We start from the raw sequence: 60,948 nt of genomic DNA on the forward strand, positions 1-60,948 counted from the left end.
ATACTGAGGGGAGCAGCCTCAATCCTGGCAATGCCGCTTAGCGTGATGTTCTCACACTCGCTAAGCCGAGGCAAACTACCGGAAAATTGGAAGTAGGCTCACATTACACCAATTTTCAAAGGAGGTCGACGCAATGAACCTTCAAGTTATCGGCCGGTGGCTCTTCTGTCATTACCTTCAAAACTCATGGAGTCCCTGATATGCTACGGTTTATACGACTATCTACTTTCCCTAAATTTCTTCTCATCTCATTAGCATGGTTTCAGGAAGGGCTACTCTTGTATAACCAACCTGCTGACTGCGGTGGACAGATGGACAAGCATCCTCAATCTCAAGGGAAAGGTTGACATCATCTACCTAGATTTCGCAAAGGCTTTTGATAAGGTTAACCATTTATGTCTTATCAATAAGCTCAAACGACTAGGTATCAAACCACGTCTAATCGATTGGCTTACTAGTTAACTTCACATTATCTCAGGTTATGGAATGTCCTAGTGGGGTCCTCCAAGGCTCAGTACTAGGACCTCTTCTCTTCTTGATCTACATAAATGATCTTTCTCAACAAGTAACGTCAGACTTATTACTTTTTGCCGATGACGTGAAACTTTGGAGAGAGATACGCAACCAAGACGATATACAGGCACTTCAAGAGGATCTGACTCGACTTCAAATTTGGGCAGATAATGATGGACTTACCTTTAACATTTCAAAGTTTAAAGTAGTCCATCTGCGACATGTCGTAGACTACAGATATAACTTATGTACCCCTCTCTAGTAGTATCCCAAGTCGAAAAAGATTTAGGAGTCCTGGTGCCCTACGATTTAGAGTCTTACGCTAACTGTGACAAAAATGCCTTCCGAGCAAACCTTGCACTGGCAACATTGAAGCGCACTTTTGGTCAGTTTGACGGAAGAAATTTCCATATAATCCTCAATAGTTTTATCCGTCCCCATTTAGAGTACAGAAACATAGTATTTCCCCCCTCACTCCAAAAGGATAAGGATACTTTAGAGCGTATCCAACGGCGAGCCACGAAATCAGTTCGAGGACTCAAATTTAAGCCTTACGAAGAGCGCCTCCATTCACTTAACGTTTACCTATTAGAGTATAGACGTCTTAGAGGTGACCTTCTGATGGCTTATAGTATGTTTAACAATTCTGGTCATCCTCTTAAACACCTACTTAAGCTTAGTTCCAACACTAACCTAAGAGGTAACACCCAGAAACTGGAGACACAACATAGCAGAACGGACTGTAGATACAACTTCTACTCCTTAAGAGTTGTCAAATGCTGGAATTCGCTGCCGGCCGAGCTAGTCCAAGCGACTTCCCAGGAGTCCTTTAAGAGGCAACTTGATCTATTCTTAAGGATTAAGGATAGTATCATACTATGATTTACCAATTTCCTTTTCCTCTTTTATTGTTAACATACCTAGGTCCCTGCCTGGAGGATTTGGTGGTCCCCTGCTACTAGACACGGAAGCCTGTGAAGCGAAAGCTTCTTCTATTCCGTCCACAACCATTTGAACAATTTGAACAGTTTAAAAACACATTCATTTGACAGTTGAAAAACCAAACGTCTATGTCTTCACGAATAAATTTGGGCAGTAAAATTGGACAGAAAAATAAAGTTTTAGCGGCACTGGATAAGCGCGATATAAGAAAAACAGTCTATTATTAATCCTTATTTTCACTTTAACATTCACGATTGATTTTTACTTATGTTAACCCATCATTATGCTTAATTTGCAAAATTTCCATCGATTGTCTCAAAATGACTCGGACTTCACTGTTCCTGCATTTTCTTACAAATTGCATTTTCTTTCCATTCATTATTGTTCGATCCTTCTATCTTTCTGCTGCCAGACCTTCTGTTCACGACTAACATTATATACTACTTATGTCAATAAAATTAGCACACACCACACCATCACTTTTATTCATATTAAATTTATTGTTCTATCTTTAACTTAAGTGTGTTCTCCATCATATGTCGGTAATTGTTACGACACGATGAATCAGTGTTGTCAGTCATGTAACCTCCACGTATGACCTTATAGATTAGGCAGTTACGTCATGAGAAATCTACAATCTTAAAATTAGATCTATTATCAGAGCAGTACTAATAATGAAGTAGACCATAATTCGACACAGTCACCCAATATGGTAGATGCCAGAGTTCAGAGTATCAAGTACGACAGAAATAGAACGGTAGTCAAGAATTTCAACGATATCCAAGAAGTGATTACTCTAAAGGGATTATTAACAATATAATAATGGCGAATGGACTAAAGGAGAAACAGAATATTTAAAGATACAATTAACAACGAAAGAAATGACTCACAAATATAAGAAAGAAAGTAAAAGTCATTGAAAAGCATACATGTACGGATTATTTCTCATATTTTCGTACGGATATGAAAGTGGGTTCTACAGACATAAATGACTATATGGTTTATAATTTGTAGCAATTTTATCCATAAATAAATTTTCCAGTGGACTTCTTCAAATTTTAATGTTGCAAGTCTGCATGAAGCAAAATATCGATAAATGTGCAGCCAAAACATTTTCTTGTGAGAAATAATGTACTATACCACAAAAGATCGGTGATAAGCACAATATTTAAGTATTTAAGAATCAACAAGAGTATATATAAAAAAGTGAGATAAAATTTCTATCTACAGTAATCAGGCCAAATAGTTAACACTTTCAGTAGCCAGTCGAAGAGCAACATCAATTAACCTTTTCATGATGTAGCATTGAGCACAGCCAACCAATACCTCATTATCAATGGTACGGCACCATACAATAGCAAAATGAAATGGTAATGACAAATCATAACTATAGTCAAATAATGAGATTGAAAGCCTTTACCCCGCAAAACTTCTTAACTTTATTTACAACTGATACTTTTATACTTTTAAGCTGATATCGGGTCCAGTGATTAAAAGTCCCCTAGAGTCAAGCCTTTAGGGGACGAAGTAATTTATACTAAGCTATATAGAACTGTTTGATCGAGTTGAAGTGTTACTTCAAAGAAAAAAAACAGTAACTTTAAAAAGTCGCTCAAAAGCTGATAGTAGTAAAGCTAGTCACGTTGTAATATGAATTACCTAAAACTAATTTCACAATCCAATATTTTTCCCAATGTTTGTGAGCCATTATGCACCTAGTCACCGTATCTCGCTAGAGGGATTTGCTCATGATAGTAACTACATTCCTTTTTAAGGAATGCTACTTAATCTCCGGTCTATCAAAGCAAATAATTCTTAGTAGTTATAGATGAACTTTTAAGAGAAGCTATTTTGAACGAATGGAATTTGGAGATTGTGGAGCTTACAGAGGCGTGTGCTGGTTTCCTGGGTAGTTTGTTTTTTTTGCTTGTTCCATACTTGCAGAGTGCAAACAAACAGCTTGCTTAGCTTGATCAGTTACCCAATCCAGTAAAGGGTTAAGATTGCGTAAGCTGCTCAACTTATACAACACTACGTTGGAGCAAGACCTTCCTTGAGTCACTAGCCCAAATTACTTGACCTGATTACCGTTCTACAACAGTATTATGGAAAGAACTGAATATATTTAACTGATGAGAACTGTTATACTGAATAATGAACACACTTTTAGATGTATTTTCTTCGATTAACCTTTGACCTTGTCTGTTTATATTTTCGGCATGAACATGTTGGTTTCAGTTTGTTTTTTGGTTTGGCATTTTGGAAATTTTCGTTCCGAAGACCTGAAGATTGAAAAACGATATATTTGTGTTGATTACTTGTAATTTACGAATAAACGTTGGTATTTGAGTTTGAATTAGTTCGCTTTTTAGTTGGGTTGTAGGTTATTAGTGAATCAATAAACCGTGCTTCAATAATGGACGAGAACAAAATCTGGACGAAACGCAGTGTGGTTTAAAGAATGAACTATATGGCTATATTTTGTTAAAAACAGAAACGAACAAAATTGGAAACGCAGAGTCACTTTGCATAATACCCTAACCTCATTAAGTTGGTCATTATTATTTACAAAAAGACATGCTTCCATTAACACATATAGTGAATCCTCACAAAGATGATAAACATGCACCTTTTGAGTTTGAGAAAACCAACCCAAATGAGTTAAAAATACATGTAATCTTGTTCTCCTACAGAAGTTGGATAGCACTAAACAACCAAAGCTGCCGATGCAATAGACCCATTTATTACCCGGGAGAAACTTTAGAACATCAGAATGAATCTAAATAAACCTTGCCCTCATACTCACTTGAACGAAGCAGCAATTGTTATGGGGAGGGGGGAATATTGAGACAGCTGTAACTTTAAGAACTATCTTATGGAGAATTATCACATGTACTTCTATTGTATAAGTAACAGACATGTTAGCTATTGTACCCTTCGTCTGCGTTTCACGCTGTTTCAATTGTTGTCGACAATTTACGAATTTATCACCTGAGCTCTCCTCTATTCATGGTCTTATTCTGTATACATTGCGAGTTCCTATCCATATGGATATCAGATAAGTGAATTACTCTCCATTAATGTATGAGTTGGGTTGTCAAATGGAAGTCTACTTCGATATTACTACATTTATCTTTGTTACTATAATAAGAGACATTACCACAAAACTGTAGACTCGTCATGACGTCATTACCTGGTTTATAAGACCTTGCGTTGAAGTCACATCATAGTGTGCACTGACTCCTTATATCGCGACAATCGGCAATAAGACGTTTAGTACATTTGAAGGACACACTTCGACTGGAGATAAAATAATATACTCCACGTGAAAAGGTATGAGCTACACAGATGACCACTCCTACTAGGCTGAGCCATGTCATGCAGATATAGTGTTCCCATGTTTTCAATTATTGACGTTCCCTAGGTGCTACATGTTAGATGTAAATCTCAGTAATTATATGCCCAGTTTCAATGAGAGTATGGTTAGGGACCAAGCACCACAAAGTCACATAACTTAAGTGGTACACAACAGGACAGAGATCTTCTGAGTAAATGCTGTTGCTCGTTGGGCATGGTGATGGTAGTAAATTCGAAAGCTACTTGCACTACGAGCGGTAAGAGAAATAACCAGTGGATAGACGCGGTGATCTACTACCAGTACAGGTATCTGAACAACTTGTGGATAAAACAAAAGTAATTTATGTTTTTATGAGACTGAAAATAATACTCTCTAAAACTCGAATAAGACAGAATGAATTACTAAGACCCATTCCCAACATTTCCAGATTCAAATCGACTACAGGGAACATCGAGGAGACTTTCTTCCTAAACCCCAAGTTTTGTGTTATCGTTTTCTACCCAAGCGTTTCGATTTTATTTTGGTCAGCAGACTGAAGTGTGACCGGTGAGGTTTTTGACACATCTCAGGTTTGCTCTGAAAAATGAGACTAAATACCACGCCGGTAGCCACAGAAACGCTCAAGACTAAATGTCTGTCCCTAACATAAAACGAGTGACTCTTCAGGCACCTCTTTTCAGTCGTTGAGTCCTGTCGGGGGGTGCTCGTTTCCCATATTCTTGGGAGTCTGTTTGGACCAAATACATGGTTGACTACATATGGTTGATTTGACACCAAAGTTATAGTGATAACAACAGCACTTCCCAGATTGTCTGGACGTTTGTGACCTGCCCTGTGACTTGTGTCTCGGTCGTTGCGGTGACTTGCTCCTGTTTCTACGGCCCATTCGCATTTCGGTTACAGCTTTTGTGAGACTCTTAACACTTATAATGAGTCCTGATGGTTCTTTGTTTCGTGTGTGATGTATCGTAGATGACCCAGTTAGGGACTTCGTCCCATTATTCTCTCTGCGATACGCGCTGAGTAAGATGGAGAGGTGTTCAGGTATTGAGCACCGAAACAGTGTTGGATGTAGCATAGGAATAATATATATATAACTTGTGTTACACTTAAATTAAATTCTCAGACCCGTTTTATCTTCACTATGCATATATGACTCATACATATTGATATTTTATTACCCTTTTCATTTAATTGTAACTTTCATAGCATCACTCTAAACTATAACTGCACAAACATTTATTCTAGCGTCATATCTTACTGCAATTATAAGTTATTTTTTCTTAGTTATTTTTTGTTACTAATTTGACGATATATACATAGTCGTTTATTCTTGTTCTGTGTTCGTAAACATGCCTATTAGACTGGTTGCGTATTTCACGTCTCCTTTGTTTCTATTCCCTTATTTTCTCCATTTCCTTCTTTAAACTCAATTCAATATTCTTCTCAATTGCACAGACCCGATTTATTATTATTAATATTCTACTATTATTGCTCTAAATTTTTTTTAATGGCAAGTATAATGCTGACATTATTGAAAATTGTGTATTATTGCATTTTTTGAAGAAACCCGAAATGGTTTCTTCACAACACTTATGTACCCATAAGATGTTTGTGAATAATAATAATAATAATAATAGTAATAATAATAATGAAAGGCGTAACGAATAACTTAAACACGAATACTTTGTGATAAAAAACAATATATATGTAAACGTATATACATATAAGGAGTTTATGTTGAAGATGATCAGAAGGTTTACTCTACGACTAAGAAAACAAAAGTAATAAGCAAAACAGAAATTAACATTGTGTTCAAAACGGGGCTCACCTATTTCTTGCTGGTGAGAAGCTTCATTTGATCTTTCGAAGAAGACAGACTAGTAGTGAATAGGTCTTCAGTTAGATCGTGGAGCAGAACAGATTGAGCGCCTAGTTATCCTTTTCAAACACACAAGGCTTTTTCGACATTCAATACAGAATAATAAGAAATAGGAAGTGGATACATACTTAAGCTCTGATATTTTGACATTACTAAGATGTTTACGTCCAATTGTTAAGTAATCAACTCAATTTGTTACAGTTTTACCTCTAAACTAACACAAAATTTCGTATTTACCCAAGGCTCAATACAGAAAACAGCTTCTACATCCTGTCTCCTTACCTTAACAGGGAAAGTATCATGATGCCTTATGTTATATCCGGTGAAGATTAAATAACAGGTAACTTCCGAGGACTATTCATGGACTAATATTCTATAAACATTCTTATTGTATAACTACTCAACAATTACACTATGTATATTTATATTCCTTTTATGATAAGCTTTATTTTGACCTATAATTTATTATTGTACGATTTACGGTTCTTAAGTTATGTTCAGTTTATTAACTACTGCCTCCCACATTCACAGCCACTTTTTGAGCTTATTTGTGTACAAGTATTATTTCCTATTTTATGGTACGTTGAGGTTTGTCTGATTGATATATAAACCAAGTATGTCTGAAATAAAGGATCTGCTCTGATTCGGAAGCTGGTATTGTGTTCTGTACTCAAGTGGAAGGGCTCGTAAGACATAGGACCAATAAGGACGCTAAACTGCCCACACCGGTTGAACGTCATTGGTTGGCCTAGTGTGAAGATTCGTATAAGTCGTATTCGGATTGGTAGATAGATCGTGCGATAGAAAAACCAGACATCACAAGGTCATAACACCTTATATAGCAAATAATTATCTTTAACCAAATAGGTCAGTCAGATGGGCTGGTATATACTTGTCAGACTGTCATAGGTATAACAGATATGCAAACAGGGATTAACGGTCGAAAGTCTACCAATAACACGCTATTAGAATAAAAGCATCATCGCCAGTAGTTATTGTCTTCCACAATTTGTGGAGGCTCGGGGGTGGCTCCTTAAGAAAGCCATTTACTTCGCTTTGGAAACCCTGACATCACAGCCCTCACACAAATCGACGACAACTACCATTGGCCTCACTGGTATTGTTTAGCATATGTATTTGGTGCCCCATTTTGCCTATGTTATGTGTTCAAATAAATAAATATAATAAACAATTCCCATTTTCTCCCACTTACTAGTGAACGTTTGTGTGTTTGAGCAAGACAGCCCTGACCCTACTTGCTTCCCTTACTGTGTAGTGAAAGCTGAGACCAGACTTAGTGACTTTTCTCGATATTACTAACTGATGAAGGTTGAACGATTAAACCCAACAAACTTACGTGTGCCGCTCAGTTAGTATTCTTGCTTCACTAGAGTCAGATGAAACAGTGTAAGTTGAGTTTCCACCACCCAACAATTTTTCACTCTGGTTCATACCAACCTGTCGACCAGGATATTCTGCTTCTCTAGCACGCTTAGAGAACAAAACAAATCTTGTTAGGAATACATGTATATAAATCCGCAGTGAATAAAACGACAGAGGGTAAGTTGCGGTTATTTTGCCACACGTTGCAGGTCCACTGTATCACCTAACTAATTCATGTCCGACTTCATAAGTTAAAATAAATTACATTTCTCTCAGTGATCGGTGTTCCAAGTTTGAGATACGTTTGACCTGACGGATAATTTGTCCAAAATACTTGTGTTATTTCGCTGGTCCTACAAGCACTACATTACACTTATGAAGACAAATTTTTTGAATACATAACCAAATAACTTGCATTAAAATTCATTATAACGTTCATAACAGGAAGTTGTGGAATTCCCTGAAGGGTGCCATATCGATGAAACCTTCACTAATCGTCTCAAAAGAAGGCATACACCATTCCTCAATTCCGCAGATACTATTGGCGAGTAAATAGGTGTCAATAAACCCTCCCATCGTTGAACATGTAGATCACCAATGTGGATGATCCATTTGCACAGTTCCAATCTTCTTGACTTGGCCAAGAATGTTGTGACCTTGTTTGAGTCAATGTCACGCCCCGCAGTTGATACCTAGAGTTAATTACCTCCTCTTGGTACCCAGGTGCTGAGGCTACTTCGATGACCATCTAGATAAATATGACGTTGCCGAGGAAATATATTAGTAAGCAAAGATTGGAAAAACATAGCGCAACCATGGCCTCATGATCCAGCCTATGACATGCAGCCAGTTGATAGGCTTTAGTCATCTCTCACCCTAGAGATATTCGACGTACCATCTAACGATCAGATGCTTGAAGTTTAAGGTAGATACAATTCAACTAAAGCTCCCAAAAACCCCTGTACCCATATTTTCTAGATTCAGAGGAAGCAGAATAAAAGCTCCATTTCTTAATAAACAAAAACTTTTCTCTGCCACTAGATATAGATTCAAAGGCACAAACGTTTTGCTATTTCTACCTGGTAAAGTTGGAAGTGAAAACTTAATATGCACAGAAGTTTAATACGAAGTGAATAGAACAAACTATCTTTTTTTACAAACAAAATGTAAAAAATCAGAAAAGTCTCTCCTGAATACATAGAAGTTCAAAGTTTCTATGGGGATGATATTTTGACTACTGAAAAAGTAAAGTGAAGACGCGAAGTTTTTAACTGTAGCCGCACGAGCGGCAATTCAATATGGGCGGTATGTTGTGGTTCCTACTCTGCCCTTACTTGTTGTTAACTTCTGGGTATATTCAGGAGTGTTTTTCTCATACGATAATCACTATTGAACATGGGTCATTCACGAACATTACTGTCAATGGGTTGGTGTATGTCGAAGTTATCAAAATTCCGCCGTGGAGCAAATTTGTTGTGTATCAAGTACACAGCCCCTTCAACCCACTACTAGTGTCCACATCAGCCTCGTTTACATATGACACTTCACAATACTCGGCTCATTGCGGCTTAGCTAGTTTTGTTGGAAACAAAACATTGTCGACATTCTACGTTTATTCTACCTATAGTGTTCCGCTAATTGTGTGGGTTAAAGCTGTTGCATATGGATCAGAATGTATGTTTATGGTAGTGTTATATATCTATCATTGTAGTTCCATTGCCAGGTGGTTGTGGTCGTAGTTCGCGTAGTGGTTTCATGAATGCAGCCATCACTACAGATATAATGACTAAAAATATAAATCTTTCAAGCTCGAAACGCATTGAGTTTTTAAGCTATTGGACATCTTCTCTCCAGCTCTCTGCAGCTTCGGCACCTGTCGGATCAGGCGGTTTTGCGTGTTCTCACTGGATTACCGAAAGTAAGCCATCAGGGAGCCTAGTTTATCACGTTTATGGTACACCACTAATAACTGCTGGTGGTTCTTATGGAGCCTTCGTGAATCCTAGTCCCAGTGAAGTTGCATCAGTCTTAAAAAACATGGCCAACTTTGGCCATTCGTCATTTGTTGGTACTTACATACAGTCATTTCACCAGAGGTAAGTGTCTCATTGGCGTTATTGTCATTGGTCTCAGGAACGTTATGTGTACAGTCATATAAGTTACGCAAGAACTTCACAATACTGAAAGTTTGTTTCAAGCTTAGGTGCCGTGTGTCTATTCGACATTACACATTTCTAGATATAGCTCACATCGAACCCACTCAAACAACGGTGGCAAGTTCTAGTTTAGGTTTTGTACCCTTCCGTTCTTGGGCTTTGATCTGTTTTAAATGTAGTGTACCTTCACATGCAATAGCAAATGATCAATCACGTTTTTGATAACCCTAATTTCCAAAATATGGCTTTAGTTCTTTGGTTTTAAGCTAAGAAGAGCTAGGTTTCGATTGTGGATAGTCGAATGCTAATTCCCCTAAGGCACGAAATCACTACGTGCCGCTCAGTATTTTCGGTTTGTTATTGATATACTATTTCACTTGTTCTGTACCTATGTATTATAAGTCTCTCATTGTGGATGTTTTTCGTACACTTTAGTCAGTTTATATGAATTACTTTAAGGAGCATCAGTTTTGTATTACTATTATTTATTTATTTATTTATTTGAATATATAAATATTGGTACAAAGGGGCACCGAATACATATGCACCACACAAGTCAATTGATTAATGCATGGGCTATGATGCTGCCCGGGTGGCCAAACCTAGGCAGGTGGTTTTCTTAAGGCACCACACCCAGAGCCTTCGACCTAACGGTAGCGAAGCAACGTCAGGCGATGCAGTCCCATAGTAGCCGGTAACCAATGGTTGGTTCATGCGCCATTTGCGCAGCATTGGTTTGGAATCAGGGTTTTTCAGCTCCCCTAGGTGAACCCTCCGAGTCAACCAACCCGGTTAAACCTTCGAGCATTCGGTTTTCGTCCTCGCAATTTCGTAAACAACACCCCTCCGCGAGAAGGCAATGAGTGGGACTTCCCTGGTAGTGATTGTATATGCGTGGCCATGTGGGAGCATTTCGGGAGAGCTGACTCCCTTCTCTGACGTACCAGGGCATTTGGGGGCTTTATATTACTAACGTAAGCCTAAAAGGGAAATAAGATTTTAAGTTTGTTGTCAGTTTTCTTATTGCTGCATATTTCAGTAGGATTTGAATGTATCAACTAAGTTTACCCTGGATCTTGTTTTAATAGTGAATTCACACCAAATGATGAATTTATTAACATAATCGTCTCACGTCGTCCAGCTACAGCATATATTGTCACTGTTGTTGTGGAGTATTCAATTTCTGGTGATACATGGCAAGTGCCATATATTCCTGTCATTCTTTTTGGTTGCCCTGCACAAATTTCACCCAGTTTCTACCGTACTGTATATAACCAACCCACTTCAAATGCTAGTTTGGAAGTCAACTGTGGTACTCTTCCTAAAGGTACACCGGTTATCCTATTTCCCGTTGCTGTCTTGCTTCTTGCAGGTTTTCTATATGCTACTTCATGTAATATGTGGATTTGGCCCCGTAAGTTTTTGTTCCTGTACAGACGCTTGTTTTCAGAGCTTTATACTTAAAGTAAGCTTCTGTAGTCATACACTGTTTCTGACCTTTGAGTGTTACTGTCAATGGAAGCTAATTATATCAATAAGTAGTGGACATGATTTAAGCTGTTGATCTTAGGCTTAGTTGTTATAGTGTCTTCAAAGTTTTTTTTTCCTATTACAACCAAAGCGATCATTATGGTAGTTCACTTAATTTCATCATAAGGGTTATTACAAAAGTATATATCTATTTAACAAGTACATCCCGTTCGAAAAAATCTAATCTTTCAATGTTTACTCGCAACCAGTTTAAAAATGTCAGAAAACTGCTTTACGTATGTTTTACGTATGCTTTATGTATTAGTTATATGCATTAGGTAGATGAAGTGTAGTCAGTTTCCAGAATCAGTTAGTCAGTTGTGTTCAAATCTTATTTCCATGCCCATTTTTTACTTTCAGATCTCGAGTTTTAATATAATTCTATACTCCTGATTCATGGATTCTATTAGTTCTTTTTAGAGTACATTTCTTAGTTCTAGTCTTTTGCTATCGTTGTAACAGGTATTAGTTCGACTCCTTTGACCCCTATTTTTTGACTTTGATGGTGATGTATAGTGCAACAATTTGGGTCGATGTAAATTTGCGTTAGGTTCTTCATTTTCATGACTTTTTGAGACTAAATCATACATACAGTTTAGAGCTGTAAACGTCTGATGGACCATCATATATTTTATCAAATATATTGCAGTAAGTTTGTGATGTCATGTGATATGCTTTTGCAAGGTTAGTCTTCACTTTGTCTAAAGCCTTATATGTCTCTTAGTGGGTTTTCAGCTGTTATGCGATATTACTTATCGTTCAAGTGGGGGTTCAAATTTCGACTCCAATACCCATTTATCAGTAGATGCGATCAGTTTAATGCCATTCGAACTCACTGATTACTCAAATAATGTTGATACTTTCTAGAAAGCAAGGATAATATTAGTAAAAGAGAAGTATTGTTAAAGGCCTAAGATGCAATACCTTTTCGCCTGTTTTTGCTTCGGTTTGTTATGGTATTTGATTTTCCATTATGTCTTACAGTGAATTGACAAATAATGTAATTCACTCTTTCGTATATTTTTGGCTATGTGGTTTTTTATACGTTGGTGTACCGTACTCCGACTTCAGTATTGTGAATGAAACTACTTCTATCCCCTTCTTTTCCCTGTCCCACTAGCTAGTATAAAAACACCAGTCTTGCAGACGAAGCTATGTGATGTTGATTAATTAATCAAAATACATTAAGTTTTCCCATGATCTATTCATAAAAAATGATCAGAATATTTAAACCAAGTACTTTAAAATATCGTAAAAATGCGTTGAAATTTCGCGAATAGTGTTCACATTATATAATTTGCTGTAACAGAATTTCAACCCAATTGATACTGATTTCCTTTTCATGAGTTGTAATTTGAAATTATGTATCCCCCAACAATTGTGCATGCAAAAATACCTTATACTTATAGGTTGTGAGTTCCCGAGGCATAGCAACTACGTATGTGTCCTTGAACCGTGAGCGGTATTTATTACAGGTACTAGTTTTCCAAAACTCATATGGTCAAGTAATGTTTTAAACTATTTAAATGCAAGCCGAACAGTCACAACTCTACAGTTATTGCTTAATATCATAAACTTAATGAAGCACTGTTTGATTATTTCTCATCACTTGAATAGATGTAATTACAGTATTCTGGAAAGTTGATCAATATGTATAAATAATACACTTTCAGTGTTCATCAAAGCCACATTTCTACCATTTAATCTGTTTTTCAGTCTTTAATTGTTCATTTTAGGCTGTGCAGTCAGTGCGATGATTATGGGGTCTGTCATTGGGCTGATATTTTTCTACAGATTTTCAGGCGAACCTAATGAAAGTAAGGATCTATTATCAGTAATTTGATTTAGTTTGAATAATTGCAGTTTGCCATAACTATCGATTCATTAGTTTCTATACCTCGTCTGATTACCTTCCCCTCAATTGATAGGATATCATGGCAGATTTAGTCTACTGGGTTATTTTTATTAGTAATATGTCTTGATGTAAGATCTCAGAAAAACAGACCTGATAATTGTAGAACTAGTATAGTCAGTGCTTGTACTCCAAAGCTCGTTAGCTTGAGAGTGGTATTAGAAAATTGTGCGCCTAGATACCAGCCTCAAGTAGCTGCTCCTTAGGTATTGCCGCACGCTTGCAAGCCGCTAAGACTGCTGATAACCCAGCCTCTTTTACAGATATCAAGAACTATCCTTCCTCATTGTTGGTAACCGCGAAGTAGCAACCTCACGTCATTTATAATCAAACCCCATCCCCACTACCCAATATTTCCTCTGTTTCTACTGTAAACCTTCATTTTCTGTTTTCAACTTTTATATGTACCAATAGTGCTAACTACTCGAGTTCACAAAATACTATTTCAGATATGAAACCACATATATTGAAGTCTTGAATGTCCGAACATATATCAGATTGCAAAGTGGTTTGACTAAGACACCATAATATCGCGCCACTGATGTATACCGTATCTTCTGACCACGTATAAGGGGTTCTAACGTGGTCATCCACTTGAAATCACTTAACCAGTATGGATAACTAACATGATTTACACCTTGTGTATCTGTGGGCATGACAGCAGATCCTCGTGGTCTTGCTGGTGTAAGTATATTACTATATAAGGAAGAACATGCACAACTGGATTCCTGTTGACACCATTTTATGTGTTGTCCGTCTCAAAGTCACAGCAAGAACTCTGAAAGATAGAAACACACAGTTGCCTTTTCCCCGTTTCTACCTATCTCCCACTGGCTGCAGCTCTGATGGAGTAAAATATAAACTTTGCACGAAACTTAATGATCTTCAAAAAGTCAGGGCCTCAAATGGGTTAGTTGTAGCAAGTGGGCATAGCGTTCAAGATGGTAGGATAAGTCAAAATGAAAAAAAAACTTAAGTTGGTCTTATGGTGTCCCGAACTAATGGACAAATGACGTTGACCATCTGCTACAATTATGCTTTGACAGCGGGTTATTCTTGGCTCGATAAAAGACTATCATCTCTTGAACCAACGGCTCTACGTTAATGATGACTGATTCATTAGATACAAATAATCTTATTTCACCAGTTCTAATATCAAGCTGTTGGCATGTAAAATATGTCCCAACTATTGAATGTAGGTTGGATGAGCAGTAACTTTATAGTTTCTACCGATTTTCCCAAGTATATTTAGAGAAGTATAAGCAGTATTCATTATTTTGCACCTGTTTTTAAGCACTGATACGAAACTAAAGTGCCTCCAAAAATCCATCACATACCTATGGATATAAGGCGTCAAGTCTTGTAGGCGTTAATAATGAACTCATAAACATTAAAACTTGGTACTTGTCGCTCTAATGTATATTGTACGCCTCAATAACTTTGTATTTGACTCTTACTAAGGACTAGCAGTTTTTTCTGTATAAATATTGATTTTGCTATGTCACTAATTTGATGCAACCCGTTTATCATATTCTGGCTTGTGTATTCAGCCTTAATCGACATTATGTGAACAGATTATTAGTGCTACCTGGCTGTCCAAACAAAGTAGCTAGAGTAGGATTCAAACCTTCAACCTACTGCTAACTCACAGTACGATCATAGCAGCCTAATACGCACTGTCAGAAAGTCTTTTTAAACAACTGGCCTATAACTTCGTTTCATTCATTATTATCTATGAACTTTTGTCTTATTGATCGCATGAAGTAGGTGATGTTCAACACAATTGTCTCGTTTGTAGTCACCACGTTTCAAAAGGATGTTGATAGATAATCAAAAATAGTTCAGAAAGATAAATAAGAAAATTTTGGGATATAAGAAAAGAAGTCTAATAGTTAAAGAAAGTAACAAGTGAACGTGTCTTTGTTGTTGCTGTAGTTTTTCAGTTATACCCAACTAACTCTTACCACTTTTACAAGCCTCAGTCAATCTACATTTAATTACTTACTGAACCAGTCTTTAGTGTTCCCTTAAGGTGGCTCCATTTCTTGGTCAGTCGGTTAGCTATTTATAATCTATCAGTAACTTATTCCTTATATCCATAATAAGTAATGCTAAAGTGATAAAAATAATGAATGTCAATAATGGATTAATTGTCTACAAAAACGTATTTACGAAAACCAACCGTTGAGTTGAATATGTTGATCACAGTCCCAGTTTAGTATGGAGGTTGATTATTTGATGAGCGAATTTTTTGATTGTTAAAATCAATGAATATAATGTTGGTCAATAAATGGTTATGGTTGCTCACTAAACTATTTTATTGACTTTGGGCCTCAAATAATTTGAAATCAAAGACAAGTCCACTGAGCCAAAATAGTAGGTTTTATTCTGTAACCAGTTGAAGTGTTTCTATGCAGAATATAAACACAATATAAACATGCTAAAATGTCTTTGAGGGAATTAGCTTGTAGGACACTCATTGTTCAATCGATGAAAACTTAACTGCTGGGCTAAATCTTCAAGCATTGTATCACAGTTTACACATTATTGGTTTTTATTGTGCATTATTTTCGAGTCAATTAATTTCGGATTAAAATATATTTTCATAGTTTGAATCGCAAACCGTGTCGGTTATGAGATAGCTATTCATTGCGAGCATTGGATAGTGTTTGCGTAATATCCTAAGTTGATCGAAGTTAAACATCAACACTGTCAGATGCCAGCTCAGTGGTTTAGAAGTTAAACGTTCGTACAAGGAACCGAAGGTCCTTGGTTCAGTTACTGGATGCGCCCTGCTGAGAAGTCTTACACTAGCATGAAACGACTGTCTAGTACTTCCAGGTTTTCAATGGCAGCCCATAAAAATTCTACAATTTTCACGAATTATCCCATGCTATTGAAATATTTTTCCTTTTTGATCATTCTATTTATAGCTTACCTTATTTTAATAGCGAGTGCTTTTTTGCCAGCTTTCTTCGCATTGTTTGTATTTGTAATACTGTGGTGGCGTTACGTCCGTCCTACTTTGTACTACCAACGTATGTTTGGACAAGGTCCACTGGTGAAGGTAGAAAATTCTACAACTGTTCTTGTTAACGAACCGTGGAATTCAGATGTGTTAGATACCAGCTATCAAAATGTTGATGCCCCTTTCGGATCGTCGTCACAGACTGAACATACACCAATTAATACTGTTAATGTTTTGGCTCCAGTTAGTGAGGAGGAGTCCAGTATTTCAGCACTACAGCTGTGTAACGATCTAGTGCATCAACCTTCCCCAGCTCATTCTGGTGCATATGTTTCAAATGAACAGGGTGCTAGTGATGATAATGAAGGTTACACTTGTGTTCGAATTTGTGGCATTCAGCTGTGTCGAAGGTCCAGAAGTTCACAAAAATCTTCAAAAACCTTGGCACGTCCACTTAAACCCTTCACCCTAAGACCTCGTCGCTTTGCTCGTTTACTTCCCGTTTTGCCGACTGTATTTATTCTAATCGGTTATCTCTCCATCTCTCTTGGTACGTTTTGAAAATTTTACTAGTAAATTTATTCTGTCACTTATTTTTCTATAGGATAAGTATTTAAAATCGACAGAACTTTATCTATTGTCTATTTTACCATATATGTATATGTGTATGATATTAATTTAATTACTGAAATTTTCGGAGTAAAAAAGGAATTTCAAGGTATTTGTTTGTTTGGGTAATACATCGTTAACACTTAAGTAAGGTTGATTAGTTCATGTTGGTCATCCGCGTAGTTAAACTATTCCATGGATAAAAATTTATGGCTCATGTCTATGTACATAAATATGTAATGAGTTACTAGGTTGCTTTAGTTATCCGGGATTGCCCCCAAATGCCCTGGTACGTCAGAGAGTGGTGAGAGTCAGCATTCTCTCCCGAAATGCTCTTACATGGCCACGCATATACAATCACTACCAGGGAAGTCCTACTTACTGCCTTCTCGCGGAGAGGTGTTGTTTAAGAAATTGAGAGGACGATATCCGGCGCTTTAACTGGGTTGGTGGACTCAGACATTTCACCTAGGGGAGTTGGAAAACCCTAATTCCAAACCAATGGTGCACATAGGCTCCAGTATCCTAAAGGAACAAAAGGCGTATGAACCTATTTTTGGTCACCGGCTACTACGGAAGTGCATCTCCTAACTTTACTTCACTGTCTTGTGCATTAGACTTGTAGGTCAAAGGCTCTGGGTGTAGTGCCCTAAGAAAACCACCTGCTTTGGTTTGGACGTTCGGGCAGTATCACAGCCCTCACAAAAATCGAATGACGAAGTAAGGAGTGCATGTATTAGATGCCCCCTTGTACCAATGTTTGTGTTTTAATAAATAAATGAATAAATTGGGAACTGAGCTTAAAATACCACAGTGGTATCAAATTCATCTTATTTCATTGTTTTACTTTGATACTTCTGTTTCAGTCAGTCAATCAGCTACAAAGTAGGACCAGGCACGTATATACATCGGTCCAAGTTGCCACACCTCATTATCACAACAGAATGAACACCGAATTCATGGAAGTAGTTACTTGAATGATAGTAATATGCAAAAGAAGTATTGCATATAAAGGTATAGTATAGAAGAAAGAATTAGTTCGTAGAAGGAAAGGTATAAATTAATTTAATCTCACAGTTTGAGGGAAGACAGATTGTGTATATACCTACACCATTGTGATCGATTCTGATTTATTTCACCCGGTGTCTTCAACCATTATAATAGCCGCGCGGACCCCAAGTAGTCTGTATCTACCAACATGACTCAGACTAGGAGTTAGTGAATTCAAGGACTGACGCTATGTTTTGGTTTGTCCGCCCCTAACTTTCTTCCAACCATCCCCAACACTAGTCGGCATTGTGCGTCGTGGTAATCGTTGTTCAGGCATACGTAACACGTGTCCCAACCATCTCAGTCAATAAAGATTCACAACCTCATCAACTGATTTACCATCATTCCCTAATACCCTGCGTCTAACCTCACTATTAATTACCCAGTGATCCCAGCAGATGCGAGCAATATTTCTAAGACATCAGTGATCAAACACTAGTAGCTTACAAGTATCTTCTACTCTTAATGGCCACGTTTCGCAGCCGTAAAAACGAATGAAACGAACTGCTGCACAGTAAACTCGTCCCTTAATTGATAGCCGGATATCTCACCTTCGCCATAGGTGACATAAGTTGTCAAACGCCAACCGAGCTTTTCGAATCCGTGATGAGATTTCGTCAGACACCAACCCATTAGGGCTGATCAGACTTCCAAGATAAGTGAAGTTGTCGACGTGTTCAACTGCTTCACTCCCTATCCTTAGTTCAGGTGTTGACGCAGACCAGTCCTGTAGCAACAATTTGCATTTGGAAGGAGAGAAACGCATCCCAAACATTCTGGCATTGTTGCTCGATGCTACCAAAAGAATGCATTTTGTCAGCGTCTTCACCAAACAGGACTATATCATCTGCGTATTCTAAGTCGCTAAGTGGACCTCCTAGTAGAAGATCACTGCCCGAAAATTCAGCCGACGAGAACGTTATTTCCAGCAGTAGGCTTATGATGGAATTAAACAAAAATGGAGATATTGAACAGCCTTGTCGGACACCACTGCTGTTTTTACAGCTGTTTGTATATCTTTCCAAGCAGCATCTGGGTCAGCCTCGTTTTCAGAACTACCTATTTGTGACCTCAGTTGTTCCTGGAATCTACTTTCTGCTTTTTTGTCACTCAATTCAATTTTAATGGGTCTTCTTAGTGTGGTTTTTCTACGTCCAGTGAGGCGCAAGCTAATGCGTGCTCGTATTAGACGAGGACCAGAGTCTAAAGTGGTTTTCTAGAATGTGAGACAATCTTCTATCGACCCTGTCCAACGATGACTGATGCCAATATGGTGTATTTGAGTCCATCGTTAGTTTGGTTCCTGGAGTCGCCATGTTAGATGATGTCTCTCCTTATGCTTGAAATTAGTGTTTGCTAAAAATAAACGATTATCTGAGCAAAGTTGCGGCAGACGATCACCATTATCTGTTCGCTGAGCCGGAATAGTGAAATACCCACCTAAATATCTTTCTGCTTGGTTTTATCTACCTACCTGGGCATTAAAGTCACCTGCTATGAGTACTATGTCTGAGCGTTTAGCTTTCTGAAGAAGTTCGGAAAGCTTTCTGTAAAAGTCATCTTTAACATCATCCGGGCTGCAGTCAGTGGGAGCGTAGGCAGAAACGACGAAAGGGCAACGACGTGTGTCACTATCCTTTGGAGTTTTAATGGAGCCGTTTAGTCGAACAGCACATAGACGACTGTTGATAGGGATCCATTCTAACAGTGTTTGTTCTGCCATCGTCTACGCGAACTAGCCTTCGGTCGCCAGATAAATGGAGGGTGTATCTCGTCGGCTCTCCGTTTTGGCAAGGTGAGGTCTAGTGTATGACCACACTAGGGTCCTGTATGTGTGTTTCGAAGACACAGCATACACCAATAGTACTAGATTTTAGGGCGTTATCCAAGGAGACCTGCTGGCCGCTTGACACAGGGTGCGTACGTTGAAGAGACTACTACTTTTTAAAGACATTTGGATTGTGGTGATCAAGAAGACCCAAGACACCTGGTCCATCCTATTTGAATCGCGTCGGCTCTATGTACCTGCTTCCTGTTTGTATTTACACTGGGGCTAGATCTTATTGTGCGCTTTGATCGCCAACTTCTTATCCGCTAAGCTAATTAGTAGCCCATGATTCGTGGCTGCCTATTCAGGTTGCACGCTCAGTTGATTACTTCTGATTGATTTAGCGCTAAACTTCCAGTATAATCTAATGTTTGTACTTTTGTTATCTGTTGCGCTAGTTTGATGCCTGTTTGTTTTAATAATTTTCAACGTCCTTTATCTATGAGTGAAAATCCCTCTTGTATGCATTATATTTGTCGTAAATTCTTTATTCACCCAAGGTATAAAGTTACTTCTTTCATTCTCATGTATCTTGCTTACTTCTTTTTCTTTTTTTATCCATCAATACATTCTGAATCGGTATTTAATTTGTTTTTTTTGTATGATATAATGTTTCCCCGACCACAGTTTGACTACTACTGGATTGTTTCTCCCTGGTCTGTTTGGGTCGTCCCGCTATGTGTGGATAAACATTTTCTGTTTGTTTGGAACATCTTTTCTTAATAAATGATTGACTGTGTTCTCTAATGATTCAAATATTCTAAGTTTGGATACAATATGAGCTGCATAATCTAGAAAGAAAACTGTTGAAATGTTCAGAAATACAAGATTGCCTCATGAACGTATTTTAGAAGTGATACGGCATTATGAACCACAGTTTTCGTAACAAAGGTCCTCTAAATTAATAACATTTCCAAAAGTGCCACAATTCATAGTTTCTGGTCTAGTGTTGAAGGTCTGAGTATTACAGTCACTACTGTGACTACTTTTGAAGTGGAAGAGTTGTACATAATCTAATATTGCGTAAAGTATAATAGATATCGTAACTGGATCAGTCCAAAGTTTCTTATACTACGACTCTAAAATCAACTAAACTCGAAAGGATCAGAACGTAGTATTGAAAAAAGATCGATGTATTGTTGTGTATCTCACCTAACCCGATTAATTATCGTAAGAGTTGCTCTGTACCGCGCGACCAAATGTGATCTGGTGTAGACACTTGGCTGAGTATCTTTAGTTAGTGATGTTTCCAATAAAAGTGGTAGGGTTTACATAAATACGAAAGACTTACAAGATTAAAGATAAAAATTTTTTAAGATAAGTTGGGACTATTTATGTTACGTTGGGAATTAAGAGAAAGTCGTGTGTAGGCAAACACACAGAAATTGTTCACCATGCGGTTGAGGAAATATAATACCTATATAAGATGCAGAGATTAACAACTATTGTACCGTTATCCTAGGAAGAAATAGTATGTCATATCTGTGGTGTTTGTATGAACTGGTGATTCTTTTTCACTTGATAACTGCCTGATTTCCTATTCCAAATACAATACGTTCGTTCGTGTTCATCTAGTACTTCTTGGCTAAATTGAATTATTTCTGCTATTCCTAGTTCGTACTATAATTCGAATACTTCGAACCATCACAGTATCGTTCCAACAGTGTGAGCGTGATTTGTGGCTTGTTAAAAGATGAAACGGTAATACTATAATTTATGGACGGCCTATGAGCGACGCTAAAATGACCTTGAGGGTGTCTACCCACTTACTAGGGCTAAATGAGGGTTATGAAGCAGTTTAAAAAATAAGGATTATGATTTACAGTTGATGGTTAGGGTTAAGAATTCGATTTAGGGTTTTCATCACGAACTGACATAAGCTATAATACTAAGTCTCTATTTAGGCAAATGGGTGAATGAACTTCGCGCCAAAATCTAAGACCTGTTATCGTAAATCTGATTGGTTCGTCCATAAATTATAATCTCGCCGATAAAACATTTCTAAAAGATCGATAGTGGATGAAGACAACGCCGTATAACATTTCGCACCCTTATTTTTAACCAATAATGAGATTGTCAATTGCAATAATGAACATATATTTAATGCACTCAGGTCTCTGCAGGATATCCATAAGCAGCAAAGTGGTCTGAAGACAGCATCCACACTAAAGTGATGTTATAGTCTACAATATATCAACTACCAATTATTTGTTTGTACAGGGGTTAGAAGGGGGATAAAGTAGATTTACGAAACACGTAATACCGCGTAAAAAAATAAGGAAATTGTAGTTTTCCTGGAGACAGGATTATACCGTTGACACTATTATTATGGAGATTCATCAACATAGCACCGATTGTTTCCCCTATTGCGTGTGCACAAAATCTACTTAAAACTGTTAATCACCTGTCAATACCGTGTCGCGGTGACTCCATTTGATTTGATTCATATTTTATGTACTTAAGTGAGTTGTAATTATCGATATTTCAACTGCAATACTCATATATATGCAATTACTCTTTTTCTTCAGATCGTTCTCTAAAATTGGACAAATCTTCGGTTTCTTTTTTTGCGTTCTGTACAATAATGTCAGGATTATTGCTTGGCTTGCTGAGTATATTCAAAAATTTTGTAAGTTTTTTCCTAGTTCAATTATAAATTATTTAGAAAACTTGATAGACTTGTGTAATAAATAATAATGTGTAGGTTAAGGAATGATAGATAAATAATACATCTCTAGTAATTAATCGCTGATATTGAGATCGTGATACCTCTGTCTTCTGCATATAACCTCAGTTAATAGTAAAGACAAAAGTCATATCATTAACTAGAAAATTTAATTGGTCCACAGTGTGGACGACATAGTCCTCCAGTTATGCCTAAATGTACTTACAATGTGCGTGAAAATGGAACATTAAAATAATACTCCAAGCATAAGCGGTAGGATCACAAGATATCAGCCTCAATGGCAGGGGAAATGAAAGGTAAAGTGAAGAGAGTTGGACAAAAGTGCAGAAATTTAGTTTATAAAATGTTATTCAAAGGTAATCATAAAATGTTCTTTTTTTCGAGTGTGAAACGAATAGTATTAACAGGTGTTAGGATTTCTTATTACATATATTAGTGTAATAATGTTTTTTTCTTAAATTTTAACATTACAGTTGCTCAAATATCGTGTTGCGTAAAAATCCTTAAGAAAAAGAAAAACGACGAAGTAGATCTTTATTCACACCTTTTCATAGAGATCTCCCTCAGTTTTTTCGATAATATTCACTTTATTGGTTAGTGCTATAAAGGCTAGTCTTAAAAAACAATTTTAACGAAGATCAGTTTCATCGGCTGCCTTTTACATAACTGACGTACACATTGCGCATTGAGTGGTGAATTAGTAATTAGGCCATTCGATTTTCTAAGTTCAAGCCCCACCCCACCTACTTCGGTTTCGGGAACCGAGTAGTATCATTAGCCCTCACACCCAAGCAAGTACCTTGTAAATGAGTTGAATTTAACTTTCTAAAGAAGTCCACTAGAATGAGAATAATTTGAAAATACTAAATTCTTATTAATTCACTTCGTTGTCATTAGAGTATAATTTACGTTGGTTATTTTTTTCACAGATAAAGTACACAACTACACTCTCTAGTTGCTACATTTCGAATTTTAATAATTGTAAGCTGAAATTATAAACAGTTTTAACTTAATCGATGTATCACTTGATTATAACACTTTTGTATTTATTGCGTTAAAACTTCTCTTTTGTGAGTTTTATGAAACATTTCAAACATCTTTTTATAATATCCGTATATTATAATAGATAGTAAGTGTATTAGTTTTTACATATGCAAGATTTTTGTATAGAATCATTTATCTTATTCACAAATAGGATCTCCGAAAACTGACTCACTCAGTTTTATTGTCTACAGGTTGGTATTTTAGTCGAAGGTATAGTGTGGCGCATATATATTGGCGCTCTCTTGTACCAATATTTATGTGTTCAAATAAATAAATAAATAAAAAATGCTATCAAATTTGCAATTTAGGTTAATGTTTTACTTCAAATTTACGTAGGCGCTTAAAAGGTCGCTTTTTCAGGGAGGTGATTGTTTGTCTTGGTACTCTTGAAACTTGGTTTTTGATTTACAGATGGTCATTATTTTGAACTCTCACCACATGATTCGTTTTAGGTAGTATCATTCCACTGAGCAATAATAAACATGATTCTCTGGATAATTATATAAACATTTATACTTAGTAAATACACTGTTCCTTCAAATATTTGTTTCAGTTGTGCTTTTTGTTGTAGTGTTTCAAATATGTTCTTTTAAAACGGAATATGTAGGTTTTGATTTTAAGAATATACGTCATTGCCTGTTATCTCAACGGTATTTTTAAGATCAATCCAAATGTGTATACTAAATTTTTCCTAATTTTCAGGCATTCGGTATTTCAACTGCTCTTCTTGGTTTTTACGTTACACTATGCTGTGCAAGTTTTTTTCTCATACCAAGCTGTTTATTACCTCACATTGTAATTGAATATTTCTTGATGTTAACCTGTTTTGATATAAGACTACGTACTCTACGCATCCAATTCTATGGTCGATATGGTAATTTTTAAATATTTATTTTCATACTTCCATGTTCATTTCTGTACATTTTCTACTTTAATCAGATCAAGTTTGTTTAAGATTAGTTTGGTTCTTTGAAGCGTAGTCTTTACACTGACGAATTTTCAAAACGATATGAATTGTTAACTGAAGTTGCATGATTCTGTTGGTTTATAACCGTTTCCATTGTATCTTTTGCATAAGTTTCTGTCCGTAATTTTAAAAGGTTAGTTAAATTTGCGGAATAGAGTTTTTCTTTATTTGGATCTATTTTTCAGCCTCATAACTGAAACTTTTGTATATTTGGATTGATTTTAATTTTAGTTGATTATTTATTGTTTCTGCTGAATATATGACCATATTTATTTTTTGCATAAATGAGAAACTTTTTTTCTTGTCGTCATTCTTAAATAACTTTTATGAGTAATTCGTCCTAAATAATACGAGTTAGTGACCGCTCATGATGACATCATACCACAACTCAAACCAATGTAGGTAAAGTAGTTTTTATGTTATCTAAATGATAGATTAATGGATCTATTCACCTCAGTTCCACGTAACCGGGAATGTTCCTTATTATAAGTATACTGTAAAAATATTAACATAAGACTCACTACATAGATCGTTGGCGATATAAACTCTACAAAGGTCAAGTTTATGTCGTGGACTGAGAAGTCTTTTGTAGTGTGAATGAATTTTAAAACTGGTTTACAAATAACCTATTTATACAATCATTATTTAGCCTCAATAATAGTAGTACTAAGGATTATACTGTTATTAATGATGATTAGTGTAATAACGATTATTTCCTAATTGTTTGTTAAAAATTCATAAATTTTATCTTCAGATGTTATTGTTGTCGTAATATGGTTTGTTAGCAGTATATGCTTTGGCTCACTAGCGTTGTGTTTGATTCGTTTACAAGATGCACGTGAATTATCTGAAGCTCAAAATTACCATACATCAAACTCAAAACATGCATACACAAATACTAATGCACACACCCCTAGCAATAGCCTTTCATTATTGGGAGAGATTAGACCAAGTTCCCAAGCTTCATGTTATGTACCTCGAATGTTTCCTGTCCCAAGTTTATCATCCAATGCAAATTCTGCATCCAGTTTGTATAATTTGCTTTCATCTCCCAAGGTATACAATAAAATAGATTCGGAAGGTTCCGTGAACTACCCTGTGCCCGTTGATTATTGTCGTCCATCTAATCCGTCTTCTTCAAGAGTTTCAACGGAAAAGCAACCATTATTACAGGGGTAAGTAAGCTATTCTAAATGGTTACTAAGGTTAGATTATTCTACTGGCACAAATATAGAGGAAAACCACTGAGGATACATCTTAAATTTAGCGTATGAGAATAACGTTTTAATGCTCTCGTGCTATAACGGGATCATACTCCATTTTTCTTAAAAATATGATTATACATCTTCTATCATCTCGAGATCATGATATGTTAGATTTTGAACTATCAACTTAGAAAAATTCAGTGAATCAGTTCTAAACGTGTTTATGGGAACATTAATTTATCCATTTTTAAAAAATGGTGTTATATGGGGACAGGGATGAAGAACTAAATCATTTCAAAACATACATTGTGCAAAAATATGTATGTAATGATTTGTTAAATTTTTCGGAAAATCATTTTTAATTGGTTTAACATTGAAAAACGTTACTGTAGAAAGTCAGGAAATAAATAAATTTGACCATGTAAGCTGCTATAATCTTGCAATATAATTATTTATTTCAGTCTATATTTTTTAATTTTTACACAAAGTATATCTATTGTGTATAAGATAATTATTTATTTATTCTCTAGTTGAATCTTTTTTTATAGGTCTTTTTACAATAAGTATGGTGGTCTAATGGGTACAGGTACTGATCATCCTCCTTTATTGCCCTTAAGTAGAGTTCAGCTGGCTGCTGCCTCACAGTCTTTACCGTTCAGTTCGTCATCAAGTGTAAATATCACAGCGAAATCGGTACAATCCGATGTTGAGGAAAATTAAGTCAAAACTAACTCTTCTATAACTTCTATTCAGTGTAAATAATAATCATAAAATGATAACTAAGTTCATCTTGCCTAAAATGTTTATCTTTATCAATTTTTCTCACATTTTATCTAGATCTATATTTCTCCGCAGTATTTATTAACTATCGTGTTATTTTAAGTCTGAATATTGTTTTCGAGTGTTTATTTTACTTGGTATTTAAATAAAATATCATTATTATATACTCTGTATTCATCAATGCCTTTTAATCATTTATGAATTGTGATCCATACGTTGCTCTTCATAACTGCCTATAATAACCTTACGTTTTAATTGGTTACTTATTATATCCGATACTAGTAGCACAAAATTGCCAAACTTAAATTACTATATGTTTTAACTTACCTGTGCTCACAGATACTTTGACTATTTTAATTGCAGTTTTTAACTGTATTTCAGGACATTGACATATTTTGTGTAATACCAGGATTCAATATTGATGATCCGTAGTGTCGCAATTGGAGCTGCACACGACTGATTCTTACGGAATTCAGCCTGTTGATCTCGAAGTTGGGCGTATATTGAATCCTTCATCCGGTCCAACAACACTGTTGAAAACGTTTCCTGGTACCGATAGTAGTGTGATGCCCCTATAGTTATCACATTTGCTCAGATCTTTTTTTGGAATGTTGATGAGATATCCTTCTTTCCAGTCTGTCTGCACTTGTTCTTCTATTGTTATAATAGTACTAATAACAAAACAGACTTAATTCTATATATCTTCATAACCGTTGTCGTCCATTCCGATTTTACCGTTTACATTTTCCATCAGGATTATCAGGTCCTTTCATGGGCACTTCACTATGACTGTTTGTAGCCTCTCGTAGAACAGATCTTTATTGTCATCATTGCTATCGTTGGTGCATAACGTTCATTGTAATACCCTCTTTCTTTATTCCGAATGACACTTTGATGATCCTAGATCCATGAGATTCCTATCCTATTATAGTACTTCGTGCATCTTCGGACAGCATCAGATCAACTCCCTGAGTGTGTGGAGCATCTTCCGCTTTGTGATCGTATTACAGCAGCATCCCTCCTGAATCTAATCTTTTCTGTCCAGCTTGGGTCCAATGGGTTTCGCTGATTCCGAAAACCGCGAAGTTGTATCTCATTTCTTTATCTACTTGACTAGTCCTCCTGGTCTCTCACATTGTCCAGACAGTCCATGTACCTATAAAAATTATTGCTCTGGTTGTTAGAAGGGGGATAGACCTCGTGACTTCCGAACAATCTCGGTATTCATCACGAGGCGTCATAATTCATCCTTCAACTCCCAAGGCAGAGTTTAAATTGTTTATTCTGGTTAGTGTTTTTTAGCAAGTTTGTTTTTTACGCGATGGGGTTGCTGACTCCACGCCCAACCCTCCTTTTTTATCCGGGCTTGAGACCGGCAATAATCCTAGAAGAGCTACAGGTGGAGTATAGCAAATAAGATGACTAGAATATATAATTTGCATATAAAATAAATACAGTTTCTAGGGATGTTTTGAAGTCTCCATATGAATAGTGCTTAAAAGCATATGCGTTGGTTTAAGTTAATTTCTCAGGTGAGAAAATTGTTTACTTATGTAGGATTCACGTTTTGTAACAGTGAGGTTTTTCTTCATGTGAGACAATGGAGTAGAAGGAAGGTAATAACCGAGTCATCTATTCAAGCAGAATAATATATAATATAATAATGATTTAGTATATCATAAAAATGGTTATACTTATAGACCGATAATGGCGAGGATCTTCACTCTAAAGTAGCCGTAAATTGTATATAGTTTATGTTTTTACATAAGAATTTGTTTGAACTTTGTCTGTTAAGTAGTAGTTTAAGTTGATGACGGTTTGAAATTCAGTTGGTTTTTAAAGTCAAGTTATATCAATGGAAGACATGTTGCACATAAATTTTATATCTATCCCGAATATATTTAGTTGAAAATAGTGAAATATAGCACTTGATATAATTTTATTAATTTTCTACTGATAATATAAATGTCCATGGTGCATAACCAATGATGCATGTGAATCAATATTATAATGTGATTACAGGATAATAAATGTATCTAGTTTATATGATGTTTTTTCAAAGTAAAACTGATATGTTTATGTATGTGACCGTGTGCAATTGTGAATTTTCACAAATCATACGGATGTACCAAATGGCACTTTGATAATGCGGCATAATGATGATTTGTATGTCCTATAGATAGACGACATTCTATGGCATTGTTCTTGTAAGTAATTTCGGGTACTAAGAAGTCTGGATTTAAAATCAATTGAAATGTATATTCACCTGGAATTAGATCGGTAATATCTAACCATTGACAATCATAATCGTGGAAATAATTATCTTGGCATCCAGGACTAATACCTTGTATAGTATAGCAATAAAAATATTGAGTGAGGGATTTATGTTATTATAAATATTAAAAGTCGCGAAGTCAAGGATTCAATTAAAATGGATTTGATATTACAATTTAATACTGCGCAATTGTGGTGATTGACGAGATAGCTTAAGGGTGGTTATGTTAATTTAAGAGACCAATATCATGAGATCACATTCAAGAAATATCCAGTCGGTTGGGATCAACACAGCTTGGGACAAATGTATGTTACCCCAAGTTGCTACAATACAATGCCAGAACGATGGCATAAAAGTGATTAATTTGTATTTTCCAGTGTTTGTGTAATTGATGTCATTTGTTAAAAAGATTAACATCAGTTAAAGAACCATTCGAAACCAGCTCGTCTTTTATGGTTATTTCTCAGTTTGCTAATCCTCGTTTGTTCACACCTATCCCGGATGGGTCAAACGATGACCTTCAGCACGATACGATTGAACCAGTGAGATGAAATTCAATTTAATATATCTTTTAGCTACAGTCAGTTCACGATAGTGCACAGCTTATCACATCAAGGTCGGATAACTTCCACTGACTTCCCACATAGTTATTTGCGAGCAAGAGATTCTGTAGGTTAATGGTGATGTTGATTCAGATCAAGAAACGCTGGAGAAAAATAACCACCAACCAGGGCTCATCAGGCTTACTACATTTTACTGTTGGATTTAGAGTATGGTGAATTCTGGTAGAATAACACAATCTGAACAAGTCTTATAATAGATTTTACTATAGAAACAGTGCTAAACCCTGTCTGTTAGTCAAAAGTAAAAAAATCTGGATTATTTTATTAACGAATATTTTGAACAGTCTAATAGCTAACAGAAGTTCGAGACTGTTCTATTGATTCGGCCTTATTATAACCAGTTAGAAGTGATAAGTTAACAAGTTGCATTCCTCTTGTTATTTAGTATCTATTTTCAAAGGTACGAAGAATAAAATGGTATAAATAATCGAATTGAAAGGAAACTATATGACGTGTGTAGATGTCGAAAGTATTACATGGTTAAATGAAATCTAAGGTAGGTTAGAAACCCTCTAGTCCAAACAGTATAATTGAAATGGTCAGATCATTGTCTTATGTGCTCATATTTGTGGATCTAGGCAGCTGCGTACTAATTCAGTAAGTCAAGTTTTTGGCTTTCAAATCAACCAATAAGATTCATTATATTGTCACAACTTATGAAAACAGGTTGAGGCATTAATGTACAACGATAATTGTAAGATCAAGACTCGTGATAGCTTGAAATGACTAAAGTAACAGTATATTTGTTGGTCATTCTAATCTTAGGCAAAAATGATGTACTTCGTTTCCTTAAGTTACTAATTTCACTTCAGAGTTATTAATTAATACATGTAAGTCAATTTTTTAGAAATTCTATTACTTGTTGTAAATTTAGACTTTTCAATGTAAAGTGAACTTATTTTGTAAGTCATAGTTGATTTGTATTGGCGGAAATTACCAAAGATACAATGTATATGAAAAGGCATGACTTTCAATCTCAGGGCAAAATAAAACGACTAATGCATTCATATATGATCGTCTAACATAGATATAAGTGAATCTAACTCGACTTTGAAAGTTACTTCTAAGTGATCAGATTGCACTAATATTGTGATAATTGTTCTTTATTCTTCTAGTATTAGTGAGTGAGGTAACCAATGAACGACCCACTCTGATCCTTTAGTTTACTGTAGACTGACGTATGATTTGACAAAGTTCCACGTTTTAAACTTGTATATTACGCTATTGCTATAGCCAGTACACACACTTAAAATGTACATAATGTAATGAGAATTTTTAACTTGCAGTTGATAGAATGTCAGTTAAATTTATTCATGGAAGCACTGGACGGCGGAATCGTGGATATGCATTGATGAAGAGTCACATAGTAGGACGAAACGGCCGTCCAGTGCTACCAGATTTACCATGGTGATCCAGCTTCAATTGACTCATTATCTCAACTATTAAACTACTATAATATCCACGAAAAACCCTTCTCTGGGAATAATTAAATGCTTAAGGAAAAAATAAAATAGAAATTCATTTTAGTGGTAAAAAAAATACCTAATCGATTGTTTCATTTGTTGACATTCAAATTATAAGCCGAAAAAAATATTCCATAGTTTTATTCGAATAAGTTAATTTGATCAAAATGATTAAATCTAGTCTTTCTTTAAGTAGATTATTTCAGTGTTAAATGTTGAAGGTAGATTTTGATTGTTTTTAACTTTTGTAGTCTATCGTTTATAGGATGATTTCATTGTTGATTCTAATGTTGTTGTTTTTTTCTTTCTTTCAACTATATAATATGAGAATATAATATTAATTGATTTAAATATGGTTTATTATCTTATTTGAAGTTACTTGTTCGTTTATAGTTAAGTGTGAATTATCATGTTAAACAAAAATATTCAGTACAGTTTAAAGTGTATCTAACAAAGTGGGTTATTTTTCTAAAAAAATTGTTGTATTAATTAACTAAAGGTCGTTTAGTTAAATCATTAAACAAAATAACTTAGTTATTAGATAAAGATAAGTAGATTATTAATCAAATTTATTACTTATTTATCGATAACAATTTTTCAATAGAACCATGGTAATACTGGAATCCTGTATAAGGTAACTGTTATACAGTATTATATACAATAAAATGATTGTCCTTTGCCTTTTAGTCCTCAATCTTTCTCAAAGCAATATAATTATGTTAGGAAATATCCTTTCTATTTCGCAAGACTGACAATTTTATAGGGTACTTTCCAAATACCTTTTTTTTCATAATCTGTACAGTAGGTTAGTAGTGGTTGGATATAAAATTTCTTGGCCGTGTATTTCTGTATGTTGAGATGGTAACCCACTTGTGTAATTTCAAAGTGGTTACAGTCAATTAAAAACCATATTATGAATTTCCAAACTCAGTATATAAACATAATGATTTGTGTAGTTTAATTAGAACATCAAAATCCTACGATTCTAGTGAATCGGTTTGTGTTATATTGATTGAAAACATCTTTAAATCAAATGGGACAGAAAGAGTAAATTCTTGAAAAGACCGTAGATAAATCGATACGATTAAAACTTTTAAAGCATCCGGTCAAAACTATGCAAATGTGCCGCTAATATTTGTTATACAGAATTCGTAAAATTTCATTTCTCTACTCACCTTGATCCCCACGTGTTACTAGTGTGGTTGAACAAACAAAATGTTTTTTATATCCATTTTTACAAGCATTATCTTCTAGACAAAAACTAGCTTTATGACCAACAGCCATAATCTGTTGCTTTGCATTGATAACTTTATAATAAGAGAATACTTTCATACTGTGATAATGCCTAAAAGGCAAAAGAAGACATAAATTAAAGAGTAATTAGGCAGAGATGCATAAACATAATCAAAATACATGAGAAAGAAGTCAATTTTGTTTATTTAATCAAAAATATTTCTGAATAGATTTCATTTTGTATTCTTTGTTTGAATATTCCTATTGATGTTTAAGACTGCAATTGATCAGTCTGATATTGGCATATGTTCATCCTGTGAAGATTTCTTCGATATTGCCTTAACTCCACTGCTAGCCACCATCCATCTTTGCTTATATTGTTTAAATAGTTTACTAAATCGTTTGCTTTAATGTACAGTTATATATTTTCATAGACATACCAATAGTTTATGATCTGTTTAGCATAATTGTGAAATTCAGACGTATTGATGCTTAATCACTAATGTGTTTATCTTAGCTGAAAATGGGTAAAATGTTGTTAGTATCCAGTGTTTCCAGATTTTCAATGACAATCTAATATTGATAAGTTCATGATTTCACAATAAAACTCAACAATCTCTACATCTTCAAACTGATAACAAATTAATATTGAACTAAAATATTTCTATGGTTGAGATCATGAGTCAATTGAAGCTAGATCACCATGGAAAACCTGGAAGCACTGAACGGCCGTTCTGTCCTGTTGTGGAACTCCTCAGCAGTGCGCATCCACTATCCCACCCCCCGCGAGATTCGAACCCAGGGACCATCTGTCTCGCGCGCGAGCGCTTAACCACTAGACCACTGAACCGGTCGGCATCCAACGATGTTAATGTCTAACTTCAACCAATCCACGAAATTGAGCGACACCTACACCAATGTCTTTAGTGAGTTACTATCTTACAACAGACCCGGTTGAACTCCACTGGTCACTGCTTCCCACTAGAACTCCAGTCCCACAATAGGACGAAACGGTCGTCCAGTGTTTCCAGGTTTTCCATGGTGACTTAGCTTCAATTGACTCATGATCTCAACCGTTAAAATTACTATAATATCCACTAAACCCCTCTGATATAAAATATTTCTGTTTGGGAAAATTTACGTTTTACTTACGCACTTAGGCTACATAAACTGATTAAAATTGATCTTTTTTAGTGGTAATAATCATTAAAATTATCCGCTAATACAGTACAGTGATATGATTTATGGAATAATGTACAAATAATTTTATTGCAAAATAAAAATGTCTTACTAATATTAGAAAAGTTGTCTTTTACATTAGAGAGTTTTAAAAAAGTAATATGAACAAAGTTACTAAAATTAAAGAGGACGAATGTATTTGTAAAATCTCAACAAATGAATTTGAAGTAAATTCAACGTTTCACCCTGTAAATTGATTTGCTGAGATTTTTACAAATACATTCATCCCCTATTTAATGTTTCACATCAACTCAGCGCGCGAATACTATGAAACTATCAGTATAGGGGTTGTAGAGATTATTAAGTTTTTGATTGAGATCGTGAACCGATTGATGTTAGACTACCGTTGGAAACCTGGAAGCACTGGATAGCTGTTTCGTCCTATCCCGCGAGCGGGATCGTGGATGCGCACTGCTGAGGAGTCCCACAATAGGACAAAACAGCGGTCCAGTGCTTCCAGGTCTCCAACGGCGGTCTAACATCAATCAGTTCATGATCTCAAACAAATACTATGGAACTATTCGATTAAATTTAGATGAAAGTTCTTATAGAAATTACTAAAATCCAAACATCTTAAAATATAAAGTTGAATGGTCTCAAGTAAATAGCAAAAAATAAAAAAAATAAAGCAAACTGTAAAAATTAATAAAATTCCCGATCAATGTTTATTTTGAATTAATCATAACCGTTTTATTTCTAATTGTTCAATCCGATTTGTCGTGGAACTTTGAACTATTTCGATTAAATTATAGAGTTAACAATAAAAAAATATGTTCGTGCTTTGATTTTATAAATGATTTGATTTAGTTTTTAGTCACTTGATTTGTGCATGAGCTAAGATACTGCCCAAGTGATCAAACTGAAGCGGGTGGTTTCCTTAGGGGACCACATGCAGAGTCTTCTATCTAAAGGTAGGGGAGCAACGTCAGGCTATGCAGTCCCATGGTAGCCGGTGGCCAACAGTAAGTCCATACGCCTACTGTTCTCTCAGGATACTGGAGCCCATGTGCACCATTAGTTTGGAACCAGGGTTTTTCAACCCCCCTAAGTGAACCCTTCGAGTCCACCAACTCGGTTAAAGTGCCGGACATTAGCTTTTCGTCCTCTAAATTTCATAAACAACACTAGCAGGGTGCAAGACTTCCCTGGTAGTGGCTGTGTACGCGTGGCCATGTGAAAGCATCTTGAGAGAGTGCTGACTCTCCCCACCCTCGGCCGTACCAGGGCATTTGGGGGCAAGTAGTTTTTAGTGGCCGATCTAAGTATTTTGAATGAACTTCTTTTTTCTATATATTAGTGTTCATATTCTTATTCTACTAAAATGAAATTGAAAAATTAACATAGAATGTATTTACTAAAAGTTACTTTTTAAATTATGAGTAACTCAGATTTATTCAATTTCTAGGGATTAACTAACTCGAATTCTTATCATTCATCACTTTTAGCGAGAATAAATTATTCGTGGATAAAAAAATAAATATATTTCCATCAGGGAGTGAATTAGTATGGAATGAATGAGATTGTACATTTGTATCATATCGTTTAATATCATGTTCATGCATTTTTTTTCAGACATTTTTAAAAATAAATCCTGATATCATTGATAGATGGAATTTTCCACAAATCAAACCATGATTGTAATACTTTTTTTCATCCGTTGAATTGTAAATCATAACTTTTGAGAAAAGAAACTTCTCTGTTAAATCAGTTTAGAATAAGCAAATATACATACCATGTCATAATGAGGTATGTAAAATATTGTTAAAAACTGTAATCACACATTGGATATCAGACAAACTAAACTTAAGCTCTCCAGAAAAGTGTTTAGTTGCCCGATATCTGACTCCAGTAATATCGTATAATTGGTTGTTATTGAAATATACATATCGTCAATCCTCGTATATAATTATCGACTTAATCCGCGTTGGTGAATAACGGAATTAAATAATTCAAATACGAGAATGGATTTTTGAATGCGTATATTTTGTACACTCGTTGATCGGAACATTCAATCAGAGAATCACAGCGAACGAAGCGAAGAGAGAGCGAAGCGAAACGAAAGGACTCGCAGTGGAGAAGGCGTGTGAGCCAACTCCATTTAATCAAGCGTTAATCAATAATCATAGCCAGATAAAATAGGTTACAGACATGTGATGAATAGGATAAAAAGTGTACACACATACGCTCATATAAAAACAGTTAAAGTTGATAAGTGAATATTTGACAAGGCCAAAACGTGACTCAAGGAGAATGAATAGATTGGCTTATCTGGAAGCTAGAATATGCTATGTGGTTTTAACATGGCACTACAAGTAAATACACTATGAACAACAAGTTTACTTCAATTCACAGAACCTAGTATTTTATATATAGATAAAGAAGATGAAGAATGGTAAGTCACATATTGTTGAAGTAAGTTTATTTTTATTTTGGTTGAAGGGATTTTGTGAAGGGTAGTTCAATCTATAGGTTGTAGTCGCCACCTACAGGCCACAGTTAGGTTACCACTAAAAACCAAGGAGGACTGGATAGATGTTTCATCCTAGTATAGGACTTCTTATCACTGAACATCCACAACCCAACCAGAGATTAAATACAGGAAGTTAAGGACTTGTTGCTGGCGTTCAACCGTTAAAGGACTGAACCAGTATCCAGTTTATTACACATCTTGCTTCAATTAATTCGTAAACCTTTTAATACCTCAAACTTGACATTTATGAACTCCAATAATCATGACTTCTCACCAGAACTCCTGGAATTACCTTTAAAAATTGGTAACTAGAGAACCCACAATTTTTCTGTGTTTTCATAATTGACAAGTAATTGCAAAACAGAATGAGTGAATATTATTTCCTTCACATTTTTATATTTATTAATAACACATACTGATAAAATCAAACGTACTTTAATTATTCATCTATAAAATTGGTATTTGGTAACTCACTATACAATACATTTGTATACTTATTGGCTGGAAAATTTGTGTTTATTTTAAAATAGCTCTGTCACTATTCTATTTTTATTCAACTCATAACTTTGTTGATGGCTAACGAGTGTGAGTAATTGCAGTTGAAGTAATAAAGTTTTGATTGACAAGCAATGAATGAGTTGATTGATATCAATATTAAAATAATTATAATTTAATAAATCATACTGATTATATTTAGGATATTTTTAAGTTTTTGTAAAGATGAATTGTGTCTGGGAGTAAAATCCGGGACGCCTACCTCATCCTGTTTGAGATTCATCAGATAGATATGTCCTTATCCCATTGTCGTTGTTCATCCTGGGTCTAGAAACCGGTAACTTTTTCGTCGAATGTCCAACGCCCTACTCACTGAGTCACTGGGTTCAGTTGGTCACGAATTCATTCAACTGATATAAAGTTGTACGTATGTAAGGTTTCGGGTTTTATAGTTGTGGATGCAAATACTGGGCTCTCGTTCCGCTATGTTAATTGAAGCTGTAGTACATAAACATTCCGCCGATGAGTCACAATTAGCACAAGACGTGTGTCCTGGATTTAAGTGCTAAACACAATCCATCATTTTGATCTGTAGTTTCTAAACTTATAGGTAGTTTAATACTACTTTCGATCCCTCATAGAACATAAACATGAACAAACGCATTTTTAACAGTTAACTTGACAAACTTACATATGGCATGCATGCCATACCCATCGTTCAGGCGGTTCATGTGGACGAAAGACATCAGTTCCAACATTGTGTATAATTGAAGAAAAACGCAATAAACGACGCATATGCATCAACGCTAAATGTCGATTTCTGTTAATCAAATTATAAACACTCGGAGGAAAGCAGTTTTCTTCTAAAGCACATTGTGCTTGAAATAAAGGAATCATACTACTGTAAGCTGAAGATTCCAATGCTTTAACATCTGGTTCCAAATCAGCTAAAACTATATTTACAAATAAAAACATTGATTTATGGTTATAGTTGAAAATGTTACTCAGCAACATGAAGCAACCACAAACAACTTGTTCACGATCATACTATAAATACATGCAACTCAAATGACTCATTCGCATTAAATAAGATTCTTTCATACTCATCTGCTTGCACACACACAAAAGGCATGTGCCATATAGGATCACAGTTATGTAGTAAAACAAGGAGTTTAGTTTTTAATTCATATATGTTATAACTCTCGGTTTTCCTCGTCTACACAAATGGGACGCTAATTAGCCGTAGACAAATATCTACACTAGATACCTCCCAGTGTCTATTCTACAGGATGTCAACACAACTCAGATCAAGAACACGTGTCTAGCCTGACTAGAACGTAAGTATATTTACACACCAAAAACCGATAACAATCACAATAATAAGTGTAAGAGAATAGATAACTTATCTAGTACCTGTCAAACTACCTACTAGTTTGACGAAGGAAATAACCAATAATTATCATTCTTGTCCGAAAATCAATACACATTGCTTGTATTATACCTTCTAGTTGATTCTTAGGACTCACTCAATTTCGGGATACTTGGATCGTGTGTAGGTTTACAAAAAATATGAACATAAACTGAGATTCAAAATAATGATAATGTTTATCATTACTGACTGAAAGAAATAATAGTATTCTGGTAATCTTGTAAAAGTCATTATTTTAGTCTATTTTGTTCAACTGCATGGCAATTTCATCGAGGGGTTATAAATAAACTTTATTAGACGTATAAATTGCTTTTCTTCTAGATTTAGAATGGGCTTGTGAATGAAATATTATTCACGAAATATTAAAAACACTTCATGACTACGCAAAAATTCATTCCATTACGAAGTGTATGACTTGCTTAGCCGTTGTGCTCGATAGTTTTACATAAACTCTATACATCTTATGGAATGTGGAAAATTTGTATTAAGAAAGATATCTAAACTTGTATAATTTAAGTTCTATTTGATATTCTGCATAAATAGTATTAGCTTCTATTTAGGGAATTCACTTAATTAACGTATAACTTAAGGTGTTGTCTCATTAGCTGTCTCTGTCAAACATCCTTCACATGATAGATCGAAACAATTATCATAAACACTTGGGAGCATAAAAATGTCAACTGTTTTCATTGCATTTGACTCTGCAGTTTGATATTGAATGACTGGATTAACAACAGTCATCAATACAAACTACTGTACATGATATGTATGAGTAACAAAATAATTATCTAAATTTAAAATTACCAGTTTACCTGTTGAACAGTTTACTACTATTCCCAAACTATTATTTGAACATGGTACTCCGTTTGGATCAGTGAATGCAACACAATCTTCTAATTTTGATTCATTTCCAAAACAATGCCCGATTCGTACAACCGGATAAGGTATGGTAAAAGTCTTCACGTTTTTCAGTGGAACCTTAAAATAAACAGCATTTTATGATTGCAATGATTTAGGTAGGAAAATCATCACTTATCAAATTATATGCAATTTAGTTACATAGCATATGATTTTTAAATCTAAAATACTATCACTAGGTGAATGCTAAATAAACCGGTAATATAATGAAAGTGCCTTTATTAAATTTCAGACGATATCAATTAGGTTTTACTGAGTAGTCTTACACTAAAATTAAGCATTTAATCAGTTCATTCCTGTTTGTTGTTTGATTGTGAATTTGGGAAGAAAAGTATCTGTGAATCAGAAACAGAATGTTTATGTGCAGTCAAATATCTGTTATATTTATATTATGAAGCACCTGTTGTTTTACATAAATGTTAGCATATATTCAGTAAGTGGTGTTAATAAGTTCTCGATTAGATATAGTAATGTCGTTACATTAGACTACTGATCTGATTCAATTTTCAATAAACTCTTTGGATCCGTATACCATGAAATACAGTGTCTTTAAAAGATTGTAATAAAAGGATTGCAAGACTCTTGGTATTTTGTAGATATCTAATGAAGGACGTCGGTTAATTTATTTCTAAATCATAACCTCTGGAACCAAAGGATTAAGAGTGCAATGAAACTACAAAATTTTAGAATTTTACTGAAAGGTCAACATTCAATCAAAGAACTATTATTTCAGTGATTTAAGTCCTTTACAACTGCTTTGTCACATAAAATGATATTAAATATATATTTAGTCACTTATAATCAGTGGGTTGGATACTAAATCTATAATCCTTTACAAGAGACTTTAACTAACTGATTTCATTTTTACTGAAGAGTGATAATAAATGACGTGTAAAAAAAACAATTTACGAAAAGCTTGGAAAAATGTCTTCTGTAGAAAGCTTAAAAAATGAAAGAGATAACAAACAATTCACATAAAGTAAAAGGAACTTTATTTAACTTCTGTTCCAGTCAATATTGTGTTATCATCTTGCAAAGATGGACATTATAATACGTAGAAGAAAAGACAACTGTACGTACACATAACAGTTTCGAAAGTTCGTAAGTTATTGACTAACAAATAAAAAATCAGCACATTTAAATTATAAGTACATTATTGGCTTCTGTAGAAACTATATCGTAAAAAAGCTTATGAAAAGATAATAATTTGATAAACATTATTACATGAATGAGTTAGAGATTGATACTGTGGTTGATATAAAGAATACTGAGATTATTTAATGAGTCTTAATGAATATTCACAAAAATTCGATTGATCTTATTTTGAATATTAACAATCAGTAATAAACATCATAGAAGTTTAGTCAATTGGTGGGTATTACGATTCTGTAGCCTAGTAAGTAACGCCTGGGCGTCTGAAGTTGTGAGTATTTTTTTCATGTCCCAGTATAAATATCAACACCTAATGGATTTTATTTTTGATGACAACTTGTGGATACATACCGTTAGCTCAAGGAGCCTATACTCCAAAAAAGATGGATTGAAGTTTCTTTTAATTGTTAATAACAGGAAAATAAACACCGTCACAAATATTGATAAACTTTAAATTAGTTTATCATTACAATGAACAAAGCCGCTAGTGTTATTAGATTATGGACTTCCTAGCTATATCTTAATGAGTAACATAGTTAATGTTAGTCACCTAAAAGTTTGGTGTCAGCTTCAAAAGTTTGTAAAAAGTGAAGATAATTTAGCTTGGTAAATGAAACTCAGACATTTGTCTCAAAGTTACCCAATATCATGAGTTCGAAATACTAAAAAACTATGTATTTGCAAATTCATTACTCATAATTTATGATAAATCTGACCTAGAAATAGTGGTTACAATCAAATTAATTAACTTACTGAAGAATATGATGAAGCAAATGAATAATCCATGCTTCGACATGCTACATTCGCTTCAGCTCCACGAAACTGTTCGACACAAATAGCTCCAATAACCATTCGTCGATTTCTACCTTGTGGAACTCTAGCCTTGACAATAAAAAGATTACTGCTTTCAAATGTTTCCAGCTCAGACCAAAATATTTGCTAAAATTAAAAGTTCAGTAGTATAAAATTTGAATTACTAACCCTTATTACCTTACTTTCCCTACTATTATATTAAAATGAATAGTCAATACTCAGTAATAAAATTTTCGAACTAAAACATTTCTAGCAATCTAGGCGTGGGTGAAAACGAAATGATTGGCGTTTCTGTATAATAATACACTATTTAGATATATATGTACGATTAGATAAACGCGTTCATAAGTTTAATGCAACTATTTTCTGGAACACTTAAGAATTTTGGAAACAAGTGTTCTGTCCTCCTCAAGAGATGGTGTCACATGCGTGCGTGCTAGTAAGCGTTATCTTATTTATAATGGCCTTCAATACTTTCATAAGTATTTTTTTACTCCGAGGAGATTGGATTATTTGAAGCATAGAGCAGATAATCAGCTGCTTTACTGGCTTACCATGATGTAGCATAATGAGAAGGTCAATCTACAAAAATTAGAAGGACCTAAAGGACAAGTGTATTTCATTGGCTAAGAAATGAGTCGATTTACTAAGGATAGAGTAGTGTGTTTATGAATGAGTATTTTCGCAATTTATACGGTAGTCTAATACACTTTCTTGCTCACTCTTGTGTTCTCTCTCAAGTAGTCAGTTGGGGAGGGGTTAGCGCGTAGCACACCGTGTATCAGTATCGGATTTCGAACACCCCCTGTCACAACGTAAACCATAACATTGGCGTCAAATACTGAATGCATCACAGTTAAGATAACGGTGTAATTCTGTTATACTGTTGGAAAAAATGTCAATGAAGTGTGGAGATCAAGATTCAGGAACAAGATGGAACAAAGTTGGTAAGATTTCTCAGCTTATTAGTGGTTGAGTTATTTAAAGCTGTTGTTCCAGTAAGAATTCACTTTCTAAGAGATCCATATTTTCCTCTAGCCTCGTAACCAGTGGGTGCACTTAGGCAAACTGAAAGCTTCTCATAATTTTGGCTTAATTGAGCATAAACAACTTCTATTCTCTTTTTCTTCAGGCCATTAATAGAAGATGTCACTTGGGTGGTTATAGCAGCACTTACTCTTTCCATAAGTGTTGAGCGGATATTAACATGTTAAAAAATCAACTAATCATAAGAAAAATGCTTCTTTGAACAGTTATAAATTGAAGAATGCCTAGAGTAGAAAATTAGGTATAAAATTAACGTTGGTTCATAGTTTAAAATAACAACGAAGTATTTGTTTATAAAAGCCTTGTGGGAACTGAGTGGTTCTTTTGGCAATGGTTTTCTAGTGCCTTCTAGTCGACGAATCAGGCATTTTGAGAAATTCTGAGAGATATAAGAATGATGCAAATATCGACTAGAGAATAATTTTTAACCAGTTAAATTTTAGTAAATTGTCAATCATGCACCATAAATTATTTTAGGATGTTGCATTTTATTGATATTAAGTTGAATGTTTGTAGAGTTCATTTAAGTATTAAGTGTACGTTGGTATTCATCATCAGCACGTCTGCAGTCGCAAAGAATATGACGGTTATACCTTAGGACGTTTGAACGACATTAACAAAAACTTTGGATAACAGTGTCTTGATAAAGTCTCCGTAAGTATCGTAACTGATAAAAATTGGTTGCAGATCCAACTCAGAACTGGCCCGCTTAAAAGGACTAAAATTATATCCTTTCGAAATATACTTTAGCTAGTATGAATAGATACATCCAGTAATACATAGACTGAAATCGATAAGCACTTATATTTCATGTTTACTGATTTCTGATCATGTCTTCACTTTAATTTTAAGTTTTTACTGATGGCGTTTTATAGGGGGACAGTGAAAACTGTGTGATTAAGCCATCAAACTGAGTGATCGCAACATTAAAATGTTCAGACAGGAATATCAAAACATACTAACACATATTTCATTGAACATACTTCAACTACTTAATAGTAGCACGATAATAAAATAAAAAATTACAAATGAGTCAACAATCAAGGACGGTAATGTAGTCTATTATCTCACTTTTTCATGAATTAACATCCTTGGCTGTCAGTTTGACGTTTGTTTAGCCCTAGATGGCCAGTAAACTGATTTTATTGACAATAATCAACAGTGAGTATAAAATATCTTACCATTAGAACTGATTTGATTAATTTATTGTTTCAAAAAAGTGTGAAAAGTAGTATTTTGTACATGAGTATTCAGAAATGTAAAAGCTTAAAGCTCAAAACGTTAGTTTCTACTTACCAAGCGATGAATACTAGGCTGTTCTTATGTGTTCATAATCCGGTACTATTTACGTTCACATATCGAAATCTCCTTTATTGTTCAGAACATTTAATATTCCACAACTTTTTCTGTTACTCTCAAGCATAATAAAAACAGTTTAGCAAAGAAAATTTTCTTTGCAGTTGTTCCATTTATTTAAACAGTTCTGCTGAGTTCATAGTTATTTTACACACAGTAGCATATAATAAAATGAAAATTTAGTAGATCATTAACAAGCTTACTGGAGACTAAGTGTCGAATATGAGTTACGTTATAACTGAGCAGTTATAACGAGAAGATAAAGTAAAACGAACATACAGGAGAGTAATATGGATGATGATTGTCCAACTAACAAACATGATTCAAATCAAAAGGAAACGGACACATATCGAAAATAACTGACAAGGCTGTAAATCTAGAGAGGAATGGGTTGCTATTAGTGAATCTGGAGGGAAATCAATTTTCTTTAGGTAATTATGGAATTTTATTCAATTCCTTATCGACTTCACAATTTTTACAGACTTTTCTAGCTCCCAAATCAGAGAATGTACTAGATTTTCCAAATTTTATTTTGCATATCTATAATCAGATTATTATGTGAAATTTAACATAAATCAAATCATTCATGCTTGTCAGACATGAAGTAGGCAAGTTTAATTAAGTGTATTCGAAAGTAACAGTATATGCATAATGTTGAATACCATGAGTATCGTGAAAGGAATAAATACTTACGAAGTAACATCATTTAAGTGATTGTATATGTTTTCAAATATACCAAACATTACAAAAGATGATAACTGCTGACTAAATAAAAACAAAACTAGTTAAGCTTAATTCGATTCACCCACTATAAGCGGATATGTAGTTATTCTTACCATTAGTAGAAACCTAATTCGAAATGGCAACCAAGTCGCTACAAGTGTTAGTAATTCAAAAGTATTAGGAATTAGATAATTTACAAAGTTTTTAAAAGTATGATGGAATTACTCCGACAAGAATGTAAAGCCTCTTTAAATACAACGATTTGTTTCACCTTTAATTTTATACAATTACTGATGACTGAATGTGTGGATTTTAATAATTCCTTGATATTATGTACTAAACTCAATAAGCGATAGTTTTAACTGATTAACATACCAAAATTATGTAATGATTAGCTGAGAAATCAGTTACTGATATTAACGTGGGATACGGTAATTTACAGCAAACATTATTGAGTAGATAAAAAAATCCACCCAGAGAAAACTTCATATTGTCAATCACTAAGTAAATTGTTGTATCCCGATAAGAATAATGAATGGTAACTTTTGGGACCCATTTATGAAGCGATACTATGCGTATATTTTTATCGTATAATTGTTATGTAACTAAACTATTCATATTCATGTCCCTCTTATTATGAGTTTTATTTTTACCTATGAAGTATTATTATACGATCTACCATTCTTGAATTATGTCCTCTCTATTAATTACTACCTCCCTCATTAACGGCCACATTTGACTAGTTCTTGTACAAATGTTGTTTCACATTTTATTGGTACATTGTGGTCGGTTTGATTGGTATATAAACTCAGTGTGCTTGAAATATAATGATTCATATCTCAGAGGCTGACTTGCGTTCTGGACTCAACTGGCTGGGCTAGAGAGGGAAGCGGGACCAATCGGAACTCTAGGCCGTTCTTACGTGTTCCGATCGATAAATTGCTGCTATCTAATCTGCAGTCACAAGTTATAACATAAATAAATATAATTCATTCTTAAGTCTACTCAACAAAATTATCGAATCATTTCTACAAATCTTTACTGAAAGTTATCTGTCTTTTGGATAACGAATATATGTAAAGATTTTTTTAATGCATAATTAAAAGGACATTGAATGGATTTTTAGGTTTTTCTAGTATTTAGCCATAAATAAATAAAAATTAGGGAACTAAATACTATAGATCCACAAAAAAGTTCTTCTGTTGACAATAAAGCTGAATATACACACAATCTATCGATAATACAAGAATGATAGGTGGAATTCATTAGAATTAAGTTTTTGATACCCTATCATAAAATGATAACTATAAAAATCAAAATGTCATTCAAAATAAATAGTTGTTTACAATTAAGTATACTGGTAACATGTGGTATTATGTTTCTTGTACTTTTAGATACTATTTCATTCAAGTTTAATAACTCTTTCATTGGTTTTAAACTATTTATGATAAGAGATTATAAAATTTTAATAAAATTCCCTAATTACCCTATATATATATATACTTTCGTATGACTGACAGTTGTGAATGGTCAGCTAGTAATTAGAAAATCTCCTACTTTATCTATATAATCCACTGACTTGTTTATATATATATATATATATATATATATATATATATATATTACTTAAATAATCATTTAAAAGGATAAAAACGGTATAAACCTTTTTTGAAGTATTGGTAAAAGCACATGACAGAGTAAAGTAATTGAAACAAGAACTAAAATAAAGGTTTTTTTTTTCTTTTATAAATAAAGTGTGTTTATTTATTCATGTGATTGTATCGAGAGGAGATTTAAGCAACAATAAAAATAGGAATTACAATCGACTTTTTTTAGCATATCACTAACGACACTTAAAGTTTTATTGACAAACGAATTATATTAAGTGACGAATGAAAGAAGATTTAAGACACTATTATTTTTGAATTAGTTTATTTTACTTAACATTTTATTATACAAAGATATTTACATGATACTATTCACACTTTTACATAAATGTAGATTTCATCATTTCAGATAAATTGAACATTAAATAGATTAGTCATTATATGTGAAACTATATTTGAAATAATCTTAACAATTGAAATTTAACTAATTCCAACGTTTCGTCCAGCTAATTTGTCTGGACATCTTCAGGGTAATAATCAAAATCATCAATTACTGTCAAACTATTCGTTCTAATCTTGACGAATATTCGTATAAATTGAATAGATTGTTATAAGTTAATTAATAAATTTGTAATATCTCAATGAGTAGAAAAAATTAGATTCTTTGACATTTCATGGCTTAATAGAAGCCGTTTTTATTTATTCTCTGAAGAAGAGACTTAAACTATGTTATGAAACGTCAAAAAATTTAATTTTTCTACTCATTACGCTATTAAAAACATCAATAATCTCCCCTATACATGATTCATTCACTTCCCATTCATACCTCCGTATTACGTCTTACTTATTTGATCGAATTGTAATTGCACTATTATTTCTCTCTCACCCTATTTGACCCATATTTATTCTGATCATGGATCTTAAAATTTCATTTAACATATACGCAGATTCAAGTTAACATTATATATGAGTCATATTAACATTAACAATTTTATTGTATTTTGTTTATCACAATCCTAAATTCACGTGGTTTAAACGATGTATTTTACCCTTGACCTGGACAATTTTTTGAATTATTCATTTGGATATATAATCGTAGAACCTGAAGGGAATTTATCGAAAAGAATGTTCTTCGTTCAAGTACTAGTCTTTTAATATTACAAATATATTAATTTTTATCAGAAGGGGTTTGTGGAGATTTTAGAAATTTCACAGATTGAAATCATGAGTCAGTTGAAGCTAGACCACCATGAAAAACCTGGAAGCACTGGACGGCCGTTTCGTCCTAGTATGGGACTCCTCGGCAGTGTGCATCCACGATCCCGCACCCCGCGCAACTTCGTGGATTGGTTGAAGTTAGACATTAACACCACCGGCTGCCGGCTCAATGGTCTATTTGGTTAAGCGCTTGGCGCGAGACTGACAGTTCCTGGGTTCGAATCTCGCGGGGTGCGGGATCGTGCATGCCCATTGCTGAGGGGTCCCATACTGGGACGAAACGGCCGGCCAATGCTTCCAGGTTTTCCATGGTGGTCTAGCTTCAATTGACTCATGATTTCAATCAGTGAAATTTTTAAAATCTTCACAAACCCCTTTTGATAATAATCATCTGCTCACTAGTGACTGACTTGAAGAGATACTCCTGGAGTTCTAGTGAGAAGCCGTTACCATTGGAGTTCAACCAGGTCTGTTATGAGATGGTGTACGGTGACGCAAATTCGTAAATATATTAATTTATTTATAAATGTAGATTGTGAAATCATAGTAAAAAAGAATGATTAAATGGAATAAAATTATTAACATTACAGTTTATTCAATTTCTTATTCACTAATATTAACTTAGTGTTTGTTATTGAAACTATGTAATTTATTCACTTTTCTATATAAGGTTAAATAATACTTTCGATATGTATTTCAAACATTTATATGAAAAGAAAAGTATTTTGAAAAGGATAGTTAATTTCTATGTTGTAGTGGTCATTTTTGATGATCGTTTCTTAACTCAGTCATTCAACTGAATGACTAAGTTGATAGTATATGTTGAATTGTATGAACATAGTTGGTCAGTTTAGATTTTGTTCTAGTTTTATGGATCAATGAGAAATTTCTCTGAATATGATAAAAAAATATTTATTTTAAAATAAAATGTGATTCCTTAATTGTTAATGTTAAAGGATATACCACTCTACTCTGCCCATGATTTACTTACCTACTTATGTATGCCTGTTACTCCCAGTGGAACATAGGCCACCGACCGGCATTCTCCAACACACTCTGTCGTGGACTTTCCTTTCTAGTTCTATCCTATTGTTGTCCATTCTTCTCATGTCTATTTCCATTTCTCGGCATAATGTGTTCTTTGGTCTTCCTCTTTTCCTTTGGCCTTCAGGATTCCATGTGAGGGCTTGTCTTGTGGCGCGGTTGGGTGCTTTCCTCAATGTGTGTCCTATCCACTTCCAGTGCTTCTTCCTGATTTCTTCCTCTGCTGGGATCTGGTTTGTTCTCTCCCACAGTACGTTGTTGCTAATAGTGTCCGGCCAACGGATCTGAAGTATTTTGCGTAGACAATTGTTAATAAACACCTGTATTTTCTGGATGATGAATTTCGTAGTTCTCCAGGTTTCCGCCCAATACGGTAGACCTGTCTTGACATTTGTATTGAAAATTCTGACTTTGGTGTTGGTTGACAGATGTTTTGAGTTCCAAATGTTCTTCAGTTGTAAATATGCTATTCTTGCCTTGCCGATCCGTGCCTTCACTTCTGCATCAGATCCACCATGTTCATCAATGATGCTGCCCAGATATGTAAACATTTTTACACCATCCAAAGCCGAGTTCCCTGATTTACTTTTATAATACTAATATATTTATAGTGTGAAGCTTGAAATTCATTTTCCGGTAAATTTAGATCCAAGTGATGCAGAATTAAAGTGTCTATCTTCTAATGATGGCATTTGGTAATTCGCGCTGGTAGAATGCTAAACTTTCTTACACTTAAACTTTTTTTCTAACTAGTAAGAAAATGCTCCAAACTTTAAGAATGATTTGGGCATTAAATTTTTCACGTCTTTCATACATGAAGTAGCCAAGAAATGATAATTACTGGTTATATAAATACATAGGAATTCTACGTAAAGAACATATCCCGTACTATAGTTAAAACCATTTCATGACGTACAAAAGTATTTACTTTGGTGGAGTTTTGTTTTTGAGCTGGATGGTTTGGTTATGGAGCTTTCATCGTCCTTGTGAATGATGAAAACTTTACGACCAAACCATCCAGCTTAAAAAACAAAGCTCCATCAAAATCATCCATCTGCAAAAAACACAAAAGTAATAAAATTCCGTTTCACGAAAGTATCTCAAGCAACATAATAGGGCCTGAGTGTAGGCCATGTTTGTTTTAGATTATTTAAGACTAGAAACCATTGACCTGGAGCAGAAACTAATACTAACCAGAACTATATATATAGTCTTTATATACTAAAAACTACCACGTCAAGAAGTGACACAAACGTCACTTCACTGTAATGATTACTTAACGAATCAAAGGAAATGTAAGGCACATTACGACTCATTTATAGTAAAGTTGTATGCGCTAATTTCTTGTAGTTTAGACTAGGTAAAGAAGAATATCTAACAAATGTCATCACATATTATTTAGGAGTTGAAAAAGTGTGATCTTGTTGCTAGATTTTCCCTAGATAATTTGAAAATCTTTCGAAACTTTTGTACCAAGGGACAAATAATGTTGAGTATTTGCAGAATTTTGTGTTAAATAATCAATCTTAGTTTGATTGCAATAATTTTATGAATTAAAAGAAATATTGCATAGCATAGCGAAGGCCTGAAATAACTCATTATTATACAGATATATGTGACACTATGATTTATTATCACTGGAGAGGATGACACAATCTTTGGGAGTGCCTGATATTATTCTCGTACTGGTTTGTGGTAATTAGTACAGTCAAACAGAAGGAATATTTTTATTTTTTGACTGTAGAGACTTTCATTTTTTTAAGAAGAAACGGTTGCATTTACCGTAAGACTAGTAATATTTTACTAGTTTTTTGTTAGCATAATTTGACATCACGGTTGAAAACCTTCCAATATTCTATGAGATAACACAACCAGTATGCCGCCATTGAGTTAACATTAAGACTCTCAATGATTATAAAATGATGACTGTTTTATGCAATCTTTTATCAATGTCAAAACAGATTTATGACTATTTATAAACGTTCATAAAATATAAAAATACAAACCTTAGCGCCAAATGTTTAAAATTCTAGTACAGATTATAGAATGGTAGCTTATTTTTCACTGACCTGTTTCATCCTTTTAATATTAGTAATAGACAATTTTTCAATTTGAGGATTCCTAACATTATATTGCCATTTAATTGGTTCAGGATTAAGACAAATAACACCAGCTTCTTCTCGTTTTAAACAATCATGTTCTGTCCAATAAACACATTCATTTAAATAGGATTCAGTTCCTTTACAATAGACATCATCCAGTAAATAATCATCTGACAAGTGAAATAAGAAATATCAGATCGTATGTAGATAGATATGAAAAGCGATATAATAGATATTTTCAAGGTCAAAAAATAATAATCCTAAGTAAGCGAAAGTAAATTCAAAGGAAAAAGTAGCAAAAAATAAACTCTGATCAGTAATAAGTCATTTTCTAAAGTACTTTCATAACATGAGACAGAGTGTGCTCATAAGACAGAACAAAGAATACTGCTATGAAACTAATCAATTTTCAGGTGGTCGGTGTACAACGTTATTTGTCATGTAAGAAATCATTGTCTATGTGTGTAAATGAATGAACTGTATTTAATGTAAAGTTCATATCTATGTATAACTCAAGGATATGGCAAGTGAAGACCCTAGTAATCATATTATTTGGAATAGCTTAGATTTTCAGATATCACAAATGATATAGGACTACCGATTAAAGCTGGTATAGGACACTAAGCAACCCAAATATCTATAATATAACTTTGTACTTCGTATAGTATTAAGTCGAAGGTTTTCTATGACCTTTTTCTCCTTATACATTATGAATAGAGGTTTATTTACGAAAGATTATATTAGTATAGGTTATTGTGACTACTATTCAGTTTTTATAGTTTTACATCAGGGACTGAAGTTAGTTAGACAACCATTGGGTGAGAACTTAGTGGTCTGATGGTTAAGAGCTGGCCGTGAGGTCTGATGGTCCTCGCTCAGACCCCTGATAAGGTGACGGATAAGCACTTATGGGGAGTTCCATAAAAGGACTACACAGTTGTTCAATATCTTCTGTTTTCGGTAACTGCTCAAGATTACCCCACGACGTGAAACCATAAAATAATGTAATAGATAGTTGGTATATGGAGATCGGACGAACCAGGAGATAAATTTGGTAAAGATGCTCCGCCGTTTATAGGACCATTGAATAGCAGATATTAGGTGAGAGTTTTCATCACTTCAAAACAACTAAGTTGTATATAATGAATAACCTAAGCGAGATCAAATATAGCAGCTTTTCGTCTCGTAGTGAGCACTATACTTGTGGGCCACTGAATCCAACTGTTTTAAACAGCGAAATTACTAAACATCTGTTGGATGAGTGGCATCAGTTTGATACCGTACAATCTTTCAAGTTGATTAATAAGCATCCGAACTCCAGTCTTCTGAAGTTTACTGAAGTCGTTGCTACTAGGAGTCAAAAACCTGTTTACGTGTTCGAAAGTAGATGATTGTTAATGTTCCCTTGGTTTGGTGACAAATATTCCTTTATTACATCATAAAGTCTTTCTCCTAACTAATTACATCATTTCGACTGTCTTCTAGATTAGTAATCTTGTTTTAATTAACTGAGCTTTACTCGTTTTATTCTTATTATCAGCGTTTACATGTTATGCACTCACTTGTTTCTAGACCATTGGACATTTGCTACTATCAATGTTGTAGAATGTTCTTTTACACAAGGTATACATTTACAATATTTTATTCGATCTATTAAATTTATTTATATCCTTGCTATGCTACACCTATATGCCTTCAAAGTAACTACCGTCTAAACTCTTTCATGTAAGCAATTTAAAACCATTTTATAATTATGAATTTTAAACATCACATGTCATAAGCAGTTGACGAGAACCAAACGAATTAAAATGAATTCATTCTATTCTGCTTAAGTCTTTGTCCTTATTCTCTTCAATAATAAATAATAATGTAATTTGATAAAAGAAAATATCCGATATTGTAAAGAGAAATTAAGTAGCCAGTATGTTTCATTACATTTAACTGAACTAAAATATGAATTTATTTGTATTTAGACATTTATCTATTGTACAATTAGATATGTAAATGTTAAGCTAATAGAATCATACTGTTTTCATGCTGCTTAATAAATGAATATTTCCTATGTTATTTGATTTAATTTACTAAAAAGACTAAATAAAACAGACCTTTAGTTTAAACAATGCTGTAATTTTAAAATTTCCCATAAAAGATTTATTATGGATTAAGCAAAGATGGATAGTGGCTATCAGTGGAATCCAGGATGCCTGTTTTGTCCTGTTTGGGAATTGTCAGCTGGATGTACTAGCATCTCTGAGTTGATGTCAACTCCGGGACTCGAGCCCAATGCTGTCCTCTTCAAACACTATTGCGTTATCCATTTAGCTACTGAGTCCTGATAGCTACTCGCTTGTGCACTGGGGTGAAGTTTAAATTCACTTGGTGTTGTTTTACTTGTATCTTCCTAGAGTAAACATCAACTCTGGGATACAAGTATATCCAGCTGACGAGTCCCTAATAGGACGAAATGCGAGTCCTGGATCCCACTGCTAGCCACTATCCATCTTAGCTTAAAAAGCTTATGACTATATTCTATATCGAGGCAATCCGCACAGGATGCACATATGCCAACAAGAGACTGATCAATTGCAGTTCTAAATAACCATGGGAAGATACAAGTAAAACAACACCAAGTGAATTTATTTTGGAGTATTTTGAAACCAACATTTACACCTTTTACAAATGATGAATGTACAGAATTCATTGAACAGATATTTTTCTTTAGGGAAATAAACAATCCTATTTGTACAAATCAATCTTTTTACTCACAACTTCTGTTACCTGAGACCTTTAAACATATCATTGCTTTGAATATTTTATTCAAAGTCAATTCGTTTAAATTAACCACCTTAAAGAGAATTTATTAGTTGTTTTTATTAATGCTTTTCAGTTAATCATCATTCACATGTTTCCCTAAAAGTAAAGTTCTCATTAAATATATTATCAATATATATAATCAGTATTCTAAAAATGAAATGGTTATCTACATTTAATGAAGTCTTTGAAATACATTGGTATTGATGACTGAAATTATGGGAAATAACAACTATAATTTTAATCACTGAATTGAATCATTTAGTTTGTGCAAAATCAATATCTGTCTGAGATTAATATGTCAAATGGTCTGACATTTTAGTTATTTCTAGTCAACTATGCTTTCAGAAAAACTATTTGGATCTCATTTTCTGGGAACAGTTCAACTTAAGTTATACTCTGAAACCATCCATTTACATACTTTTCTTATTAGATAACTAAATGAAATCATGTAAGTAATTAGGAATTATCTTTGTAAAAGAATCATTTAATCAGTACATACTTCAATAAAGTTTGTATGAAATCTTAAATAAACTTACATTCGCCATTAGAAAAGAAATAATCTCTTGTTGTAGCTTGTAAAGCATATGGAAAGCCTAGAATACGACATATTACATTTGCCTCTTTCAATGTCCAGTTATCGTCGCATATTGTACCCCATTTGCCATGTCGATTAACTAATACAGTACCTTCATTTTTTGATGCACCATCGATTAGCATTAAATTATCAGCAAAACCTTGATTTTTCAGCTTCGTTTGTTTATTTTTACTTTGAATGTATTTAGATGCATTATTATTTAAAGTTCTTTCATTTAATGTATATTCCTTTTCCCCAGGTGAATTCCATATAGCATCATAACCATAAACATCATCCCAACTTCGTAATTTTGTTGAAAATCCATTGACAGATATAAAATTAGTAAATAAACTTAGTAAGATGATAAGAATTTTTATAAAATTGTCAAGCATTCTATAATTAAAAATTATAGTTCACAAGAATTTAAATATTTTTATTTATAATACTGATTTGTCTTGTTACAATATAGTTTACTGTTAAAAAAATTAACGATAAGAACCAGAGAAATGTTCTTAATATCAAACTTTAGGTAAGCATCTTATCTGTCTGTCTATTTTGCATTTAAATAAAGTATTATTTATACAACATGTAACATCACTATGGTAATATAGATAAGCTAAGTAATTTGCATGTGCAAACAAATAGAGTGTTGATGGTAGCATATAATAAAATATAACGAGTAGTGTAATTGAATAAATGAATAGATCAACTTATTCTTTCATTTATCTCAGCTACCAATCAGGTTACAACGGAACTCCACTCATTAGGTATTGTATGACTGATATATATACTAAGAGAAATACAATCCAGGGTTTCTTTCAATAGACTACTTCGACATTTCAGAAAGCAATATAAAAAAAATATGCAATATAGCAAATAAAGTAGTTTTAGTAAGCATATTAAGACTTCAGTGTTGAAATATTTGATCGTTTCCAGCTAGAATCTATACTGGTTACTTTTCAGTTCTCCAGAAAATATAGATAATTGTAGGTAAGTTATCCTTGAAACTTAAGGAATAGACTAAATAAAAAAGATTTATTTTAAGACATGCAAGCATCGTGAAATGATTAATGAGAAAATATCCGAATACATAGAAAAACACGAATTTCATTTCATTATCCTTTAACACAAAATACTCAATATATTTAATTCTCTCTTAAGTTACGAACCTTTTGTTATTCATTAAATTGGTACATTTTTAGGTACTCTTATGATAAATTGTGAAATCCACTATGAGTTGTTTATCCTATTTCTGGCTGATTGACTGGATTTGATTGCACTTGTGTTGATGTTCACATTAAAACCTTGACTCGATGCTCACATTAAAAACACCAAGGCGTTATCTGCTTAGTGAGCTACTGAACTACCAAATTATTTAAAGAGTATGGTATTTATAGTACATTGTATGAGTCAATAGTTTATCCTTGTTGATTCTCAATTTTTCGTCAATCACCTTCTACTAGCATGTAAGGTCCTTGAAACGATGCCTTAAAATTTTCAAACTTTCTAAATTTGAAAGTTTTTAGGAGCACACTAGGTGCAACATCTTTTAAAAATAACTTTCTAGTGTTTGATATGAACGTGAACGTCAGCAATGAGATGCAGTACTACTAGTTAAAGGGTTCTCAAACATTAACTTCATTTAGGAATTTAATGTGAAAATATGATCAACTTATGAATTTACTTTGATATGTATTTATGTTATTGTTTCGGTGCACTTTTGTCATTTATTAAAGTGCAGATGTGTAATTAATTCAATCTCGAAAAAAAAACAATAGAACGGTACAAGTCCAAATTTTTACAACCAACTGGAATGCACTTTGTTCTTTAAATATATAGAACATGATGGGTTAGCGGCAAATAAGCTATCTGAAAAAGTTTAAAAGTGTGCGAATTATTTAATGAATATCTTGTTATAGGTAAAAGTTTTCTGTGAACGCAATAAGCTAAGAAACTTGAGGTTGTAGTGTAGTGTGACCAAGTTTTAAGTGTCTGAAGTTAACTAACAAATTTTTTTGATTTCGTTTTTATGACTGTTGTAATTTATTATTAGAACGTATTTACAAGTTTAAGAATATTAAGAATTCTTAAATGGTTTAAATCTTTATTTGTCAGCTCAGCGGTTAAAAACTTTAGTTGAATCTTATAGACTCTTGTTAAAAAGCACCAAGCTTTTTTCTGACTTGATCCGTCACCTGCCTTCAGTAAAAACTACCAAATTAGGCAGTTGCTGGCCTCGAAATGGTAAGTGTTATAACTTGTGACGTGTGTGCCCTGTTTATTGTATAACGTAACGATACCGCCAATTAGAGAGTAGTGAATTATCGATCGGAACAATGACGCATAAAACCCATGCGAACAGTCTAGAGTCCTGATTGCTCCTGCTTTCCGCCTAGCCCACCCAGTTAAGTCCAGAACACCAATCTCAGTCTCTGCGATATGAATCATTTATTTCAAACATACTGGGTTTATATACCAACCAGACAGATCACATAGTACTATAAAATATGAAACAACATTTGTACAAGAACTAGTCAAATGTGGCAGTGAATGAGGGAGGTAGTAATTAATTGATAGGGCATAATTCAAGAATGGTAGATCGTATAATAATACTTTATAGGTAAAAATAAAACTCATAATAAGAGGGACATGAATATGAATAGTTTAGTTACATAACAATTATACGATAAAAATATACGCATAGTATCGCTTCATAAATGGGTCCCAAAAATTACCATTCATTATGCTTATCGAGGCATAACAGTAAGAAGGACAATATTTTCAGTTTTAGGCACCTACATTTGCTGTCTGTTTACAAACTGAGGGTTATGCTTCACGATGATTGATAAGTGTAAGTAAGTAGTATATTATCTGATTAAAATAAGAAATAAGTCGAGGCTTCATTCATAAAAATACATTCATATAAGCTTCGTCAAATACTAAACAGAGAATAACTGCTTGGACAATACAAAGATACAGTAGACTATATGCTTTGAGAATTTCAAACTCATGATGTTAATTAGTTCATCGGCACAATGTCTATCAATCTATCTTCTTTAATTAAGTTAATCAAATCTATAAAGTGATGATAATCTTTATTCTTTGCTGAGACAGTATTTTGTAATCAGCATCCATAAAATTAAACCAGAATATTCTGAGCTTTTATAGAATGTTTACTTTACACTCATTAGCCGATATTTTATTAAATGGGTAGCCTAGATAATGATATTACGTAGTCTCATACCAATAACTGAAAGTTTCATCCTTTATTATCAATAGCCCATTTTTCATTGTTGATCAATACGTTATTTGAGCCTAAATTAACTTAATACGAATGTCAAGACAGTCAGTTCTACTGTATGGAGCGGAAACTTGGAGAACTACTACAACCACCATCAAGAAGGCACAAGTATTTATAAATAGCTGTCTTCGCAAGATACTCAACATCCATTGGTCGGATACCATCAGCAACAGCCTTTTGTGGGAGAGAACAAACCAACTTCCAGCTGAAGAAGAAATTAGGAAAAGACGATGGAAATGGATAGGACATACATTACGCAAATCGTCAAACTGCATCACGAGACAAGCCCTAACTTGGAATCCTGAAGGGAAGCGGAAAAGAGGAAGGCCAAAGAACACATTACGTCGGGAAATAAAAGCAGATATGAAAAGGATGAATAACAACTGGGAGGAGCCGGAAAGGATCGCCCAGGACAGGGTTGGATGGCGAATGCTAGTGAGCGGCCTATGTTCCTCACGAGGAGTAACAGGCGTAAGTAAGTATCTTAATATCGTAAAGTCTATATTTCACTATACATGGTCAATTTCATTTTAATAACAAATGTACAGAATGTAGGTATTAAAGACTTTTGACATTCCGTGAGCAAAATAGCTTATCAAGAATTTGTCATAGCAACAAAAGTTATATCTGTTTGTCATGAAATTTTCATCAATCCTTTTTCATGGAAAGATATGCTTCATTATAAAATTTGGTGAACTAACGGTGAGGAAACATTAGTCAAGTGATGAGAATTTTCATAGTAAAAGCAAGTGATTTACATTTATGTATACATTTGTACTATTATATAATGTCCTCTAATACATCATTTTAAAACGGAATTAAATCAGTAACTTGAGTATTATGGTAATTATTAACATCCATGACTACATACATGCACAGATTCATTAATTCAGACGTGAATAGTTTGGTTAGTAATTACATGCATTTAATTGCTAATGTCTGGCAACTAGATATAGTATTTTTTGGAATAAGTTGTGTTACTGAATTAAGACATCAATAAATTAGGATTATATAGATTTTTTTTATGTTCTTTTATAAGTCAGGATAAATTCAATTGAACTTCGGTAAGATTTGTTCTTGATCTAGAGTACTAAATAAATCAATTTTACTATTCAAAGTTGGATGAACTACTTATTAACACCTAATAATAATAATAATAATAATAATAAATTGTCTTACTTTTGTCCACAATTTAGCATTAAAAAAGTGAATAAATAGTATTTACTACGGATGACCGAACGTTGAAGGAAAATGGTTTAGGATTATAATTTTAACAGTCGAATTCACGAGTCTATCTAATCTAGACCACCGTTGGAAACCTGGAAGCACTGAAAGACCGTTTCGTTCTAGCATGGGGCCCCTCAGCAGTGTGTAGCCACGATCTGGCGCGCAGAACTCGAACCCAGAACCTTTGGTCTCGCGCACCAACGCCTAAGATTTAGACCACTGAGGCAGCATCAAATGGTTTTAATGTCCAAACTTTAATAAACCCATGATCTTGCTCAACCCTTCATTCATTGAATGAGGCGGATAACTGTATCTCAATCGACATCGGATGGACTCCATTAACCAAGGTTTCTTACTAGAACTCCAGGAAATCCGTTTTAAATCTAGTCACCGGTGAGCATGTAATTATTATCAGTATGGGAATTTGCGAAGATTGCAGTATTTTCAATGTTGAAGTGTTTGCGCGACATTGAGGGTCTTAGGGTCGAGTCCTGCGGGCTATCATGGATGCGAACTGCAGTAGAGTCCCCTCTAGGATGAAACGACCGTCCAGTGCTTCCAGGTTTTCAATGGTGCTCTAGCTTAGATAGGCGTTTTTAAAAACTTTTCTTCATGTACCTAGAGAACCCATTGTGACCTGCCCAACAATCATAACATTCCCCTAACTGTATAATATCAGTTTGACCAACACAAACTTTTCAGATAACCCTTCAAGACCTATTCAAAATTCAGGGAGTTGGAGGAGTAATTTGATGTAGCTCAGTTTCCTGTGTTCTTTTTGTAGCTACTTAATTTAATTCTTTATGAATAAAACAGCTATTAGGTCATAGCTATTTGAATTAGTTGACTCTAAGCTACTCATTAATATGAACTATATTGAGTTTCATCTAAGTATGAGTGAGGAAGTCTGAAACCATCTAAAATGTATTTCAATATACGGTATATATAGTTGGGGAATTCTTTATGATCATATGTGTTTATTTATATTTGTTATTTTAGTGTGGTCATTTAAATATTACCATTAGCTCTAACTCACTCAGTATAACTCAGAACTTCTGTTGGGTGCTAACTGATCAACTATTACGCTTTTTGATTCTCACTGTATTTTGTAAGATATCTATACAAATAACATTGTACTTGCGCTATTGTTTTATTTGATTTTCATTTTGACACTGTCCTGTATACTTTGTGACATCAGGTAAAACATAAAATTAAGCTCTAAAGTAGGGAACTCCGTAGTCTAATTGTAATCAATATAATCTGTACTGATATACATTCAATTTATTAGCAATGTTCGGGTTAGTCATTGAATAACGATCGGATTCAGTCAAATGTCATTGGATTGTTCGGTTCAAGAACAAATTAATTGAAGGTAAGGAACCTAATTCATAACGTTTATCTTTGTAGGTGTACAAATCATTGTTTTGTTTAATTTCAACGATAAATGAATATATTTTGCTTGATATCATAGTAAAGCACAATTATTTCAACGAAGAATATTCATTTCAATAATTTCTTATCAGGCCCTACAATTATATATCCAAATTAATAACCCATAAAATTGGCCAGATTTAGTGCAGAGTACAGCATTTAAAGTCATACCATGTGAATTAAGGATTGTTTGGAATAGAAAATAAAATCAAATCGTTAATGTTTAGGTGACTAATAAGAAGTGTTAGCTTGAATCAGTTTATAAGTGAAATGAAATTGTGAGATAAGTGATCGGAATAAATATGGTCAACATGGGATGAGAGAGATAACCATGTAATTACAAAACAGAAATTGTTTAATATGTAGAATAATATGAATTAGGCACAAATTAGTGGATTGTGATGGATGCTGAATAAATTTCTCAAAAATGGGTAACAAGTGTAATAATAATATAGCCGAAGTTGGCTAAGGTAAAAGGAGTCGCTCCACAGGAGCAAATGAATTGATAAATACAGAAAGAAGGCAATTCATCTTTCAACCTCAAAGTGATCATCGGATATGTAGAAAACACTAATTGTAGTTTACTTGCGATAAAAATTTCGTTGAATTGATCTGCGTAACTTTAGTCTTAGCATTTCACTAAATGCATCACCTCTGAATTGTAAGTGTATATACAGAGGCTTTTCGCTCACAGTTAAACATTCCACATGCTATCTTTTATTGGTTAAATGTTTATTTATAATTTTCTCAGGATATCCATTTTCTTTCAAGGTTCTATACAATGCCTTTGATTCATCTGCAACCAAATTTTATCTTAATGAATTCAGATTAAATTGTAAAGTTTACTTTATTTACCAGTTGTAAACCACTTTATTCAACATGTTCACTACACTATTATTGTTAAAGATAAATTATTATTATTATTATTATTGAAAAAATACTTTTGTTTATTTGAAAGAAATTAGCTGACTACTAAGTAAACATTTATGACATTTCTATCGAAATCTTTAACCAACGTCATAATTTTCGTTTTTAACAACAAGAATACCTTACTCTAGCTATAATTTATTAAAGTAAGAAAGATACATGATAGCTATACCAAATGCCAACTACATACATCTATATTTATCTATCCATATATTGGTCACTATAATATCACATGAATATGAAGATATTATGAAGACTATTTCTGTCACCTATAGTGCCTTAGATTCCCCTTGATAAATGATATGAAAGTGAAAAAAAAGGTTAACAGTAATGTATAATTGTTAATTTTATGGTGGAATGCACCGTATTGACGAACTACAATAATAAAACACTCAAATGGTCACACTTTATAAAACTTAGTCAATTAATCTCTTTTCTTAAAAACAATTATATCAGTCAAAATGCTTTAAACAAATACAGGGAAGTAAAGTAGCGGGTGAATTACAAAAGTTGCAGTTTGATACGTATAATTATTTCTATTGAAGAAGCGTTAAATTAAGCAGTATTATCTTTATTCAGTAATTTAAAATAATAAATAACAATTCAAATTAAACATAACTTTGTTTTTAAGCCTAAAAGTCAGATGAACTGATC

The 60,948-nt window shown here is 34.0% G+C and overlaps 2 protein-coding genes across 6 annotated transcripts; one reads left to right on the forward strand and one right to left on the reverse strand.

Annotated features, from left to right (window-relative positions):
• Window positions 1-9,325: 9,325 nt before the first annotated feature.
• On the forward strand, window positions 9,326-27,119 carry MS3_00001729 (uncharacterized protein; the record flags this gene model as incomplete). 3 transcript variants are annotated; one of them, XM_051209208.1, is made up of 9 exons in its annotated part: window positions 9,335-9,752; window positions 9,790-10,174; window positions 11,323-11,648; window positions 13,501-13,581; window positions 16,610-17,194; window positions 22,660-22,760; window positions 24,564-24,961; window positions 25,583-26,003; window positions 26,582-27,119. In XM_051209208.1, 7 exons carry the CDS (start codon window positions 9,377-9,379, stop codon window positions 24,744-24,746), a joined length of 2,037 nt encoding a protein of 678 aa, XP_051074641.1. In that variant the 3' UTR covers window positions 24,747-24,961; window positions 25,583-26,003; window positions 26,582-27,119. The 3 variants fall into 3 exon arrangements, with proteins under 3 accessions (XP_051074640.1, XP_051074641.1, XP_035586440.1); XM_035729631.2 differs by having other exon boundaries at window positions 9,386-9,752; window positions 24,564-24,735; XM_051209207.1 differs by having other exon boundaries at window positions 9,326-9,752; window positions 11,323-13,581.
• Window positions 27,120-28,738: 1,619 nt separating this feature from the next.
• On the reverse strand, window positions 28,739-54,097 carry LOXL2B_1 (Lysyl oxidase 2B; the record flags this gene model as incomplete). Of its 3 annotated transcripts, none has more annotated exons than XM_051209210.1 (7): window positions 53,371-54,097; window positions 49,988-50,190; window positions 40,864-40,992; window positions 38,853-39,018; window positions 37,303-37,564; window positions 32,350-32,519; window positions 28,762-29,157 (listed from the first exon to the last, which is right to left on the reverse strand). In XM_051209210.1, exons 1-7 carry the CDS (start codon window positions 53,798-53,800, stop codon window positions 28,922-28,924), a joined length of 1,596 nt encoding a protein of 531 aa, XP_051074643.1. In that variant the 5' UTR covers window positions 53,801-54,097. The 3 variants fall into 3 exon arrangements, with proteins under 3 accessions (XP_051074642.1, XP_051074643.1, XP_012800829.1); XM_012945375.3 differs by having other exon boundaries at window positions 28,922-29,157; window positions 40,864-41,049; XM_051209209.1 differs by lacking the exons at window positions 38,853-39,018; window positions 40,864-40,992; window positions 49,988-50,190; window positions 53,371-54,097 and having other exon boundaries at window positions 28,739-29,411; window positions 37,303-38,724.
• Window positions 54,098-60,948: the final 6,851 nt, after the last annotated feature.

This window comes from Schistosoma haematobium, chromosome 1 (genome assembly GCF_000699445.3).
Source record: "Schistosoma haematobium chromosome 1, whole genome shotgun sequence".
Classification (NCBI taxonomy): Eukaryota; Metazoa; Platyhelminthes; class Trematoda; order Strigeidida; family Schistosomatidae; genus Schistosoma; species Schistosoma haematobium.